Raw genomic sequence first — 72,089 nt, forward strand, 5'->3', positions numbered from 1 at the left:
AAAATGTGAGGGGTGTACTCACTTTTGTGAGATACTGTATATTGCACAGTTACCTGAAAATGCAGCGTAAAACCCAATTCCTCTTCTAAGAAACATTCCTCCCAAACTACCTACAAAACACAATATACCAGATCCCCTCAAAAGAAAGAAAGAAATTGTCTCCTGTATACCAATCTCAATCACGCTTACCTTAAACCAACTGACACCTACATCCCGCCATCTACAGGCAACAAGCAGCCACCTATCTCCTTATAAAGCCCATTTTGGCACCAAAAGAGATGAAATGATTAGCTAAAAGAAGACTTTGGTCTAGGGTGATGTCATAAACCTGTACCATATGCCAAATATCTGCCACAACCAATCGTATTGTTAGCCAACTAAGGTGAAGGATTCCATATAAAAATATTGGCACCTCCTAACTGGTGACCCCATTATGAGGAAAGATCCACAATTAACCTATAAGTAAGCTAGATCGCTTAGGGACTGGCTGGTCAAAAATACATTTCCAATAGGGTTCTTGGATAGAGTAGAACAGAAATGGCATGTATAAATGTGGGTCGTGTGAATATTATGAGTGGATTCTGGAGGGACCACCCTATGTCTTGCCAAACGGATGCACACACACATTGAAGCAATATGTGGACTGCCGGACTCAAGGCGTTATTATATCATGTTCTGTATTTTTGGGGCATTTTATGTCACTGCTGTATACTGCTTTACTTAAACGCCATCGTCCAACATACAGTAATAAATTAAATGTATTGCTGAATTATACAAAAAAATAGTTATTTTCTAAATTGACAACTCTAAATGTGTAAAAAAAAAACTCTTTAAAAATTCAAGAATATTTTAAAAGCAGCCTTCATAAGAGAATCATTCTGTATCAGTTACATATTATTTAAAGTTCACCACCCAATGCAACAGATAATGCAAGTACACATGGATAAAGTTCAGCTATAAATCAATGCTAAATAACCTTACCATTAATGTAACCATTATACTTTATATAAAAGATGTATTCAGCAAAAAGTTGAGCAGCCAACTTTTTATGTAGTAATTATTTGTAAAATTGTATGGTGGCAATTGTTAAAGTGATCGCTGTGTTTTGTTTTGTTTTTCTTAAAAAATTAAAGATGTTATACTTTCCGGCTATGTGCATTGGTTTTTCACAGAGTGGCCCGAATCTCCTCTTCTGGGGTCCCCCACCACCCCCCTCCACTTATCCTCTTTTAGGTGTGCCACCATAAGAATCATGTTCCTATAAGGGGTACACCTGCGGGCTCGCTCCCGAGCTGGGCTCTGTTCGTCTATAGACATACACAGCAAGATTTAGCCCAGCCCGCCACACTCTCCTCAAAGGATTTGATTGACAGCAGCAGGAGCAAAAGGCTCCTGCTGCCGCTGCCTGTGGGTTCAGTAAACCCTGTGCTCGTTGGCATGGGGATATCTGGCTCAGATAAATATTTGGGGGGTGGCGGTTTGAGGGGAGCTGACCATGGAAGGTTTTTTCCCCTCATTCAGATAATGTATACTTGTATACTTAAATATTTATTTTATTTATTACAGTTATTTATATAGTGGCAACAATTCATGCAGTACTTTATATGCTGTACACTCAAGTACTTTACGATCTAAGGTCCCTGTCTTACATGTATACATACACACACTAGGGCCAACTTATCTGCCAGCATGTCTTTGAAATGTCAAAGGAAAACCGAGTACCCAGAGGAAACCCACACAAGCACTAGGAGAAAATACTAATTCCATGCAGAAAGTGACCTGATCTTAGAAAACCTCAGTGCTGCAAGGCAGAAGTGCTAACCACTAAGCCTCTATGTTTTCATAAACCTCCCAAAATAAAGACTATAGATGTGTCAATCACACTGCTTTTGTTTATAATGAACTATGGCATGGCTGTTTTGGGCATCTTAGGAGAATGCTAAATGTTAATGACAAATCTTTTTTCATCACTTGCAAATGTTAGTCCAACAATAAGGCCAAATACAAAACATCTGTAAGGGCTTAGCTGCAATTGAGGTCTGAATCACTTTTGAGCATGAGGTTTAAACCATTGTTGATGATTGCTTCATTTACAATACATTAATTTCAAGTAAGGTAATATCAACAAAGGATTACATCTCTTGCTCAGCACAAAGTAATTAAAATTTGACACATAGTTAAACATGTAGGGAAACAGTAGACCTTTTACCGGTTGCTTATAAATATATATGTTAAATACATACAATCACACTTTATATATGGTGTATATATATATATATATATATATATATATATATATATATATATATATTAAAATCAGCCTAATTAAAATAAAGTGTTAAGCATCAAACCAGTTTAGCGCTTGTGAATAATATACATAGGGGAACATTGATGTGTGTGCTGTTCATTGTGCAGACTCTGTTTTCTGTTTAGCAAAAGTACTGTGCAATGGTTGTGCTATACTTCTACAGTTTTCTTCTCTGTCATGATAAACCAGTTAGAGAGTGAGTGAAATACATAGGCAGGAGCCCACAGTTTAGGTCCCAAGGCTCTTTCCCAGCTATTGCACCTGCAGCTAGGGATGAGCTTCGTGTTCGAGTCGAACGTACGTTCGACTCGAACATTGGCTGTTCGGCCGTTCGGCGAATTCCGAACGCTTGGGCCGTTCGCGTCAAAATTCGAGTGGCGCGCGCGGACCACAATGCACTGCGGTGGCGCAGTGCATTGCTGGCTCATGATTGGCCAAGCATGCACTGTGACCCCGCATGCTTGGCCAATCGTAGCGCCAGCAGCGAGGAGAGCCATGATTGGCCACAGGCATCCTGCCTGTGGCCAATCATAGCTCAGGCTGTGTAGTGCACGCCCCACACTATATAAGGCCGCCTTTGAGGCGGCCTCGTGTAGTGTGTTAGCATCTGAAGCAGTGGGTGTTCTGTGTACCTTCAACACAGTACACATCGTTTTTGGTTGATTTCCTATCTTGCTGCTGTGTAGTGGTTGTTGTCTGTGCCCTGACCGCAGTATACACCACTATATTCACCTCACCTATATAGCTAGTGATCTAGCTTTAACCACTTAACAACTGCCCATTGCCGATTAACGGCTTCAGGGCGGTTGTTTAACTCTGAGAGGCCGTTAATTAACGGCCTCCCAGAATTCTGCTCTCGCGCGCCCCCCCGGGGCGCGCACTCGAGAGCATCCGTGACTGCCGGGTCCACAGGACCCGGCGCATCGCGGATCACGGTAAACGGCCGCTCGTCGCGGCCGTTTACCACGTGATCGCTCCGTCAAATGACGGAGTGATCACTTGTAAACAAACCGGCGTCATGTTATGACGCCGGTTCCTCCCTCCCCTCTCTGTACCGATCGGTACAGCGGAGGGGAAAGAGATCGGTGTCAGCAGCGATGTGGGCTGCATCTGCAGTGCCCACATCGCTGCTCACCGAATTTAACCCCTCAATTCCCTGCCAATACTCTGCAATACCAGTGCATACTCTGCAGTACCCTGCCATTACTCTGCAGTACCCCGCCATTACTCTGCAGTACCCCGCCATTACTCTGCAGTACCCCGCCATTACTCTGCAGTGCAGTACCCTGCCATTACTCTGCAGTACCCTGCCATTACTCTGCAGTACCCCCCATTACTCTGCAGTACCCCCCAATACTCTGCAGTACCCGCCATTACTCTGCAGTACCCCGCCATTACTCTGCACTGCAGTACCCTGCCATTACTCTGCAGTACCCCCCATTACTCTGCAGTACCCTGCCATTACTCTGGAGTACCCCCAATACTCTGCAGTACCCTGCTATTACTCTGTAGTACCCCGCCAATACCCCGCCAGCCATACTCGGAGATACCCAGCCATACTCGGTGATACCCTGAAATACCCAGCCATAGACGCCCCCCACCCCTCACCGCCCTCCGGTGCTTCTACCAACTCGCCAGTACGATCAAAGCCAGAATCTTTTTTTTATTTTTTATTTCAGGCTTCCCAGCCTAGAGGTGAGATGTGGGGTCATATTGACCCCCAGATTTCACTGTAAAGAGGACCTGTCACCCCATATTCCTATTACAAGCGATGTTTACATTCCTTGTAATAGGAATAAAAGTGATCAAAAATATATTTTTGGGGAAAAAAATGTCAAACTAAAATAAATAAAGTAAAATGAACAATAAAAATTTTTTTTTTTTTAAAGCGCCCATGTCCCCATGTGCTCGCATGCAGAAGCGAACGCATGCGTAAGCCCCGCCCACATATGAAAACGGTGTTCAAACCACACATGTGAGGTATCACCGAGAACGTTAGAGCGAGAGCAATAATTCTAGTCCTAGACCTCCTCTGCAACTCAAAACATGTAACCAGTAAAAAAAAATTTAAAGTGTCGCCTATGGGGATTTTTTAAGTAGCGACGTTTGGCGCCATTCCACGGGCGTATGCAATTTTGAAGAGTGACATGTTTGATATCTATTTACTCAGCATAACTTCATCTTTCACTTTATGCAAACATTGGGCTAACTTTACTGTTTTTTTGTTTGTTTTTTAAGCACAAAACTGTTTTTTCCCCCAAAAAAACGCGTTTGAAAAATTGCTGTGCAAATACCGTGTGAGATAAAAATTTGCAACGACCACCATTGTATTCTCCAGGGTCTTTGCTAAAAAAAAATATATATATAATGTTTTGGGGTTCTCTGTAATTTTCTAGCAAATAAATGATGATTTTTACATGTAGGAGAGAAATGTCAGAATTGGCCTGGGTGCTCCAGAACGCCTGATGGCGCTCCCTGCATGTTGGGCCTCTGTATGTGGCCACGCTGTGTAAAAGTCTCACACATGTGGTATCGCCGTACTCGGGAGTAATAGCAGAATGTGTTTTGGGGTGTAATTTGTGGTATGCATATGCTGTGTGTGTGAAATAACCTGATAATATGACAATTTTGTGAAAAAAAAATAAAAAAAAAGGAAATAGGCCGTCAGTACTTCAGGTGTGATCAATTTTCAGATATTGGCACCATAGCTTGTGGACTCTATAACTTTCACAAAGACCAAATAATATCCACCAATTTGTACTTATTTTTACCAAAGATATGTAGTAGTATGAATTTTGGCCAAAATTTATGAAGAAAAAATTACTAATCTGCTAAATTTTATAACAGAAACGAAGAAAAATTCATTTTTTCGCAGAATTTTCGGTCTTTTTTCTTTTATAGCACAAAAAATAAAAAACTGAGAGGTGATTAAATACCACCAAAAGAAAGCTCTATTTGTGTGAAAAAAAGGACAAACATTTCCTATAGGTCCAGTGTTGCATGACTGAGTAATTGTCATTCAAAATGTGAGGGCACCGAAAGCTGAAAATTGGTCTGGTTATTAAGGGTGTTTAAGTGCCCAGTGGTCAAGTGGTTAATAATAGAGCTTGCAGTCAGTAGTGTTAGTGCGTGCTGTCTGCGTGCTCTGTACCCAGTACATACCGCTATAATATAGGGCAGGCCCCTACTTTCAAACATCCAACTTACAAACATCTCCTACTTGCAAACGCAAGGAGACAGCAGCAAGTGAGATGAAAAAAGATGGACGACAAAACAAATTATACAGGGGTGATAACCCTTCCCTATGTTTTCCAAAAAGCTTAAAAATAGTTTTTTTGACTGGAGCTACACTTTAAAAATGTACCGGTTGAAAATGACAAACAGATTCAACTTAACACAACAAACCTACACAGTCCCTGTCTTGTTTGCACCGCCTGTATACTGCTGTTCTGAGTATATAGGGCCTGGCGACCACACGCATTTCCTTTTTTTAATATGGGTACGGGGTTCCCCTTAATATGCGTACAAGACCCAAATAGGCTGGTAATGGGCAGGGAGGGCTACCCATGCCATTTTTCTCAATGATTTTCAACCATATTGCAGGAACCAGTAGTAGGGTGCTACACTAATATTTTCACTGACTTGGAATAAGTATCCTTCTACTAAGGACCAAATGAAATCAGGTCACCTTACCTGCTTACTTGCTGTAGATCAGAGATTCAGAAAGCATTAAAACCAGAAACCAGTGTGGTATACAAGCAGCTAGTACTTTGACAAGGAGGGTCAGCATTGGTAACCTACATATACATTAAGGCTTGGGTCCAAGGATATGTCTTATTGTGAGAATGGAGAACTTGACAGACTATTTCCATGAAACAGGGGATCAGAATAGCACTCTGTGGGGCACTTGGATCCTTTTTGTGTGGCAATTAACCTATAAAAATATTTCCTTTTCCTAAAGTGGAAAACTCTTGAACTCTACATCTCACATGAGAAGATATAGTGGTGTGATAGAGACCTATGATGTTTTTAGAAATTAAAAATTTTTTACACATGGCCTAATTTTGCTACTGGAGTGTTCTTGCCACACCACTCCGACACCTTCTCTATGTCTCCCTCTATAATCACTTTCTCTCTCCACTCTCCTTTCTCTCCTCCTATTCTCTTACTCACTATATTTCCTCCTAGTTTCTCTTTCTTCTTTATCTGTGGTGATATGACCTGTCCATCCAATCTGATATACTATACAGGAAATCCTTGAAGCAAATGATTTCATGGATACCTTATGCCACGTACACACAAGCAGAATGTCCAACAGAAAATGTCAGACGGAAGCTTTTCATTGTATATTCCAATCGTGTGTATGCCTTATCGGACTTTTTAAAAAAAAATTCTGATGGACCTAGAAAGAGAACATGTTCTAAATATTTCTGTTTCTGTGCTGTTCAGACGGGCCAAAAACGACGCATGCTCTGAAGCAAGTACGAGACAGAAGCTATTGGATACTGGCTTTTTAACTTCCTTTTTCTAGTCCCGTCGTATGTGTGGTACGTCACCGCTTTCTTGACGGTTGGACTTTTGTATGATCGTATGTACGCAAGACAGTTTCAGCGGAATTCCGTCTGAACTCCATTGGAAAAACCTTTAGAGTTTATTCCGACGAGAAAACCGGTCGTGTGAACAGGGCATTATATGTTCTGTTACCACTGAAACATTTCTAAAAATGTTAAAAGTATTACCACTATCTTTTCATAGCTATACCATTGCCAGATAAATCATGATCCTACTGGTCATTAGGAGTAAGTATCATAGTCCAATAGTAGACATTTATTAGTTAATGCAGTGTCTTAGCCATTTATTAGTTAATGCAGTGTCTTAACCGTGATATCGTAGTATTGCTATTATTATTGTTTTTATGTCACCATGGTTACCCGTTATGTGAGCCTGTTTAGTATAGTGCATGTGTGTATATAATAACCCCATTCAAAGATGGCCACCAGTGAAGCCTGAGGAAAAAGCATGCATGATCCGAATGCAAAGCACCGCCCACTGACCTGACCCAGAAGTGACGCCACCTATGTGCACCGCTAATCATCGTTCCAGCCATCCCGAAGCACTGTGAACCAACTATGTGGCCGGAGGACGGCCAGATCGCAGGCCAACATCTAAGCCAGTGATGCCAGCATTCACCCGGAAGTCAGAGTGGATGAACTATATTCCATGCCTGAACATACTACTCTTTTGTGAGTGTATTCATATCTATTGTTTACAATTAAAACTGTTTACCTGCTGCACTTAGAGGGCGCTGTTCTTTGTCCTTCTTATATTCCAGTGTTTTTTCCTTTCATAACTTCTGAACTGGCAGCCTCTTGATGACAGCAAAAAAGCTATCCTTACATGGACATAATTTTATGGACTTGTCTTATTGACCCTTTTTAATCCACCCCATGTCCATTTATATGTAACAACACTGTCATATCCAGAGTGCGCAGTATTACACCACAGTCTGGGTGGGGGTCAAAACTGCTAACTTGGCTTTAGACCAACTCTGCTTTAATCCATCTCTGCATGTGGTAGAAACATGATGAGAAGATCTTTCAAATGACATGCTTACGTATTGATACTCTCACCCATCAAAAGTGGCCTTAGACATGAAATGATCATTGCGTAACTTTGTCTTAGACAGCCATTAATCATTTTTTTTTTCATTCAACCAGCGGGTCCACTCAATATGGATGGGGCAATACTTCCTGCTGAACTGCTGTTATCTGACAGTGGGGAGACTTCCCTGCCGTCAAAATAAACTGATCGGCTACAGACAGTGGCTCTAATCACTCAGGAAAAACACACACTGAACCGGGTAAATCTTGATCCACTTTTGGCTGTCTGAAAGAGGTGAAGTAATCATTGCCTGACTTTCTCATCAATGTGAATTGATCATTGCTTGACTTAGACATGAAATAGGGATTGCCTGACATTGTCTTCAATGTCAAATGATCGTTGCTTGACTTTGAGTGCCTACCTTGGCTAGATTGTGTAATCATCATTTAGCAGATGAGCACTAGAATTTTGCACTAGACTCTTCGGTTGACTCATGTTCTATAAATTATTGATTGGTCATTTTACTTTCAGTGTGTAAGAGGGCTTCTGATTGTCCACCTGTTGGCACCAAATTACTCATGCTCCCACCCTGCTCCTTCTAGCCTAGGGCATCAACTCAATGCTATAGCTAAAAGTATCCACCATATTGTGCCCACTCTTTGCCATTGGCCCCCCATGACTGAAATTAATAAGGTGCCTTCTGTAGTATACTAGTCTCTCTTTCTATATCCCATGCCATAGCCCTACCCAGCCAGTTATGCTCCCAGATGTTACTATATTACTCCCCAGGGTCATTAGTACTACCGTAACTCAGAGGGTGCTGATTTTCCCATTAGGCTTTATGCATCCAGCTCATGACTCCCTTCATGTCATTCCAGAGACAGGACTGCTGCAGATGCACCTCTAAATTCTGTATACTTACTTCTCCAAGGATCTCCAGGTTTATTGGCACTCGCGACAGAGAACATGTAGCCTGGCCTAAAAGGCACCTGCTTCACTAGATGAGTTATCCTAGATACTTTCAGTGAAGCACTATTATTTATCCTCTAGATCACAGGTGTCATCCTGGTGGCTTTCGAGCTGTTGCAGAATTACAAGTCCCATTAGGCATTGCAAGGCTGACAGTTAAAAGCATGACTCCCACAGTCGAAAGCACGATTTGACTTGTAGTTCCACAACAGCTGGAGGGCTGCCAGTTTGACACTCCTGCTCTAGATGAATCATTTTAGATACTTTCAAGGGGTCACTATTATTTACCTTCTGCATGAGTCATCTTTAATACTTTTAGTAGCCCACTATTATTTTTCCTCTAGATAAGTTCTCTCATGAGTTCTATTTTCAGCGACCTGCTACTATTTTTCCTCTAGATAAATAAACTTTGGTACCCTCAGTGAATAATTATTATTTTTCCACTAAATGAGTCATCTTAGATACTTTCAGTGGATCACTGTTGTATATCGTCTAGACCAGGGGTCTCCAAACTTTCTAAACAAAGGGCCAGGTTACTGTCCTACAGCCTTTGGGGGGGGGGGGGGGGGGTGGACTGTGGTCATTGGGAGTAGAAATGGTCCTGGCATCAGTGAGAGTAAACAATGCATCTTTGGTGTACATGGAAGGAGTACTGTCCATCATTGGTATCAGTGGATGGGATAGTGCCCCACCTTTGGTGTCAGGGAAAGGAATAGTGGCCATCATTTGTATCAGTGGAAAGAAAAGTGCCCCATCATTGGTGTCAGTGGGAGGAATAGTGACTCATTATTGTTATTAGTGGGAGGAATAGTGCTCGATTATTGGTTATCCGTGCACTGGAACAGTACCCCATTGTTGGTGTCAATGGGAGAAATAGTGCCCCTTTGTTGATGTCAGTAGGAAGAATTATGCCCCATTGTTGGTGTCAGTGGAAGGAATAGTGTCTTGTATTAGTGGGAATAAAAGTGCTCCAAAGGCCAGATAATGGTGAGCAAAGGGCCACAGTTTGGAGGCCACTGCTCTAGAAGTATAATTTTAGATACTTTCAGTGGATCACTATTGTTTATTCTCTAGATGAATCATCTTAGATACTTTCAGTGGATCACTATTATTTATCCTCTAGATGAGTCAGCACTGAAGATGTTAGACTGCGCTTCCCCTGATATCTGCCCCTGGATAAAAATACTGTAGATACTTGGGTAATCTGAGCATGCATACATACAGCCCCTGACAGCCTGTCACTGGTTAAATAAATAATTCTTCAAATACCATCTAATGTTCATGATTCATTTATTATTATTTATTACAGAAGTGATACATAATGTAATAAGGTAAAATGGGTATATACTACGAAAATGATTTATACACTCGACTGTTTACTATTGTCACCAGTTTCCTTTTGTTAGAAAGCTTGTTATCACATGCACTTGATTAAAGGTTCAGAATAGACCAGGTTTTATTTATCTCCACCTGCTGTGCAGCCATGGCTGTGAGCCCAGCATGTTCAACTTTGAACTGATGAAGCTGTTTGTCTGACACATTTCCTTGCATGTGCCTGTCTCTTCATGTGATCCTGGCGTTATATTCGAGACCCCCTTCCTTCCTGTCTCACTTAAGCCCTATGAGGAAATGGGATACCATTCTGAGGGCTCCTATGATTCATCAGGGAAACAGAAGGCTAAGCATGCAATTACATTTATTGTATATTCACCATAGAAACCTTATCAAACACACTAGAAAACTGTTAGTACTCACACAAGTGATGAAAGATGATTTGCTAAGTTAGGAACAAAGGATGATAAAGGGCTGGTGTCGGTATGACAAAAGATACAAGGCCATGGGTAGATCAGCTATAGAATTTCTGTGCCAAATTTTTATTGCACAGGAGAAGATCCAATTAATTATGTTCCAATTATTGACTTTAAAAAAATCTGCAGCTCAGTGGATGAAATCCCTGCGGATTCGATCAGACAGATCTCCAGCAGATGAGATTTTTTTAACTTTTTTTACAGCTTTATACACTTGTACCTGTCAGACAGTGTATGGTTGGCCTAATTCTGGTTCTAAAACCGTTAGGAGTAAATGCGGTATGAATAAAACATCAATTTCTCTATACAGTTTGCTTTTTAGTCTCTCAGTGAAGTGATTCCATTGCTGCCTTCCTTCCTATTTCTAGTCATACATTTTATAGAGATTTTAGATAGCTGCATATGGCCACAGAGGATTCATGTCTGACAGTGTTTTAAAATGGTTTCAAAACTCCTCTCCCCTCCTAAAGCGGAACTCCAGTAAACAGTCAAATACACAAATGCAATAAATATATGGGAGCAGTTTGATCTGGCAATAAATTGGTAAATTGGTATTTCTGTCCATCTAGTCCAGAGACTACTCAGCTCTGACACTTTTTTCAGATAGGAGGCTTGGTTTTTCTGTGCTGCAATTTGTGAAGGATGGCCAAAAACTATTCTTGCACATTTGCACAGCACAAAAGTTACCTCTAATAAAGAGTGCCCTATCTCTGGCTGCTGCTGTGTTTGTTAAAGGGGAAGTACATTTGTTTTTACTTCAAATGGCTGACAGGAAGGGTACTTATGACAGAAGAGACCCTATTGGTCTCTTCTGCCATAAATGTATCATTCTGCCTGTCAGCTGTCATGTTCACTGAGCTGCGCATGCAGTAAAAAGTTGAACATTTTACTGTCATTAAAGACCTTAATCAGATGGCCAGCATATCTCAACCCTATTCCTCTGAGCCTAGGTTATCCTGCACCCACACCTACAGGACAATTCCTCTCCATCTGAAAGGAGCCTAAGGGCCGGTTCACACAGCGAGGCGTGGCGAGGCGTCTCCGACTTGCCTCGCCGCGACCTGCGGGGACCTCAGCGGCGACTTGCAGAGGACTTCTGTATAGAAGTCAATGCAAGTCGCCCCCGAAGTCGCCCCGAAGTAGTACAGGAACCTTTTTTCTGAGTCGGAGCGACTCGAGTCGCTCCTCTCAGAACGGTTCCATTGTACAGAACGGGGGCGACTTGCGGGAGCGAGGCGAGGCGAGCCGTGTCGCCTCGCATCGCCTCGCTGTGTGAACCGGCCCTAAGGCTCATCCACAGAAAAAATAAGCCTGTGGTGCATATGTGAAGACCTGCTGGGTCTTTGCAAAGGCTTTACAACACCAGGCAGGGCTTCACAGTTAAGATCCCTGAAAAGGGGAGGAAGGTGAGTATGCAACCATGAAGGCAGCATTCTAGAGGTGTGTATAGTACCCCTATAGAGGTACTCTTGATGAAAGCAAGAATTGGCCTTGCTGTCAAAAATTTAAATGATATGCCCTGGTCAAACACTGGTGTAAAAATTGGGCTTTGGGGGTTGATGGTGCCTTCACACCGTAACCCTATAGTGGTATTCTTGATAAAAGCAAGAATTGGCCTTGCTGTCAAAAATTTAAATGATATGCACCTGCCAAACAGGTGCAGAAAAATTGGTCCTTGGGTGTTAGTTGTGGCCATAAAACCTATACCAAAAAATTGTATAAAATTAAAATTAGCACCCGCAAAGCTAGGCAGCCTAGACAGTCTTGCACAGATTCCACATCCCAAAAACACTTAATTGGCAACAACGGCATCAGGGACTTGATAGCTGCTGTTAATCCAGGAATGCTTTATTTTGATAAATGTCAGCCAGTCAACGGAGTCTGTTGACAGACGCGCTCTTCTATCTGTCACAAAACCTTCGGCAGCACTGAATGGTTGTTTGGAAATCATGCTGGATGCAGGGCACCCTAGCAGCTCAATTGCATACTGGGCAAGTTCTGGACAGTGGTCTATTCTCATGACCTAGTAACCCACGGGATCGTCAACTGGAAAGCTCTACATGTCTGTTTTCGCCCTTAGATATCCTCCCACCACATGATGCAGATGCTGCCAATGGGATGTGGAAGCTGACAGCCCTGAGCGCTGAGGACTAAAACAATTTTAAAATGCATCACTGAGACGGCCCCCTTCTCCACCGCTCCTCTCTTGACCAACAGAAGCCTCAAAACTAGCCTTTCCATGAGACTGTAGCCTAGCAGAGTCTGGAAAGGCAATACATAAACTCCTATTTATGGTGTCCTCAAGATATTTCATCCTCTGCTCCCTCTATGAGGACAGGATGAGTTCTGAGACTTTTCCCTTGTAACGGTGGTTAAGGAGGGTTGCCAACTAACAGTGATCCTTCTCCTTGAGGCCACAAATTCTTGGGTCCTTCCGCAGGCTTTGAAGAATGAGGGAGTCCATGCACTGCAAGTTTGTGGAGACATGAGAAGCAAAGTCCTCAGGGTCATTGAGGTCTACAGTATCTGGAATTGCCTCCTCCAAGCCACGTACTACTCCCATGGGTTCTGGGGACAAAAAAAATCTCTTAAAGTTTGACGTATGTCTTCCTCTGTTTCAATACCTTCAAAACTGCCAGAATTCTCCTTCTCCTCTTCTTGTTTGTTTTATGGCATCGCACGGATAGTATCTGCATAAAGCAATAAAGCAGGCCTTGAGAAGAAAGGAAGTCCTCTTCTTCCTCCCACTGCTCTGCCACGAGTGCCCTGTCCATAATGCCATGCAGAGTCTGCTCCACCAGGAATACAACAGGGATTGTGTCACTGAGGAGGCTCATCATCCTTGTCACCTCCTCAAATGGTGACAGGACAGTGCATGCATCCTTTATCAGCAGCCATTGGCATGGGGAAAAAAGGCAAGCTGGCCTGAGCCTGTCATAGTGCCATACTGACAAAGGTACTTGTTGAAGACCCCGTGTTGCATGTGCAGCTGCTGCAGCACTCCAAAAGTTGAGTTCCACTTGGTATGCATGTCACATCTAGTGGTTTACGAACAGGCGTAATTTCCACTGAATTTCAGCCAACTGAGCACTGGTGCTTTATAGGACAATTCAGCAGAGGAGGGCATGGAGGAGGGGGAAGAGAAGGGCATTGAGCTGACAAATCTTGCATCATCACCACCAGTTGTATGGAGACGTGGCAGCAAAACAAGCTACAGCACTGAGCCCTGTTCTGTATCCTTCTCAGTTGCAAGTAGAGTTACACAGTGTGCTGTAAAAAATATAAATATAGGGTAAATAGGGTAAATGAAATATAGCGTTCCTGACCATGCTTGCTGGACCACGTGTCAGCAGTAATGTGGACCTTGGGGCTGACTGCCTTGCCCAACGATGCCACAACATTGCCTTCCACATTATGGTACAGAGCTGGAATGGCCTTACGTCCAAAGAAATAGTGATTGAGAACCTGCCATTGTGGTACAGCACATTCTGCTAAATCACAGAAGGGGGCAGAATCCACCAGGCAGAAAGGCAGGAGATGTAAAGGCAGCAGCTTTGACAAGCTTGAATTTAGATGCTGGGCATGTGGGTGGCAATGACTGTTTTTTTTTCTTTTTGCAACAGCTGGGGCAGAGGAATTTGCCTGCTATAGTCTACAGCTGGTGGTGTGCTGCTGGCAGACATGCTGCAAGGACCTGTTACCCCCTTCACTATACTATCATCCCTGTCAGGGTAGGCTGCTGAGAAGTCATGAGATATAGCGGGGGTAGACCAGAAAGGTGAGGAGTGAGGAGGAGCAGAATTGCATCCCTTTTGTGTGGCTTTCAGGTGCTCTTGCCAATGGGCCAAATGGTGGGAGGTTAACCCTTTTATGACATTGTTGCTTGCGAGTTAAAATCCGTATTTTTTGTTAGAAAATTACTTAGAACCCCCAAACATTTTTTATATATATATATATATATATATATATATATATATATATATATTGGTAGAGACCCTATAGAATAAAATGCAGATCGTTGAAATATTTTATGTCACACTGTATTTGCACAGCTGTCTTTCAAATGCAATTTTTTAGGAAAAAATACACTTTCATGAATTAAAAAAAATTAAACAGTAACAAAAGTTAGCCCTATTTTTTTATAACAGGAAAGAGGATGTTACGGAATGGCGACGAACTATGGTACCTAAAAATCTCCATAGGCAGTGATTAAAAAAAATAATGGTTACCAGGTTAAAGTTACAGGTCTAGTGCTAGAATTATTGCTCTCGCTCTGACGATCGCGGCGATACCTCCCATGTATGATTTGAACTCCGTTTACATATGCAAGAGCGACGTACGTGTGCATTTTCTTTGCTGTGCGAGCTTGCGGGGATGGGGACGCTTTAAAAAAAATGTTTTTCTTTTATTCATTTTTATTTTTTTACATTGTCACTTTAAAAAAAAAAGATCACTTTTATTGCTGTCACAAGGAATGTAAACATCCATTGTGACAGTAATAAGTGGTGATAGGTACTCTTTATGGATGGATCGGGGGTCTAAAATACCCCAAATCCCTCCTTTGCATTTCAAAGTATTCAGATCACCAAAAATGGTGATTCTGAATTCTGTCGTTTTTGTTAAAAATGGCATCATTGGCAGCCAAGGAAACCAGAAGTGACGGTGTGACGTCACTTCCATGTTTACAGAAAGTCCCAGTCCTCCTCTAGACAGCGGAAGTATTGGATTGTGTCTTATGTCTCCCGGTGGGACGGGAGGCCTGGGAAGAGTGGCGGGAGGGGGAACCTCCCATCTCACTCCTCCGGGATAACAGCCGAGCGGCTTTTAGCGGCATTAGTTGTTATCCCTGAAGAGCCAACTACCTGATTTAAAAAACAGTACCGGGATGATGCATGCAGCTGCATGCATCATCCCGGTATAACCCCTGAAATCTAAGGCTGAATATGTGCGTACAGTCGAAGGGAAGGAGATAAATGCCTTGTCAAGCATGTTTTACCCAAATGGCTGGTGTTTTTGCCACTCTTGATCTGCTTGAGGCAGAGTTTGCAAATTGTAACAGCACATTGTAACAGCACATGTGCTAAAAAGGCTCTGAGAGCTGAGCTGTGGACAGTAAGTTGGTAGATAACAGCTCCACAATGTGATTGAATAAGGGGGCTGCTCTTTACTCTTCTATGATGGCTGCCTCATTGGGGTTGTGCCTTACCCTCACATTCCTCCTCTGCTCTATCCAGCACCCAAGTTCAGTCAATGACCTCATCATCACCTTTCACTCCCTCCTCATTATCACTGGAGCCAACTTGGCAATAAGCTGTGGCTAGGGGAACATGAATCCCAATTTGTTATTTACCAGTGTTCTCCCCTCACTGTATGTTCATGTTCCTACCTACCTCAACCTCAGAACCAACATCAGAATTAAGGAACAAGTGGCTGACACTGTGTTCAAATAACTTAAATAACTCAGCTGACTCCTTCATGCATGATGATGGGGCTATGGCAGCAATAGCTGTGGACAAGGAGGCAGAATAAAGCACTTTGGTAGCTGTGGAGGACTGCGTACTAGTCTCTATTGGGTGACAGAGGATGAGGATGGTTTAGTAAGCCAGTCCACCACCTCCTCTGCATTCTGTGGCTGGATAACATAGGCAACATCACTAAACAGAGGAAATGGTGTCCCATCCACCTTTGCCTGTGGACACAGACTTTGCTCACCCCCTCACAGTGTCATGAGAACATCTGCCTCCCCTTTGCTGGCCTCCCAGACATGATGGGGGGGTGGCGATTATTACTGAAATGTAATAGAGAAGGGGAAATGTATGCTTGGATGAACTTTAATCAATGAAAAGTGGTGTTTGCTGCACTTTAACTTGTGTACTCACTACACAGACACTGTTCACTTACACACTACAATATACTGCATTAAAACTGCACTGACACACTTCAATATACTGCAGTAAAACTACACTGATGCACATCAATATACTACTGTAAAAATGTACTAAGGCACCTCAATATACTGCCGTAAAAGTGCACTATTGCACTTCAATATACGACTGTGCCCTGATTGAGCAAATCCTTCATTGCTTCAGCCAATCAGTGCTTTCAATGCACTGGTCGAAAGCTTCAACAATTTGGGTGCTCGACGAATGGGCAAACAGCCAATGTTTAGCCCGAATTTATGCTTGGGCCGAACAGTTCGCCCAACACTATTTGGCAATACCTAACCTATATTACAACCATGTAACCATAGGAAGTTCTCAAAAATGTTATTGTATTACATACATTACAAAGTTTAACTTTCAGTACTTTAGTATATCTTTCAGCTATACCTTTTTTTCACTTTTAGGTGCACTATTTAAAAAAAAAATTAACATTCTACATATATGAGATTAGTATTAAAAAACTGCTTGCAATGAAATGTCACTTATGAGTCTTGTAACACAAACTAGTCATTGCACACAATGTTTTTCAGACTATGGCTAAGGCTACGCTGGCGATTTTAATCTTTAGCTACAATTTGCTTTCATTCACCTGAATAGTCTAAGGGCTCGTTTACACCAGATATCGGCAATTGCGTACAAATGTACATGCAAAAAAAAAAGTGTGGCTGCAAGGATGCTGACGGCTTAGCAATCCCGAAAGTAAATACAGCGGGACCAGGATTGGGGGGGGGGGGGGGGGGGGTGACTGGTAGACTGTCCAATGTTAGTTCATTTTTTCTATAAAGGTAAACTAACACTTTAAATAAGCTACAAAGAAGATTTGTCGTTGCTTAATTCTGCTGCTGAAAATGCAAGTAATTAAATCTCAAGGTGTAACAAATGATCGCTAAACAAATGGAACAAACAGTTCCCTTAGGAGCAGGCTACAAAAGTAGCATGCAGCAGTACCTTGTAGCTTCAATCACACATGAATAGAGCATTATGCGATCCTGTGAAATTGAATGCTACTACATGCTACTGATATAGCTTGCTCTATAGGGAACAATTTGCCCCACTTGAATAGGAATAATTTGGAACATTGAGTGATTAAATTGCTTGCAAATTTAGTAGTTGAATTGAGCAACTAAAAACCCTTACAGTATGTGTTGTTGTTATAACTTATTGAGGTGATTGCCCTCAAATAGTTAAATCTCCTACATGTGTCCCTAGGCTATTGCATATTGCTCTATGACTGCAAGCCTACACACAGCTAGCAGGGACAGAAGCCTGTTGGATGCAGTTATTCTAAAACTGGGAGATTCACCCAGCCTGGCTGATAACCAAGAGGGATATCAAGTGGACCTGGAAGTGATTTTCATCACTAATATGCCAAGTGACTGTCCTGTAGATCAGCAATTTTAAATATTGCATTAAGATGGAAAAAAAAATGAGTCAATTTAAATGTACTGAATATAATTTAAGGTACCGTAATTAAAAACGATATATATATCTTAATCTTACATACACTGTAAATTTTGTTTAGTTATACGGTTTTCATTAGCAGCTTAATTATATTATTTCACCGGCACTAAATCAATATGAAAGAAAGCAGGTAATCTTGAACTCGAGAAGTTCATAGGCAATGATAAATAACTTTATTATCTCCTGTGAGAAACAATTAGTTTTATTAGTAAGACATAAAGGATATATGTGAGCATTTGCTAAGCTTATTGAGGTTTTTGCTGTGGCTCATTTCGTTAGTCAGCCACCAGAAACTATTAATTTTGTTTTCTGTGGGGTGATGGGGGCAGCTTGTTGGTAAAGCAATACTGTATATTTTTGCAGCTCTGCTAATTTGATCTATTGCATAGATTTTCTTTCCTGCATAATCCAACAAAGAAAACCACACTGCCACAGGTTGAATCACTGTTGAATGAACCTATCAGAAGAAAGTCCCTATGATTAAATTAAACCCAAAAGCAAACATTTATTATATTGCAGCTTACCATTTTATAGATGTAATGGCTGCATTCATTTTCTTTTTTTGGGATTTCTTTCTTCTATTTTCATCTGGTGATCCAGCTAGTAAATCTGTTGTTTTTCAAAAGCACAAGCTCTTCGGCAGAATCTATCAGTTGTCTCAACCTTTTAACCCTAGAGGAACCACAGAAATAGTTTTCAGGTCTCGAGGAACCCTTACTAAAACCAATTCATTAGGGGTCAATAGAAACAATGGTACTTATACTGGTGGTCCATAAGAAGAATGTTCCCCTTGAAGTGGTACTCAGAATGCCACCCTTAAAGACAGCTAAAATATTTTGTGTTTATCTTTCTTCCTGGCTTTGCTAAGTGATGTTGAACCTTGAACTCTGTAGGCACCATCAAAAAGGTGGTTCATCAGCCACAGCTCAAGGAACCCCTAGATGACTGCTTAGATGAGGAGGTATGGATCGCCTTCCTTTTCTTTTTTTCTTTTTTTTTTTAGTGGACCAGATCGGATTGGAGGTAGGCAGGTGTAAATAGACACAAGTCAGTTTACACCCACTGGTCCATAGTGGTGAATGGAGGGTCTAATCAGGTCCACCTGAAAGACTGACAGACTTGATCAAGCCCTTCGTGTGAAAGGGGTCTTATGCATAGAATGCTATAACGTAAAAAAACCTTTTGACTTGACTTTTTGTCCAGCAAAGTTTTAGGCTGGGTTCATACTGGGGTGCTGCGTTTTGGCTAAAGCACAGGCATATGCACGGTTTACATATATTTGACATGCATTTTTAGCTGCGGTCCTATTGGCTTCTATTAGGTTGCATGTTTCTGAAGTGTTTTCTGAAAGCCACCATAGATGAGGCATGCAGAATTTTTGGTGCGCTTTCAGAAGACTTCAGAGAAAGATATTGTATCTAAAGATGCATGCAAGGTGAGAACCTTGATGAATGTACCATATTCACAAATCATACTCCATTCATTATACTTATAAAAGCTGCAAGAGCTTGTTCATGGCGCTGACAGCATTACTCAGCACAAATCACATTGCTAAATGCATATTGTACTTGCTTGTAGCTTAAACAATGAAATTTGCACTTAAAACTGTAATTTTTAACTTCTGGAAATGTCAGCAAAAACTTGGCTATGCCAGTAAATTTTAGGTGTCGTGTCAGTGAATTTCAATATAGTAGGTTGGCAATACTGGGAGCTGAATGTGGTCAAATTATCAGCTGATGGTAGACCTATGGTATTCTGAAGCATCTTTAATAAAGCAGAAAATATGACTTTCCCCAAACACTAACTGGTGGTGAATCAAATATTGTAATTTAAAACTCATGCACCTGGCCGATTTACCCTTAAGGCTGGGTTCACACTGAAGCAAAGCGGGAACGCCGCAAATCCGTGGCGTTTTCCCGCATCGCATGCCTCCCGCCGGCAGTTCACACTGCCCTATGCGGACTGCTGGGAGTGTCAGTGAAATGTTAATGACACCCCCAGATCAGTTTGCATATCGCAGTGCGATCTGCAAACTCGGACAGGAATCGGATCGCATGGTGTGAACACCCATGCGATCCGATTGTGCTGCGGACCAAAAAAAGGGTCCCGTGCGAGTTTGCGGTGGATGCGATGCGAATTCAGCCATACTATCTGTATGGCTGAACTCGCATCGCACAGAGATCGGATGTGATTTGCACTGCAGTGCGGTGCGAATCACATCCGGTTCTCGCTGCCGCATCGGTGTGAACCCAGCCTCATACTCAAACTCAACCTGTCCAAAACTGAGCTCCTAATATTTCCTCACCCACATGCCTCTTCCCCTATCTTCTCTGTCAAGAGCAATGGCACAACCATCAACCCGCCTCCCCCATGCCAGGGTGCTAGGTGTTATTCTGGATTCTAAACTCTCTGTTCAGCCCCACATCCAATCACTTTCCATAGCTTGCCGCTTCAACCTCCACAACATCCCCAAAATATGCCCCTTCCTAACCAGTGATGCCACAAAGATCCTAATTCCCTCCCTGGTTATCTCTTGCCTCAACTACTGCAACTCGCTCCTCATTGGCTTACCTTGAAATAGGTCATCCCCTATTCAGTCCATCATGAATGCTGTTGACAGACTCATCCACCTTACAAACTACTCAGCGACGCGTCTGCTACCCCTCTCTGCCAAACCCTTCACTGGCTGCCACTCAACCAACTAATTACAATCAAAATACTAACAATAACTTACAAAGCCATCCACAACTTGGCCCTCAGTTACATCACTAGCCTAGTCTCAAAATACCAACTAAATCATTCTCTACATTCCTCCCAAGACCTCCTGCCCTCTAGCGCTCTTGTCACCTCCTCCCATACTCGCCTCCAGGACTTCTTCCGAGTCTCTCCCATCCTTTGGAATTCCCTATACCAATCTGTCTGACTAGCTCAAACTCTATCCACTTTTAGACGATCCCTGAAAACTTTTTTCTTCAGATAATCTTATCCTGCCTCCACGCAAAACCTGTATGTTTATTTTCTCTATCAGCTCATTTCCCACAGCTATTACCTTGTGTATCATTTGACCCTCCCTTTAGATTGTAAGTTCTAACAAGCAGGGCTCTCTGATTCTTTCTGTGTTGAATTGTTTTGTAACTGTATTGTTTCCCTCTTAAATTGTAAAGTACTGTGCAAACTGTTGGCACTATATAAATCCTGTATAATAATAATGTTTAGTGGATGCCAGATTCACTGCTTTTTAAATATGCCTCCTGATGCCACAGATTAAATACAACAGTAATCTCTGCTTATTTCTCCTGTACACTAGGGAAGGCCTTGCGGTTCGGCTGGCGGTCGGTTCGAGGCAAATTTTGCGTGTTCGCGATTCGCCAGATCGGCGGACTATTGCCGCTGTTCACCCAGTGGACATATGTGTTTACAGTGTGAAAGAACTTTGATCCATGATGACACATCCATCATGGGGTACAGGACAGCCAATTGAGACATTTCAGCACATGGACAATTGGACATTCCCCCTACCTTATACATAGACCTGATCTGGCAGCCATTTTACATTCTGTCTTATGTCAGTTTAGGGAGAGGTTGCTGTGTGGAGCAGGGACAGACTGTAGTGACACAAATCGCTAGCTATTAGGTCCACAAAAGTACTTTTAAGGACTGGTATAGGTATAGTACAGTATATAGGGTTCAGTGCACTGCTGTGCTGGTGATTGCAGCTGTCATTTGTCAGTGTAGGGACAGGACGCTGTGTGGAGCAGGGACAGTCAGTTTAATCACTAGCTAGCTATTACTATTAGGTCCACAAAGGTCCTTTTAAGGACTAGTATAGGTGTACAATATATAGGGTGCTGGTGCATTGCTGTGCTGCAGATTATTGCTCGTCTCTGCAGCTGTCTTTTATCAGTGTAGGGACTGAGGGACAGTCTGCAAATCACTAGCTACTAGGTCCACAAAGGTCGGTTTAAGGACTGGTATAGGTGTACAATATATAGGGTGCTGGTGCACTGCTGCTGACTGCTGCCCTATGCTGCAGCAGTCTTTTATCAGTGTGGGGACTGAGGGACAGTCTGCAAATCACTAGCTACTAGGTCCACAAAGGTCCTTTTAAGGACTGGTATAGGTGTACAATATATAGGGTGCTGGTGCACTGCTGCTGACTGCTGCCCTATTCTGCAGCAGTCTTTTATTAGTGTAGGGACTGAGGGACAGTCTGCAAATCACTAGCTACTAGGTCCACAAAGGTCCTTTTAAGGACTGGTATAGGTGTACAATATATAGGGTGCTGGTGCACTGCTGTGCTGCAGATTACTGCTCGTTTCTGCAGCTGTCTTTTATCAGTGTAGGGACTGAGGGACAGTCTGCAAATCACTAGCTACTAGGTCCACAAAGGTCCTTGTAAGGACTGGTATAGGTGTACAATATATAGGGTTGTGGTGCACTGCTGCTGTCTGCTGCCCTATTCTGCAGCAGTCTTTTATCAGTGTAGGGACTGAGGGACAGTCTGCAAATCACTAGCTACTAGGTCCACAAAGGTCCTTTTAAGGACTGGTATAGGTGTACTATTTGGTGTGCATGATATAGGTGTGTAATACACGTATAAAATATTTGCACATATAGAATGAAATCCATTTTTGAAAAATATGGTCCCCAACCAGAAATGTCAACCAGGAAAAAAGAGCAGGGGGACTATTATGGTGCACTTCACAAGGTATAGAAACATTGAGAAAAACAGACATAAACAATATATATCAATTTATTTAGGTATAAAAACATTTGACAAAACAAATAATCAACGGCTGGTATAGGAGGTGACGTATTTAGACTAGTTTCACTTTTCAGCTTCTTCAGGAAATACATACGTCTGGGGATATATATAGCCTGTACCCCCGAGACAGCTCAGGTAACCAAGTATCTCTGGTGATGGAGATTAATTTCACACCTGGTTGTCACCTAAGAAAAGTCTTGAGACAAGTTTATAAACCAGTGTTTTAATATAAACAATCTCATACAGATATCGGCCAGTGTCGGGTTCAATGCCTCTCCCAGTCTCCGGGGGAGGCTCCCCTTGGTTACCTGAGCTGTCTCGGGGGTACAGGCGTTCGGGTAAGACCCTGAAAGTGTCTATTCACATTGTAATTTTGTTCTCTCCCCCATTGTATCCTTTTGATCATATTTTACTCTTATTGCATACCTAACTGTGATCTATATATATCCCCAGACGTATGTATTTCATGAAGAAGCTGAAAAGAGAAACTAGTCGAAATAAGTTACCTCTTATACCAGCCGTTGATTATTTGTATTGTCAAATGTTTTTATACCTAAATAAATTGATATATACTTTTTATGTCTGTTTTTCTCAATGTTTCTATACCTTGTGAAGTGCACTGTAATAGTCCCCCTGCTCTTTTTTCCTGGTTGACATTTCTGGTTGGGGACCAGATTTTTCAAAAATGTATTTCATATTAATTTGGGATGAAGGTGCATGATGTAATGTTTCATTTGTAATTCAAACATATTATGCTGTGAGGCCACCCATAATTTTTTTTGCACATATAGAAAGCATAGTATAGTGCATTTTTACTGTGCAGCATTGTGACTGCTGAGCGGTTCTGCAGCGATACTACAAAGAGTGACAAATGCAATAAAAAAAAAGTATTATAACTGGTGTGATAGACCAGTGGCCCCCAAAAACGACAGATTGAAGCGGGGTGTTATATACCTTCTTCCACATACATACTGCACTGCTCTAGAGACTTTTGTCACAGGGTCATTTAAAAAATGACAGGCAGAGGAAGAGGCAGGCGCTTCCGCAGGGGTGGTAGGGGTAGTGCCGGAGCAACAGGCTTGAGCCAAAGTAGCAAATTGCAGAAGGTGCGAGCGATTACGTCAAAGGACGCACCAGACTTGGTTGAGTGGCTCACTCAGCCTTACTCTTCTGCACCCTCCTCATCCTCTCGATCTGCACCCTCTTCTTCACTCTCTGCTGTGTGCACCCCCAAAGACACTACCACCAACATCACCACCATATACCTTCCACTTGAGTCACAGGAATTATTTTCCGATCCATATCAAGACATTTCTGATGCGCAGCCACTCTTGGCATTGGATCAGGAAGAGGAGGTAGCAACAACCGCCACTCAGCAGTCTGACGGCAGTACCCAGATCAGCCCAAGGGGGAGGTTGGTCCCACTGTTGCTGCCTACTCCGAGATCTCTAATTATAGCAGTGGGGAAGGTGACGTTGATGATGACGTGTCTAGTGATGTCACATGGGTGCCCACAAGAGAGGAAGAGGAGGGGAGTTCAGAGGGAAATATGGACCAGCAGATAGGGAGGAGAAGCAGGAAGAACTTAGATTGCACAGGAGGGACAAAGCAGACTGCTAATGTATCAGGAGCGAGGCATCAACCATGTACGGTCACATCTGGTGCTCCCAGGACGCCAGCATATGGCTCCGTAAGGTGGACTTTTTTTAACGTGTCCGCTGCTGAAAATAGTATTGCCATCTGCAATCTTTGCAGTCAACGCATAAGTCGCGGTAAGCCCAACACTCACCTAGGGACGACCGCCTTAAGAAGGCACATGAGCTGCCATCACCGAGCCCAGTGGGAGCAACGGAACTCACAAAGCCACACTCCAGGCTCTCACCGTCCAGCCTTGTCTTCTACTTCTCCTTTTCCTCTCTCCTCACAACTATCCTCCACTCCACCTTCCATCACGCCATCCTCACGTTTTTGTGGAAAAAGGCAGGCTTCCGTGGGCCAAATGTTTGAGCGTAAAAAAATGATGATGCCGGATAACCCTCTTGCCCAATGGTTGACGGCTGGCTTGTCAGAACTGATAGCCCGCCAACTACTGCCATATAAACTGGTGGACTTGGAGGCCTTTTGAAAATTTGTGGCCATTGGAACACCACAATGGACACAATGGAAGGTCCCAGGAAGGAAGTATTTCTCACAGAAGGGCATCCCAGAGCTATGTTCAACGGCAAGTGAATGTATCTCTGGCACACAGTGTTGGTGCCAAGATACATCTGACCTCAGACACGTGGTCTAGCAAACATGGGCAGGGAAGGTCAAGTATGTAACTCGTGGCACCCATGTAGATTTGGTTTTACCGCTATGGATTGCATGCAGGCCTGGCTCTTCTTCTCCTACTCCATCCTCCTCCCTCGCCTCCTTGGCTGACTCCTCCTTTTCCGCTGCTAGCGTCTCTTCCGCTGCACCGCCCAAACTCCCCAGAACCTATTCGACATGCCAGGTGAGACGTTGCCATGCTGTGCTGCGTCTGTTGTGCCTGGAAGCCAAGAGCCACATTGGCCCTGCACTCCTTTCAGCTTTGCGTTCACAGGCAGATCAGTGGCTAACACCGCTCAATTTGACAGTTGGTAAAGTGGTGTGTGACAACGGTGCCAATCTGCTTTGCGCATTGAAACAGGGCAAAATTATGCACGTGCCATGCATGACACATGTCTTAAACTTGGACGTGCAGCGATTCGTTGTCAAATATCCTGGGGTCCAGGACATCTTGCGGCAGGCAAGGAAAATCTCGGCCCATTTCAGAAGATCTTACACGGCCATGGCTCGCCTTGCTGACATTCAGCAGCGACACAATCTGCCAGTCAGATGTCTTATTTGCGATTGCCCGACGCGATGGAACTCAACCTTCTATATGCTTGATAGGCTGCTCCAGCAGAAACGTGCAGTTAACGTATACCTGTACGAACTCTGCGGCAGAACAGGTTCTGGGAGCTTGTTTTTTTTTTCACTGAGCCAGTGGCTGCTCATGCTCATGCAGACTTCTGCGGCCATTTGATGAGATCACCAAACTGGTCAGTCGCAGCCATGGCACCATCATTGACATGGTACCTTATGCCTTCTTTATGGAGCGCGCATTGCGTCGTGTCATTGATCAAGCCGTGGAGGAGCAGGAGCGGGAAGATGAGGAAGTCGCAATGCTGAATGAATTCCCAGGGGGGCTACACTATCTGAGACAAGTCAATAATGACAACGAGTCAGAGGAGGATGGAGCCGGGGCGGATGAGGAGGAGCAAGACGAGCATGCTTTAAACCTTTCTGGGATCCCTGTTGTTGTGCGTGGATGGGGAGAGGAGAACGAGGAGGATGATATTATCCTGGATGATGAGCAGGAGCCAGGCCACCACACCGCTTCCAGTTTAGTGCAAATGGGGGCCTTCATGCTCCAGTGTTTTAACAGGGACCCCGTATAAAAAGCATAAGGGTCAAGGACCAGTACTGGGTGGCAACATACTTAGACCCCCAGTACAAACACAAAATGGCGTAAATCTTACCACCGTCACAGAGGGCTGTCAGAATGGAGCACTTCCAGGCCTTGCTTTGAGAAATGCTGCATTCTGCTTTTGCGTGAGCTGGCAGAGGAGGAATTCCCACTCCCAGAGAAAGAGTTGCGGGTACCAATCCAACAGTGCCTACAAGAAGAGGGCAGTTTGAAGATGTGTTGGTGACTTCTGATATGAGGTAATTCTTTTAGCTGACCCATCGACAGGTGTCATCTGGATCCAGCATCAGGGAACGCCTAGACCGACAGGTGTCCGACTACATCGGGTTAGCGGCCGATGTGGACGCTCTGAGGAGTGATGAACCCCTGGACTACTGGGTGGGCAGGCTTGACTTCTGGCCAGAGCTTGCTCAATTTGCAATGGAACTGTTGGCTTGCCCCTCGTCCAGTGTCCTGTCCGAAAGGACGTTCAGCGCAGCAGAGGGGATCGTGACCGACAAGCGTACTCGCCTAGCTCACGACAGTGTTGACTACCTCACATTTATAAAAATTAATGAGGCACGGATCTCGGAGGAATTCAACACATGTGACCAGTAGACCATGTATATCTCTATAAACGATTTATTTAATCGAGCACACAGGCCTTTTTTCTACATTTGGCTCACTTCCTTGCACAAAAAAGCACACCGTACTATATGCCCATACCCTCCTGTTTGAAGAGGTTGAGCGGTGTCATATTTTTAGGGCCCAGCAGTGAGTTGTTGGTATCAGTGCTGCTGTCAGTGCTCTCTATCACTGTGCTGGTGTCAGTGCTCTCTATCTCGGTGCTGGTGTCAGTGCTCTCTATCTCGGTGCTGGTGTCAGTGCTCTTTATCACAGTGCTGGTGCCATTGCTCTCTGTCTCGGTGCTGGTGTCAGTGCTCTCTATCATGGAGCTGGTGTCAGTGCTCTCTATCTCGGTGCTGGTGTCAGTGCTCTCTATCACGGTGCTGGTGTCAGTGCACTCTATCACATTGCTGGTGTCAGTGCTCTATATCACGGTGCTGGTGTCAGTGCTCTCTTTCTATCTCGGTGCTGGTGTCAGTGCTCTCTCTCTATCTCGGTGCTGGTGCTGGTGTCAGTGCTCTCTATCTCAGTGCTGGTGTCAGTGCTCTCTATCACGGTGCTGGTGTCAGTGCTCTCTATCAAGGTGCTGGTGTCAGTGCTCTCTATCACGGTGCTGGTGATCATCTCCTGCACGCTCTTCATAGCCTACCCAGACCTTTCCTCTCCTCCATTGCCTTCATGCACTCCTGAGTCCTGAATTGTCAAAATTTCACAGATAAAAAAAGAATGCTTGTCGATCCCAGATTCACTTCATACTTTTGTTATGTCAGTGGGGCCATGTGGTGGGAGTATGTGTGCACAGCTAGTAAGTATTTTGTGGCTGAAAATATGACCTGTAGGTTTTTAAAGTTCGCCTGCCATTGAAATCAATGGGCCCGCCGTGAACTTTGCGGTTCGCAAACTTTTGGCCGCATTCGTGGTTCGCGTTCGCGAAACGTCCCGTCGGAAGTTCGTCCATCTCTACTGTACACACATAGCAGAAGTAACCAATTTTTTGGGAAAACACAGGAACAACATACCTGAAGGTCTTCTTGGTAATTCTAATTATAATAAGGTCAACGATGACTGTGGAACACCAGCCAGCATGATATGTTTTCTGTTGTATTTAAATCTCAGCGCAGACCAGAAAGGGAGGGGAGTGGAAAAGTATATTAACCACTTGCCGCCCGCCCTATAGGCAATTGACGGCTGCAAAGTGGTTGCATAATCCTGACCGGACGTCATATGACGTGATCAGGATTATGAGCCGCTGCGCGCCCCCGGGGGCGCGCATCGCGGCGATCGTTGTTGCGGAGTGTCAGTCTGACACCCGGCAACTATGATCTCGGTAAAGAGTCTCCGACAGAGACTCTTTACCACGTGATCAGCCATGTCCAATCACGGCTGATCACAGTGTAAATGGGAAGAGCCGGTGATCGGCTTTCCCTCACTCGCGTCTGTCAGACGCGAGTAGAGGAGAGCCGATCGGCTGCTCCTCTGACAGGGGGGGTCTGTGCTGATCGATTATCAGCACAGCCCCCCCGAGGATGCCCACACTGGACCACCAGGGACGCCACCAGACCACCAGGGAAAAGGTAATCCTCCCTAGACCACCAGGGATGCCAGTCAGCACAATGGGTGCCAATCAGTGCCCATAATGGATGCCAATCAGTGCCCACAATGGGCATCACTGATTGGCATGCATTATTGTTTGGCACTGATTGGCATCCATTACTATAGTATAACACCAATGCCGCCTATGAGTGCCCACCTGTACCGCCTATGAGTGCCCACCTGTGCCGCCTATCAGTGCCCACCTGTGCCGCCTATCAGTGCCCACCTGTGCTGCCTATCCATGCCCACCCATGCCCATCTGTGCTGCCTATCCATGCCCATCTGTGCCGCCTATCCATGCCCATCTGTGCCGCCCATCTGTGCCGCCAATCCGTGCCAGCTATCAGTGCCAATTTGTGCCGCCTATCAGTGTCCGTCCGTTTTGCCCATCCGTGTCGCCCATCCGTGCCGCCCATCCGTGCCGCCTATCAGTGCCACATATCAGTGCCACTTCATTGGTGCCCATCAGTGCCGCCTTATCAGTGCCCATCAGTGTAGCCCCATCAGTGCCCATCAGTGAAGGAGAAAACGTACTTATTTACAAAGTTTTGAAACAAACAAAAAAAAACATTTTTTTTTTCAAAATTTTCGGTATTTTTTTATTTGTAGCGCAAAAAATAAAAACCGTAGAGGTGATCAAATACCACCAAAAGAAAGCTCTATTTGTGGGAAAAAAATGATAAAAATTTCATTTGGGTACAGTGTAGCATGACCGCGCAATTGTCATTCAAAGTGCGACAGCGCTGAAAGCTCAAAATTGGTCTGGGCAGGAAGGTGTTTAAGTGCCCTGTATTGAAGTGGTTAATTCTATGAGCATTGCCATAATTATTGTGCTTCATTCTTATCTGCTTATAATTTATTTCTTGTTCTTTTACACTGGTGAAGGGCAGTGCAGTACAATTGGACTTTGTAGCAGCTGTTCAAGCTGAAGATTCAGGAGAACATGCAGAATATACAAGAACTAACTTACCCCCTGGCACAAAGCCTTTTGCTTGTAACAGCAGAAGATATATGTCATCACCCCCTGGCTTATGATGTCTCATCCAAATATACAACAGTATCAGGTGCTACACAGTAAATATTTGTTGCTGTTTTAGATGCAATGTCTATATTGTTTTGCAATTTTTGTTATATTTTGCATTCGTCTTGGGGTAAAGCATCAGGGCCAGATTAAGAACTTCGTGGGCCTGGTGCTGAAGATTTTTGTGGGGCCTTTTATAAACAATAAATAAATAAAAATGCAAACTATTTTTGTTATAACAAATTAAATTAGAGAGAGAGAGGGAGAAAGGGGATGAAAGAGGTGTGAGGGGTGAGGGAGGGAGGATGAGAGAGAAAGGGGGGGATGGGAGAGAGAGGATGCATATGAGCATGTGTGGGAATGACATCAAAGCAGCCTGGCCAAGGCAAGTGTCCGAAGGCACAGAACCCAGAAGGAAGACCGGATGAAGATGGAAGTGCTCGGGCTCCGCCAGATTGATCACAGCACAGCACTGGAGGGCTCAGTCTGACAGGTAAGTGTACCCTAATGTGCTAATATGCTGGGCATAATTGTACATTATGGCATAACCTACCCCAGGACCTCTAAAAAGTAGTAATGTTAGAAAAGTTTACTACCGCTTTAATATCACAGGCGCCTGTCATGGGGCCCCCCTACCTGTGGCCCTTGGGCAGTGCCTAAGTACATAGTTGTCAACATTTCAAAAATATTTTCAGGGACGCTTTTTTTACAAGTGCTATATATGGAGTAGCTGACATCCCCTATGTTCCTCTATACATCACAATAGTAATTACAAAATTAAATAAGTACTAATAATGGGGCAGAACAAATATGAGGACTGTGAGATTTCCTTTAGTTGAACTAACAAAAGTGTGCCCATTCTAGAGCTGGTAACATTGAGGATATTCAGTATAATTTTAAATAACAGTTTTTGTGGGTAAGAGGCATAGGGGAGGAGTATGAATGGTATAAAAGTGGGAAGTATGTGCAGGTGAGGGAGAGGAATGTGGAGGGTCTAACAGTGGGCACTATGTACATGAGAGGAGTGCAGAGGGTATGGCAGAAGGCACTATGTACAGGAGAGGAGTGTGTAGGGTATGACAGTGGGCAGTATGCACAGCAGAGGAGTGTAGAGGGTATGACATTGGGCACTATGTAGAAGAGAAGAGTGTGGAGGGTATGACAGTGAGCAATATCTACAGGAGTGTGGAGGGTATGACAGTGGGCCCTATATACAGGAGAGAAGTGTGGAGAGTAGGACAGTAAGCAGTAATTACAGGAGAGGAGTGTGGAGAGAGGGTATGACGGTGGGCACTATGTATAGGAGAGGCGTATGGAGGGTATGACAGTGAGTAGTATGTACAGGAGAGGAGTGTGGAGGGTATGACAGTGGGCACTATGTATAGGAGAGAAGTGTTGGAGGTATGACAGTGGGCACTATGTATAGGAGAGTAGTGTGGAGGATATGACAGCGGGCATTATGTATAGGAGAGAAGTGTGGAGGATATGACAGTGGGCACTATGTATAGGAGAGAATTGTGGAGAGTATGACAGTGGGCACTATGTATAGGAGAGGAGGATGAAGTAATCTGGGAATGAAAAATGGAAAGGTTTGTGGAAGGATGTTTAGGGACTGCGTAGTGGTTAAGCTGGCCATACATGGATTGAAATTACACCAATTAAGCAGAGACCAGCCATAGTTGATCTATGTATGGGCTAGCTGGTTTTACACAAGTCAACCTATTAACCGACTTGAGTACAACCAGCCTGTCAAGTTTTCCCCAAAACAATCAGTGCTGCCAGCTATAGTTAGCAACACTAATCATTGTATTCACTGGCAGAACACAATAACACTGCGGGAGTGATTGCCCCATTCACAGGTCAGCAGGTAAGAGGGTGTGTGGGGACAGACTGGGGAGAGATACTAGTCAGTCCCTGGGTAGGCACTGGTTAGTATCAGAGCCAGATACACACAGATTACATACGCCACCATCGTTACTGTGAGAGCAAGAATTCTAGCACTAGACCTCCTCTGTAACTCTAAACATGTAACCTGTAAAAAAATGTAAAGCATCGCTTAGTACACAACAAAAAATCGTGCTAACTTTAGCGTTTTTTTTAATGAATGAAACGTTTGAAAAATTGCTGCGCAAATATCGTGTAACATTGCAAAGACCACCATTTTATTCCATAGGGTGTCTGCTAAAACAATATATAATGCTTGAGGGTTCTGAGTAATTTTGTAGCATAAAAAAAATGATGATTTTTACATGTAGGAGAGAAGTCTCAGAATGGGCCTGGGTGGCAAGGGGTTAATCATCATAAGTAATATAAAAATAATTATTATAAGCTATGTGAGTTCATCCTCTGAGTCTGCTGCAGAGTGTTCCAGCTTGTATTTATACTGACCGCTCTGTATGTAGCTTATGACAGTCTGCGCAAGGAGCCCCGTATCCATAGATGATAGCAGCCCCATATTTTAACCAGTGCTGGAGTGGGTCTTTAGCTACCTACTCCCCAAATGTGGGGTCTCTGTGACTGATCGCCAAGCTACAATCCTCGTACAACTCTATCTTTAAAAAAAAAAAAAAAAAAATTTGATTTTTTTTTTTTTTTTTTTTGGGCAAATGGGCCTATCTTGAGAAAGGGGCCTGGAGCTGCAGCTCCAATAGCCCCTATGTTAATCCGGCCCTGTAAAGCATTATTTTCTACCAGCTCAAAATAGGGCCAATGTGTCTATAAACAAATGCTGGACAGTTGTTATATAAGGCTTGTAAATTAATAATAAATGGTTAAAAAAGAGTGAAGTGCACACAGAATCTGGTGCAGCTGTGCATAGTAACCAATCAGCTTCTAAGTTCAGCTTGTACAATTAAGCTTTGCCAAAAAGGCCGGGCCGACAAACGCTCAGACATTGGGAGCTCATGTCGCAGGACGTGTGCAAATCAATGGTTCCCTATCAGAGCCCTCTTAACTGGTTACGACACAAATTGGTCCGACTTTGAAAAAGGTTCCGCACTAATTTGGTCTGACTTTGATCCTGCTTCAGCCCATTCAATATCACTGAGGTCGGATCAAAATCAGATCGTCATCTTAACTGATCCGACTTTGGCATGCGACTTGTGCTCTGAGGCCCTTCGGTCTGGTATGGATTTTAAGGGGAACTCCCATGCCAAAAAAACAGCCCCCACCCCAAAGCACCTTGTCTCCATGTTGATGGGGACAAGGGCCTCTTCCCGACAAACCTGGCCGGTAGTTGTCTGGGTCTGCGAGTGGGGGGCTTATTGGAATATTGAAGCCCCCTTTAACAAGCAGGCTCCCAGATCCCGGCCCCCCCCACCCTATGTGAAAGAGTATGGGGTACATACCCATTCATCAAAAAAAAAGTGTTAAAAATAAAAACAGTACACAGGTTTTTGACAAAGTAATTTATTAAATCAGCTCTGGTGTCTCTTCCTATTTCTTCTCCTATCTCCGGCTCTTCTCCCTCTGCCGGTTGTTCTTCTTCCCTCTCCGGTTCTTCCAGTCTCTGCACTGTCTTCTCCCTTTTTTGCTGATTCTCGTCTCTCCACTGATGTCTTCTGCCTCTGCCGGGTCTCCTCACTTAGTGGCTACAACTGATGCACACATAATCTGATACAGCTGTGCATAGTAACCAGTCAGCTTCTAGGTTTAGGCTCACAGAATGTCTTCTCCCTCTGTTCTTCTTCCGATCTTCTTGTGACATGGGGACAAGGTGCTTTGGGGTGGGGGACACAGGGCCCCCCTGCCCCAAAGCACCCACACCCCCCATGCTGATGGCTTGTGGCCTGGTTCAGGGGGGCACTCACTCTTCCCCACCCCCTTTTCTGACCTGCCATGCTACATGCTCAGATAAGGGTCTGGTATGGATTTTGGGGGGGACCCCACACTTTTTTTTGGCGTGGGGGTTCCCCTTAAAATCCCTACCAGACTGAGAGGCCTGGTATGGTCTTAGAGGAGGAACCCCATGCTGTTTTTATTTAATTTGGTGTGGAGTTTTCCCTATAGATCCATACGAGACACAAAGTGCCTGGTATTGTCAGGATCAAAGTCGGATCCCCATTCATTGAAGTTGGATGTCGGACTTCAAGCCACAGGGAAAAGTCGGAACCACAGTCATATGACTGTCGTGTTGTACCAGTGTGAGCCTAAACCTAGAAGCTGACTGGTTACTATGCACAGCTGTATCAGATTACGTGTGCCAGTACGTGTGTCAGTTGTAGCCACTAAGCCCCCAAAATAATGTTTATAAATAGAACTGATATCTCATCATTGTCTGTTTCACCATTTTTGATGTTTACCATGCTTAACCTTGTCAAACTTTTGTAAGCGTGAAAAAAAATGCATTAACATTAAAAGGTAAAATAGAGTGATGGAAGCAAAATTCTAAAAATATTTCCTATGTTTATAGATATCTCAAGGCCAAACTCCAGCCTTACCTTCAGTCTTGCACAAATTAACATTTTCCCTTCCTGTACTGAAATAGCTTTGGCTGGTTTCACTGCACACTCTCAGCTTTTTCAATTGTTTATTAGATGATGCAGCAAGTCAGATAGAACCCTCCGCAGTTGCTCACTGGAGGACATTGTACATCATCTAGGCCTTTTCTCCCTAGTCTTACTGTTCCTGGCCCACCCCTTTTAGTCATGGAGGCAGTAGCGAGACAGATTGGTACAGCACAAGGATATGGAACTGCTTCTAATGCAATCCATAAAATGGGTATACTGCCTGAGCCCAGTCCCTGCCCCCTTGCCTTGGCTGCCCATCATTGACATGGAGTGTCCACTGCACATACATGGCCAGTTGCTTTTTTCTTTAGCTAGAATGTAGTTGTGCATGCACAGTGTGTTTTTAATGTGATCTGTGGGCAGATGGGGTGGAGCCTGGGTTTGTTGGAGAAGAGTGTGATAGCCATTGCTGTAAGAGTAGAAATTAATCTGTAGCCCGCTGGTTGCTAGCGACTGATTTGAAGCATGTGCCCAAGATGTTTCTCCATCTCCTGCACACCCCTTGTCCTTGCATGGAGACTCAGCATCACATACGGGAGTTACCTAAGGCAGTCTGTATGCAAATGAAGCCTGCCTAGGGATGCTTTCTCCTCCAGACTGACATCCTCCCACAGAGGCATGCTAATATTTGCACAAATCCTTCCAAGAGCCATCCCACTGCTTACACAGAGCTGAAGACTCCTGAGAGGTGGACTGAGTCAGGGTGCTGTGGTGTTTTCAGGATGTCCAGCACCCTGCCAGACTCTCCCACCAGTCATGATCTGCCTGCTTTGCATTGTGAAGCACACAGTTGTGATGTGACTGGGACTAAAATAGGACCAGTTAGAAAAACAGAAAGGTTTTATTAAAACATTTAATGAGCATGTTATTGAGGAACCAGGAAAGGCAAGATATAAGCAGATTAAATATCAGGTGGATTGCACATCATAATATATTCTGCATTATGAATAGGGATGAGCCAAACACCCCCCAGTTCAGTTTACAGCAGAACGTGTGAACTGACAAAAAGTTTGTGCAAACAAGCCAACACCATTAAAGTCTATGGAACCCGAACGTGAAAAATCGAAAGTGCTAATTTTAAAGGCTAATATGCAAGTAAGATCTTGTACAAACGGTCAGAGATTCCGACAACCAAATCCGTCGGATTTTGTCCATCGGATTTTGTCCGACGGATCTTGTCCGAAACTGTTGCATACACACGGTCGGACAAAGTTGTCGGAAAATCCGATCTTTCAGAACGTGATAATGTATAGTGATGGACGAACTTCCGACGGGACGTTTCGCGAAAGCGAAATGCGAACGGACCCAAACGTTCGCGAAACCGAACGTTCGCCGCGGGCCCCATTGACTTCAATGGGAGGCGAACTTTGCAAACCTTCATGTCGAATTTGCGGCCACGTGGTAATTATTAGGGGGTAAAACGTAGTCCCACCATCTGGACAATGACATAATACATGTATGAGGTGAATTTGGGATCGATAACTACAAGCATTTTTATTTTATTTGGGAAATTGTTCTAACAATTCAGGACTATGGAGCTAATGAAGGCAATGGAGGAGAGGGAAGGTCAGGGACCAGGGTAGGCAAAGAAGAGGGTGCAGGAGATGATCACCAGCAGCGTGACATACCGGAATGACACATGCACCGTGATAGAGGCATCTGACAGCAGCACCGTAATACAGAGCACTGACAGCAGCACCGTGACATACAGCGCTGACAGCAGCACCGTGACATACAGCGCTGACAGCAGCACCGTGACATACAGCGCTGACAGCAGCACCGTGACATACAGCGCTGACAGCAGCACCGTGACATACAGCGCTGACAGCAGCACCGTGACATACAGCGCTGACAGCAGCACCGTGACATACAGCACTGACAGCAGCACCGTAAGCAGCCCCAGGAGGAAGTCAGCACAGCACAGGGATGGTGTGATCCCCTCATAATAAGAACCCCCAGGAGGAAGTCAGCACAGCACAGGGATAGTGTGATCCCTTCATAATAAGAACCCCCAGGAGGAAGTCAGCACAGCACAGGGATATCATAAGCAGCCCCAGTAGAAATATGACACCGCTCAACCTCTTCAAAGAGGAGGGTAGGGGCATATAGTACGGTGTGCTTTTTTGGGTCAAGGAAGTGAGCAGACTGTACGTCAGTCCCTATACCGCTGAAGGACTGCTGCAGTATAGGGCAGCGGTCAGCAGTGGTGCACGTCAACCCTATCTATTGTGGACCGATAGCGGTCCTTACAGAACAGCAGACTGTACCGCACTCAAGCCTATGTACCGTAGCACCCTATACCAAGTTACCAGTCCTTATAAGAACTTTTGTGGACCAAGCAGGTTGTGTATTAGTGTTTAGCAGACTGTACGTCAGTCCCTATACCGCTGAAGGACTGCTGCAGTATAGGGCAGCGGTCAGCAGTGGTGCACGTCAACCCTATCTATTGTGGACCGATAGCGGTCCTTACAGAACAGCAGACTGTACCGCACTCAAGCCTATGTACCGTAGCACCCTATACCAAGTTACCAGTCCTTATAAGAACTTTTGTGGACCAAGCAGGTTGTGTATTAGTGTTTAGCAGACTGTACGTCAGTCCCTATACCGCTGAAGGACTGCTGCAGTATAGGGCAGCGGTCAGCAGTGGTGCACGTCAACCCTATCTATTGTGGACCGATAGCGGTCCTTACAGAACAGCAGACTGTACCGCACTCAAGCCTATGTACCGTAGCACCCTATACCAAGTTACCAGTCCTTATAAGAACTTTTGTGGACCAAGCAGGTTGTGTATTAGTGTTTAGCAGACTGTACGTCAGTCCCTATACCGCTGAAGGACTGCTGCAGTATAGGGCAGCGGTCAGCAGTGGTGCACGTCAACCCTATCTATTGTGGACCGATAGCGGTCCTTACAGAACAGCAGACTGTACCGCACTCAAGCCTATGTACCGTAGCACCCTATACCAAGTTACCAGTCCTTATAAGAACTTTTGTGGAACAAGCAGGTTGTGTGTTAGTGATTAGCAGACTGTACGTCAGTCCCTATACCGCTGAAGGACTGCTGCAGTATAGGGCAGCGGTCAGCAGTGGTGCACGTCAACCCTATCTATTGTGGACCGATAGCGGTCCTTACAGAACAGCAGACTGTACCGCACTCAAGCCTATGTACCGTAGCACCCTATACCAAGTTACCAGTCCTTATAAGAACTTTTGTGGAACAAGTGAGTTGTGAATGTTTAGCAGACTGCAGCAGAAGGGCAGCAGTCAAGTATAATATCCTTTCTATATTTGGAAGAAAGAATATTATACATGTACAAGCCTATTACTGTACCACTGATACCAGTCCTGAAAAGAACCTTTGTGGAACTAATAATAACAGCAAGTCTTTAAAATTACCCTCACTGCCTGACAACACTGCTTCCTTCCTGTCCCTATACAAATTGGCAAAAAAAGAGAACGATTAGTGGTTACTGGAACAGCTCTTTTGTGGACCTTGATAGTAACAGCTAATGATGATGATGATGATGATGATGATGAAAGACTAATCTGGCTGTCCCTGTAGCATACACCGTCCTTTCCCTTTCTCTAAACTAACAAAAGACACTCAGGCTGCTGCAAGAATCAGCAGCACAGCAAACCTATCAACACCTAACACCTATACCAGTCCTGAAAAGAACTTTTGTGTACCAAATAGCTAGTGGTTTATCTCTCCCTACTCCACACAGGAACCTGTCCCTATCGTAACAGAAGAAAGAATGTAAAATGGCCACCGGATCGGGTGTATTTATAGGTTAGGGGGAATGTCCAAGTGTCCATGTGCTGTCATGTCTCAATTGGCTGTCCTGTATCACATGATAAACGTGTCACCAAAGGTTAAAGTTCTTGTATACATTAAACACGTAAGTCCGCCGCGGCGAACGACGGAAAAAGGCGTTCGAACGTGCGGACCGCGAATGTCGGAAATTCGCCGCGAAACGACCGCCGGGCGAAACGTTCGTCCATCACTAATAATGTAATTTCGTTACGATGGGACTACGTTCAGGCTAGTAGCCAATAGCTTTGATGTAGGAATTTGATCTGAGCATGCGTGGCACTTTGTCCGATCGGAATTCTCTACACATGATCGGAGTATGTCCAATCGGAGCAGTTTGTCGGAAAATATTTCCAGCAGGTTGGAAAATTTGGTCCAACGGATATTCCGACGGAAACAGTCCGATGCATACCACACACAGTCGGAATATCCGACAAACCGCTCCGATCGGACACATTCCGACGGAATCTCCGACCGTGTGCACAAGGGCTTAGCCTTTCGCTCAAATTCAAACTGATGTTCGACCCAAACATAAAGCTCATCCCTAATTATGAATAATCTATGCTTTGCAGACCTTGAATCACAGCTGTAAAATGAGTCTGTTTATTTTATATTATTTCTATTTAATGTACCTTTGCTTTTACCTGAAACTTTGAAATACAACAAGGAACACAAAAAAAACAAAACACAAAAGATTTAAATAAACATTTTTGCCCACTGCGCACTCTTGTTTCTGTAAACAGAGGCTTTATTTATTTGTTTTATTTATGTATTACATTAGTTTAGTTTATTTTTAGTAAAACGCAGAACATGCAATGTGGTACATTTTTTATAAGTGTCCTCAGTGAGCCTCAGTTATAATATAGCTGACAACATAAACGTTTGTGAAGGAAAAATAGTTATGTTAAAGCCGACCTTTATCCAAAAGTGGAAGTTCTCCTCTTCCTCCTCCTCTCAACCTCCTCTACCATATATGGAATCTTTTTTTGGAAGAAGCGGGTACCTAGTTTTGGCAGGTACCCTCCCCTGACTTCCGCACGGATCACCTAGGCAATCTGAGCAGAAGTTTGACCCCCCTGGCCTCCACCCACAACCTTCTGGGACACATCATGAGTCACAGGAGGCTGTGGGACTATTCACAGAGTCCAGTGTATCTCATGCATGTGCAGTGGGAAGCTGGCTGTGAAGCCATATGGAGTCACAGCTGGATTGCCACAGTTAACATGCCAGCACAGAGGACTCAAAGACTGGCGAAGAACGAGCCTGGGTGAGGACAACTCTGGATCCCTGGACAGGTGAGTGTCTGCTTATTACAAGTCAGCAGCCACGGTTTTTGTAGCTGTTTGATTTTTTTTTTTTAACCTTGCTGAAGTTCCTCATTAAGATTATTCTGTTCAATTTTTTTTATGTAGTTGGGGATATTCATAGGTAGAATCTGATTTGTACAAGATTAACGCCTACCATTAGCATTCCCGTAGCAATTCAATAGATGCCTTTACACATTCCCCATGATATATGATATGACATCTTGCAGTGTTAGAAAAATGTTCCATGTCACCACACTGTCTCCCACCAACCCTTCAAATAGTCATAGTCAAGTTCTGAAAGTAAGAACCACAAACAGCAGACTTTCATGCTACTTTGTCTGCAGTCAAGAAGTTCTTCTTGTTAATAGATTAGGATGAATAACTTTCTCTTTCAGGTTGCCTTCTTGTCACCTTCATGATTAATAAACTGGTCTTTCCCACAGCATCAAATATCTGATAATAAGATAACAGCAGAAGCACTGAGTTGTCATTTACAGACACTCCTCACTTAACAACCTACCTGTTTAATGACCGTCCAGACATAAGCCTGGTATACACTACCTGTGGGGTTACATGAAAAAAAACTGGCAGCTCCGGTCGGGAGCCACTGTACTAACCATGCAAGGTTAGTTCAGTGATCTCCCCTGCTGAGCTATTCTGACAGGGGGGCGGCCCTCCTGCCAGTTGTGAGTTGGTTGGCTTCTGGTTTTCCAGCATGAACATTGAACAGACGTTTGGCCGGCTTCTGTCAGACAGATTGACATACACACGGGCAGAATGTCGGCCAGAATTTTTTATAAAGGCAAATGTCTCCAGACATTTTGCCTGTATGTACGGGGCTTTATGACTATCTCACCGACCACTTGATATTGTATGCTCTACGAGAACTTTGGTTGTGAAAACAGCAGTACACTACTGTATGAAAGTTTATAAATATATAAAATATGGTTCTAAATGGTGCAAAGGTGACATTAAAATGATATCTAAAGATTGTTGAAACAAGCCCTCTACAAGTTCAGTATGCTTGAAATGTTGGCAAGGGGCTGCTCCTCACTTAGTGACCAATTCTTAATGAACTTAATGACATGATTATAGGAATGGAACTTTGTTGTTAAGTGAGGAGTGTCTGTGTTATAATCCTACTCAATCCACCCTCAAAACTTTCTAGAGATGCCTTTAAACTTGTCATCACTATAACCAACACAGCCTTCAAACAGGTTATCACTATCATAATCAGCACCACCACAATGGACAGCAGTTATATTTTAATATTACATAAACTAACAGTGTAAAGGTGCAAATTATATAATATTTGGTGACTTCAAGCAATGTGCACTGTAACCTGGCAAATCTAAGGAATATTATTCCCAAAAATAAGATAATGCAGAGGTTACTTTTTAATTATCTGCTTTTGTATTTTCATGACACACCCAAGGAGGACGAACGGGTTGTCTCCCTGATTTGTGTTTGTCCTCTCATTCAACACGCCTGGCAGTAAAACTACAAAAAAAAGAAATGTAGACTAAAAAATTCCTGATTGTGGATGCATCAGTGATGAAAGGGTAAGACAAAAACAAGCGCTGTAAAACTATGTTTCTGTGCTAGTACATTGTTTACATGCATATATAGTTGTTCATCTGAAACCACAAAGAATGGCTCACTCCAACATGACCACGAAAAAATAAAGAGAATTCAAATATTCACTGATAATGTTCAAATTTGATGGCTGCAGCTGTGGTCTAGTGTTTTATTCCTAATGAAATATAAATAAAGCATATATTGGTGCTTTGCTGAGTGTGAAAGCTGTAGATAAACTAAATTCATACAACGGTCTGTATCTGTCACTAAATTATTGGAATTACAGGTATGTGTTAACTAACAGGAGGGGAAAGTCAGATACTCAAGCACAGTGTGAAAGTATTTTTTCCACTGTTCTATATATGTTTATGCATGGGTATGCATAGATTACCCTGCTTACGTTAGTGTTAAATCCTTGAGAAAGGACACCACTATACCTAAAGCTGTTGTGCAACATAAGAACAAAGCATAAATATAAATATACCATATATTTGTTAAGTGCTTGCAAGCACTAACAACTTTTTGGCTGCTTAAATTAGACATTGAACCTAAAAGCATACCCAAATCCACAACTCCGCTCAAGACTCGCACATCCTGTACATGGACAATTTGGGTGCCGTCCACTGTAGTCCATCTCCACTCCCCATCAGAAATAATAATAATATTATTATTATTATTATTATTATTATTATTATTATTATTATTATTATTATTATTATTATTATTATTATTATTATTATGGCACAGTGGTGTAGTGGTTAGCACTTTCACCTAGCAGCAATAGGGTCACTGGTTCAAATCCCAACCATGACACCATCTGCCTGGAGTTTGCATGTTCTCCCTGTGCCTGCGTGGGTTTCCTCCCACACTCCAAAGACATGCTGGTAGGTTAATTAGACCTTGTCTAAAAAAAATTGGCCTTAATATGTGTGTATGTGTATGTCAATGTTGTATGTGTTTGCAAGCATGGCAGGACCTTATGGGGTAAAGGACCACACAAAGCCACAGATGGACTCTGGTGGCAAGAAAGCGCCCTGAGGCATTTCAGTTCGCATAGGTAGCGGAATACAAGTCACTCATTCATTCATTATACAGGATTTATATAAGAGGAAAAAATGTTTTAGATGCACGTCACCCTTTCCACCTGGGAATCAACCTTACCTGATGCATTTCACCACTCCTGGCTTGCACGCAAGGATAGGGAAAGTTGTTGTTAACTAATAAATACGGGAAGATGAGCTAAGAGTGGAGTGTGGCTGATACATTTTTTCCTTGTATTTCTAATGAAAACAAAAACACTCAGAGACCAACTTTTGTCATTGCAAGTGTAAGGTTGAAATATATACAGTACGTCTTTTATAAGTATTGACGTAATTGCCGGCCCACTGATGAATTCACGTGCTTCACCTTGCACATGCATTGTATAACACTAAATCATCTGTTAAGAAATTATGTCCTCCTTGCCTAAAATCTCTGGGGATCTCAAAATGGGGGGATTTTTATTTTATCAGGCAAGAGTAATTATGGATGACACGTGCACAAGATGGAGCACGTGACATCATGCACCTCATATGCACTGTCCTACATTACAGTTACCTGTTGAATAAAAGATCTGGAGAAGTCTTGCTGCAGTTGAGAAACAAGACCTCCCTGAAAGCCATTGGTGATATAGCCTTTTCAGGGTGCATCTACGCATCCCTGGCTACATCATTGCTAGGTGAAAAAGAAAAGATCAATTTAAAATCAAACATTCAATTTTACATAGGGCTTTAAGATTATTTGGGATCGGCACACAGAACTGAAAGTTCCTGCACCCGAAACTCATAAATGTCTTTATGGACCTTGCTTTGTGCACTGGTCCAAATCATTTGGTGGAGGAGGGATTATTGTGTGGGGTTGTTTTTCCGGAGTTGGGCTTGGCTCCTTAGTTCCAGTAAAGGGAACTCTTAAGGCATAAGGCATACCAAGACATTTTGGACAATTTCATGCTCCCAACTTTGTGGGAACAGTTTGCACAAAGCAAGGTCCATAGAGACATGAATGGGCGAGTTTGGGGTGGAGGAGAATTTGACTGGCCTGAACAGAGTCCTGATCTGCTAGAACACCTTTGGGATGAATGTGAGCGGAGACTGCGAGCCAGGCCTTCTCATCCAATAGTGTCTGACCTCACAAATGCGCTTTTGGAAGAATGGTCAAACATTTCCATAGACACACTCCTAAACCTTATGGACAGCCTTCCTAGAAGAGTTGAAGCTGTTATAGCTGCAAAGGGTGGGCCAACTCAATATTGAACCCTACGGACTAAGACTCGGATGCCATTAAAGTTCATGTGGGTGTAAAGGCAGGCATCCCAATACTTTTGGTAATATAGTGTACATGCACTGCATTATATATGACTGGTTCCTAGTTCTGGCCTTCCCTTCTTATTTTTACTGGACAGACTTGATTTACTAAAGATGTAAAAAGGAGAGAAAGTGCACACTTTCTCTCCTTTTTACATCGTTTCTTCTAAAAAAGCTATGCTTCTCCTCACAAGATTGCTGCTGCCGATGGTGCATTCTCATTTAAACATTATCCTACTTTACTTTGGACTTTTAGTTTATTTATCCTTGTTTTTATTGTCCAAAGAGACTCTACAGTGATTGGTCCCTCTCGCCATCTTACCCCATATGTGTTTTTTTTTCTTGATTTACTAAAGAGAAAGCTGAATGTGAAGAAACTTCACTTTGCAAAGAATAACCAATCACATGCAAAGGAAGTAAAAAAAACGAATTTTTGCTTGCGCATGATTGAATGGTGGAAGTCAGCAGAGCTTCTTCCAATTCACTAAGCTCTGGGAAAAATTCCCTTGCAATGTGAACAGTTTACAGTATTTGCCTTTAGTAAGTCTATTTTACGTACATGCAGGGCCGGTGCTACCACTAGGCAAACTAGGCAGCCGCCTAGGGTGCACTGCTGCCTAGGGTGCCCAGCCACTGGTGTTCCTACTCCTACTCTCTTCTCTCTGCAGCAAGCTAATAAGTCTCAGCATCAGCAGGCAGCCACTCCATTCACACATAGTGTCAGAGGCGTAGAGCTGGGGGAGGACTGTGTCTGCTTCCTAACTCCCGAATGAATAGAAGCAAGCAAACATTCATTGATGGGCACTGGCAGGCTGCATTGATGGGCTGCGTTTGATGGGTGCTTCATTAAAAAGATGGGGTATATGTGGGCAGGGCAAAGGGGGTGGGGTCAGGAGTGAAGCCAAGGGAGGGCGGCCAAATAATTTTCCGCCTAGGGTGTCAAAAATCCTTGCACCAGCCCTGCGTACATGCACATGTTAACTCCACTTTAAAGGTAAACCTGGGACAAATATGAGAAGGATATTCCATATAAGAAATAAAATCTACAAACCAGGGTTACGTTAGTGAAAACTGCATGTCAGAATAGTCATTTACTCCAGCAATAAAGGCAACTTAACTAACATGCAAATTTTGACTTTTCCATCTAAAAACTGAACTTTGCCTTCTTCCTTATTTTTCCAGTGAGGGTTCATTCAGAATAGAAGCAGTGGCGGCTGGTGCTCAAATTTCCTGGGGGGGGGGGGCAGCCCATGCCCCCCTCCCAGCCAGCCATCCATCCATCCATCCATCCGACCACCACCAAACCCCCCTCCCACCCCATCCCATATCGCTCACTCGATTGCCACTACCACCCCATTGAGCGCCGCTTCTCTCACTCGCCCATCACCTGCCAGCCCGCACATATCTTCATCCCTCCGTCTCTCTCCCTGAGTCCCAGCGGCCTCCTCTCGGCCAATCAGGAGTCCTAGAATCCGACCAATAGGGTCCTGGCCAGGAAGGAAAACAGGAAGACATTAGCGAATATTAATTTTCTAATGTCACACAAGTGAGTCGGCTTAGGCTGCAATGCTCTGCACCCCGTGCCCACCTTTTTTTGAGGCTCTAGTCACATGCTTCCAAAAAGAACAAACCCCATTGAAATCCATGCCTCTGGTGCTCCACATGTGGATTAGGGGGCCTAAAGCATGTATGGGTGGGGGAGGGGGCGGCGCCAGTGTACCTTGCATTAATGGCTCCCACTGAATAAAAGAGCATACAAGTCAGTATAAGCAAACTAAAGGTTATTAGGAAATGAGAATACAAGGATGTTCTTTTCTTGCACAGCTGAAAATTTCTGTATATCCATATTAGATACATTTTCCTGATCTGGGTCAAATCCTGGTTCAATTAAGCATACGTCCACTGATCCGCTGTCGGGTAAGTTAACACAGACAGCTCTTAATTTGGACACTCTGATAAGTAAGATATCTGGACCAGAAATAGAAAACAATGAATTTTGAAACAGTTGTAGCTCTAGTTAGGCATAGGATTTGGGGACAAGAAATGTAATTAAAACATTTTATTATTCATGCTATTATTTGCATTTTATCCTAAATATCAGACATAGCAAAAACTAATTTCCTGTAACAGAATTGATGAAAAATTGTACACTCAGCAAGAAGTGCTTGCTATACTGCTATACTTTTCTCAGCCATTTAATTGATGTAGACAGTAATTGGGCAGTAAAGTTGTGAGTACATTAATATAAAAGAACAGAAGAGCACAGAGCTAGCTGTTGCTTAACTTGTTTATTTTGTTACTTTATCCCCAGCTTTTACCACCAGGTGCTGGAACATAGTCCACATGTTCATAATCTAAAGATTATAGCCTTGCCAATGCATTTTATACAAAACAGAAACTGCAGAGCTTTATTTGGCATTGGTAACTATTATTCAAAAGTCAAATAAGGCAGTAGTAACAATACGTCTATTTGTCATAGATTGAAGTTGGAAATTTTCTCAAACTACATCAACAATTCAACTTTCTATGGCTTATTTTAATATGTCTTATTTTGTTTTATTTTTCTGTTGTTCATTTTGTCTTATTTTTTCCCATAGTGGTTTAATAAAAAAGAATAGGCATCCTATTTGTACATGACTAGATCATAAAATTCCATGATGGTAAAGGGTTTTCCACCTCACCCTTTGTTTAGGAGGTGCAGACAACTGAAACCCTGTGCACTGATTTTGTGCATACTGTAGCAGACATGAGTGAGAGTTGTAAAACTTTGGTCAGATTTAATTTGCTGTATGTGAGATCTAGGTAGAACCTGCACAAGAAACAAGGGGAATGGGGGCCTTTGGGTAAGGAAGATATAAAAATCTCACAAAAGCTCCACATTTTCTTTACTCAAGTGAAACAAAAATTCTATTGACTCTGACACTATCACTTCCCATTCTTCTGAGTCACTGTCACCAGGACAGAAAGTGTGAAGAAATTGTGGTGATACAGACAGCAATAAAAATATGAGAAAGGTTTGAACTCTTCCCTACTCTATCCAAAGACAATCGCGGAGACAAAGGGAATAGAGTTTTTAGGAGGAGGGGGTGTTCAACTGTATCAAAGGCAACAGAGGGGTCCACGAGTAAAAGTACAGAATAGCAACCATTGGTTTTAGCTGTTAGTAAGTGGCTTGCTGGTTTTAGGAGAGCAGTTTCTGTGGAGTGTATCCCAACTGAAAGGGATCAAAAAGGTTATTCTCAATTAGGTGGCAGCCCAGGCAGTTGTAGGCTAGGCCTTCCAGGAGTATGGAGGTAAAGGGGAGCAAGGAGATAAGTCTTAGGTTGTTAAAATTGTTGGAATCCAACATGGGGGTGACCAGAGCAAGTTTTAGAGAATTGGGAAAGATGCCAGTAGAGATGGAGAGATTGAAGATATGAGTTATAGAGTGTAGGATAGAGCAAGAGAGTGACCATCCTATTTACGAGGGAACAGTGTCTAGGGGGCAGGTGGTTAGGTGGGCATTAGAAAAAAAAGTTTAGTGACCTAATCTTAGCATGGTTAAACAAGAGAAATATTGAGTGTGCAGTTGGAAACAAATGTAAGGTCTATTTCACAGCACCTTCAGTTTCACCTTCAACTCTACCTCTTCCTTGTTTTGTTGGGGTACACCAATGTTCTTGCCTTTGGACCTCTCTTATTCTTGAACTACACCTCCTCCTTAGGTCAGCTGATAGCTTTAATTGCCTTCCAATACCTATGCTGACGGCACCCACATCTATATTTCTTCCATTCAGTTCACCACATCAGTCTCCTCACACATCACTGATTTACTAACAGACATATTAATATGGATGTCATACCACTTCCTCAAACTCAATATATCTGAAACTGAGCTCATAATATTTCCTTCCTCCACATGCCTCTTCCCTTGATTTCTCTGACAAGATTGATGACACAACTATTAGTCCTTCCCCTCATGCTATATTACAGGGAAACCCTGGACTCTGAATTTCCCTTGTGGTCCCACATCTAAGCACTGTGCAAATCATGCCACCTCAACCTCTGAAACATCTCCAAAATATGCCCCTTTTTAACCATTGACACCACAAAGATTCAAATTCACTCCCTGGTTATCTTTTGCCTTGACTACTGCAACTCCCACCTCATTGGATTACCTTTACATAGGCTGTGCCCTTTTCAGTCCATCATGAATGCTGCTGTCAGATTCATTCACCTTACCAAGGGCTCAGTGTCTAGTACTCTTCTCTACCAATCCCTCTATTAGATTCCACTCACTCAACAAAAAAAAATTCTAAATAAAAACCATAATTTGCAAAGCTATCCACAACTGCCCCCAGCTATATCACTAACCTAAAAATACCTACCAAACTGCTTTCTTAAGTCCTCACAAGACCTCCTGCTCTCTAGCTCCCTTGCTTGGTCACCTCCTTCCATGCTCACCTCCAGGACTTCTCGAAAGCCTCTCCCATCCTCTGGATCTCCTTACCCCAATCTATCCAAATATCTCCCACTTATCCACCTTTAGGTGATCCTTGAAAAAAACATCTATTTAGAGAAGCCTAGCCTGCTTTTAACTAATACAATGTCTGTTTACTTTCTCCATCAGCTCATCCCCCACAGTTAATACCTTTTTTATCACTTGACTCTTCCTCTCAGCTTGTAAGTTCGAACAAGCAGGGCCCTCTGATTCCTCCTGTACTGAATTGTATTGTAAAGCACTGCACAAACAGTTGACGCTATATAAATCCTGCATACTACGAATAATATTACTAATAAGGAAAAAAGGTTTAGAGTGATCTGGGATTTAAACTGTCCCTGACAATATAGTTACTTTTAGTCTAGAGGTCACCAGTAACAAAAAGCTTTATTTTTTGTGGCCCTTGTATTGAAAAGCTGACACATTGCTGCTCCCCAGCTGCTGTGTCAGATGACTCATATACCTGCTCCATTAAAACCATTTTTTTTAAATACCAGTTTGGTCCAGTGCTACTCTGATCTACCTCTTCTGCAGGAGACGGACGGGAATGCGGGGATCTAATCCCCCGTTTGGGAGACGGATGGTAATGCGGTGATCCCCCCATGGAAGACAGGTGAGAATACAGAGGCGATCAGAGACATCCTTACCTTAGGAAGGAGGCAGATCAGGCAGCCATGGATCTGAGCTGTAGCTCCTCACTCTGGGGCCATTGCTTCTCCTTCAGGCCGGACCCGAGCCTCAGACTCTAATCATGCGCTTCAAAAAAAAAAAAAACTGTTAAAATCCATGTGTTCGGCGCCCCACATGGAGATTAGGGAGATGGGCGCCCCCCTATGGACAGGCCACCACTGCTCCTTAGTATCTCATGTGTTGTATACTGTATGTAAGCTATTTAGGATGCCTGAATTTACTGTATTCTTTGCTATAAGATATGTGCTCACTGTGCTGTACTCCCTTGTATTTTATAATATATATATATATATATATATATATATATATATATATATATATATATATATATATATATATATATATATATATATATATATATATATATATAACCTGGTGTAACCTGCCATCTCTGAATATTTGTTGCATGTGTGTAACCCCATATTTGAGCCATATTGCCATATTGCAGTATATATATATATATATATATATATTATTATTATTATTCAGGATTTATATAGCTCCAACAATTTATGCAGCGCTTTACAATATAAAAGGAGACAATACAGTTACAATACAATAAAATTTAAGAGGGCCTTGCTCAGAAAAGCTTACAATCTAAATCTAATATATATATATATATATATATATATATATATATATATATATATATATTTATTTATTATTATTATTATTATTATTATTTTTTCCACTATGCTGTCATTCGTGCTGCCAGGTTAACTAGATGAGTCATTTACCTCTTGTAAATTTATTGGGAATACAGTCATTGTACCAGTGAATCTTTTCAAAATATTTTGAAAAATGCACTTTGGAAAAACCTGTGCACGTTGTTGCAACTTGCTTGCCTTGCACAACCATCCTACTTTTTCCTGCAAGCAGTATACCGCAATTAACAAATTAATATGAGCTGGCACATTGGCATATTTTGTACTAAAAAAACAAAAAAAAGTTCATGATTTTAAAACATGCCGTTGCTTGCAGACATTGATTACTACAGTGTCAAATTACCTAATCAAAATAACATAATGCTATTATTTGTATTTGAGCAATAACTGAATGAAAATTGTTCTTTTAACAGCACTCCTTTCATTTCTCAGAAGTGAGTAATATGGGACTGGCTTGGTCTTGCCTACCTGTGAGTCATTGAGGAGATTTGCCTTCACTATCTGTTTTGTGTGATACCTGTCAAATAGCAAAATATCTATCTGTCAAACAGGGAAACCTCTCCCAGGAAAACAGGAGCACAATCAACATTCAAAACTCACCAGAGGTTCTAACCATTCCTCCCTTCATCCTATCCAAAACATAGAAATACAGCAAAAACTGGAGATGGGCTTTAAATAAAAACGTAACTACAATATAATCTACTAATGAAGGCAAAACCACCATCTGCGTGTTAATTGGTATTCTGTATACAATCTGTACATATCCCCGCAGCTGGTGGTATAATGCCATTATAAGTGACAGATGTCCCCCCAAAGGCGAATTAGAATGGCCACTACCATAATGAAATGAGAATAATTTTACTAGTGAGAATTATAACAAGTGTGTAATGTTTTGTTATTCCAACTTCATTTCCTGATTTTTTTTTTTCTGCTCTACAATATATTGTATGTATTTTTTAAAAGTATCCGTGTATGATTATGTGTTTATTTTACAGAATCGCTTTGACTGTTCCAGCTTAGTAGCAACATTAAAATAAATGTTGCTCAATTATAAGATGTTACTGTTTTTCTCTGTTGCAGGCAGTAAGCAATGCATAGAAGCTTCACTTGTTTGCAGACCATAAAAATTATTTCTTTAGTCATCTGTTTGTCTACTCACACTTTCAGCATGACTTGGTTTTATTTTCAGTCTTTCTTATTTAACCACTTCAACTCCAGAAGGTTTACCCCCTTTCTGCGTTACTTTATTTTTATCTCAAGAAAAAAAAACTGTTATAATAAAAAAAGCAGACAATGTATTCACTGTACGTTTTATATATATACATGAACTTCGTCATCTCCTCCCATATCCGCCAACAGGACTTCTCCCGAGCCTCGTCCATCCTCTGGAACTCACTACCCCAATCTGTCAGACTGTCTCCAAATTTATCCACTTTTAGACGATCCCTGAAAACTTTCCTCTTCAGAGAAGCCTATCCTGCCTCCATCTAACAACTTCACTATTGTCTCCATTAGCTCATTCCCCACAGCTATTACCCTTTTGTATAACTTGACCCTCCCTCCTAAATTGTAAGTTCTAATGAGCAGGGCCCTCTGATTCCCCTTGTCTTGAATTCTATTGTATTGTAATGTCTACCCCAATGTTGTAAAGCGCTGCGTAAACTGTCGGCGCTATATAAATCCTGTATAATAATAATAATAATAATAACTTAGTGAACAACCGTGCACACATCACCCTCAGGGAACTCAAATTCTACATTAAGTATCAAAGCCTAAATCAACAAATAAACAATGAAATCCAGTGTATAAAACCCACTCAACGGATTACCATACCATTCTTACCATAGGCGTTCCATGATTAGATCTACCAGAGCTAAGCCAGGAACGTCCAGCCATGGTGCCCAATTTTTTTCAAATTTTCTACCACTGCCCCTGTGTTGGCAGATACATTTTTCCAACCTAATAGTGTCTCCCGTCTAACTCAGCCACTCCTGTGGGGGTGTCTGTCAATTTCAAATGCCTCAAGATTCATTTTCTGGCCTGAAAAAGAGCTCTAGCTATAGCTAGTCTGGGGGCCTCTTCCACAGGAACTTCATCTATAATTCCCAACAGGCAGATTTTAGGGTCTTCCTTAAGCTGGATCTGGAAAAACTCGGTTGATAATCCCTAACACCTCCTTCCAATAGACGTGTAATTTTGGGCACCTTCATAAGAGTTGGATCAGATCTCCATGGTCCCTCATGCAATGAGTGAGATGGGGGAAATTAGATGGGGGAAATTTGAATTCTAGCTGTATTGAAGGGGTGTAACCTGCCATTTCTGAATATTTGTGTGTGTAACCCCCGAATTCGAGACATATTGCAGTTTTTCTATGACCCTAGCTATGTGCTGTAGTTGAGAGGCTTGATAGTATAGCCATGAGTTTGGAGGTGCCATCCCACTTGCTTAATTCGCTGTAGTTGTTCCAGTCTTACTCTGGCATTTGTGTTGTGCAAAATGAGTGACCTGAAAATGGAATTAATGATACAAAACTGCTTCAGTGGAACAACCATCAATGAATTGTGGAGCACATATAGAATCTGTGGCATTAGGATAATTTTGATCAAGTTGATTCTACCCATCGGAGAAAGTTTCAATCTGGACCATACCAGCAAAAGATATAGCGTCTACAATCTATGGGATATTTTTATGGAATTTTTATTGATTTTATTTTTACTAGTATTGGCGGCGATAAGCGACTTATAGTAGGTATGCGACATTGAGGCCGATAAATCAGACACTAAATTACACTTTTGACACTTTTTTGGGGACCAGTGATACTAATACAGTGATCAGTGCTAAATAATATGCACTGTAACTGTACTAATGACACTGGTAGGGAAGGGGTTAACAACAGGGGCCATCAAAGGGTTAGTTGTGTCCCTAAGGGGTGCTTTCTAACTGTGGGGGGTGCTTGTACTGTAAGAAGACAGAGATCCGTATTACTGTTCAGCAGAAACACAAGATCTCTGTTTTCTCCTGTCACAGAATGGCAATCTGTCTTTTTTACATAGGCAGACCTGCCTGCCTCGGGAATGATTGGTGGGTCCTGGCGGACATTGGGCTTACTAGACCCCCTGATTGGCTCCCACGTGCTACACCAGGCTCGTGAATTTGCACTAAAGGGCCACCCTGCTGCAGTATATGTACGTGGCGCGGTCCTTAAGTGGTTAAAGCTGAACTCCAGGCAAATATAAAAACACCAATTAATACTAATATACTGTATATAATGAAATTATTAAATTAATTTTCATATGCAAGTAATGAAAGTTCCTGATAGCTGAATTTAACTTGGTATAAACCTCTTCTAAACCCCTGTGAATTAGCATGCATAAAGGTATGGAGGGGGCAGCTTAAGACACCAAATCTCCCTTCATGTTGTCAGTACTGCCTGTCTGCTGGCCATCTCTTTCCACAACTTCCTGGGCTCCCTGCATGCTTTGCACCTTCCTCTCTGCTGTTTACTTTGAAATTCTGAGGACTACATATCCCATGGTACCTTGCTGCCTGCAAGCAGTGATTCCTGTACTGACCCCACCTCCTGAAACTCCTCCTCTCAGCTCCTCTGTAGTTCAGAGGGCAGACTCTGTGAAATGTGTGACAAAGCAGTGCCTACTCACCGGGCATAGTGAATATGTGTCACATAAGTAAATATGTGAGGACCCTCACAAATTAGGTTTACAAACTTTAAAGCAGAGTTCCACCCAAAAATGCAACTTCTGCTTTAAGGGAAGGTGACCCCCTGACATGCCACATTTGGCATGTCTCTTTTGGGGGGGGGGGAGCGGAATCCCTCTTTTTAGAGGGTTCCAGCTCCAACTTCCTCCTGGGACACTGTGGCGCTGGAAGTAAGTTCACCTCTCCCCCCTCCCTCTCTGCAATCATCTGGGACACGTCACAGGTCCCAGATGATTGCCCGGTCAGTCACATTGCATGCCCGCCTGTGAAACCACAGCCAGGAGCCCACATTGACAATGCTGGCACCGCAGAGAAGAGGGGGTGATGAACGGGGCTTCATTCCTCTGCATCGCTGGACCCTGGGACAGGTAAGTATCCAATTATTAAAAGTCAGAAGCTGCAGTATTTGTAGGTGCTGACTTTAAAAAAAACTTTTTTAGTCGGAACTCTGCTTTAAGATTGTTCAGGCTATTAGGAATAGGCTACACATAATTGAAATACAATGTATAATATGGAAATGAATGTGTGAGTTTACATCTGGACCATAGATGCGCTTTAAGTACTTGCTGACAAGCCGTCACAGTTGTACTGTGGCAGGATGGCACGGCTGCACGAATCCCCGTCATTGTACGTCGGCCACTTTAAGAAGCGATAGGGGGTGCGCACGGCATCGGAGCCGATGTGCATGGCCGTGATGAACGGGGATCTGTCAATATAAACAGACAGATCCCTGTTCTGTCAAGGGAGTAGAGAAATATCTGCTGTTCCTAGTGATCAGGAACAGCGATCTCTCTCCTCCTCTAGTTAGTACACTCCCCCTTCAGTTAGAAACACCTTCCTAGGGAACACCTAATACCTTGATTGCCCCCTAGTGTTAACCCCTTCCCTGCCAGTGACATTTATACAATAATCAGTGGCTATTTTTAACTGGTCCCAAAAAAGTGTAAAAAGTGTCCGATCTGTCCGCTGCAATGTCGCAGTACTGCTACAAATTTCAGATCACGACCATTATCAGTAAAAAATGTATATATAATAAAAATGGCATAAATCTAGTAGATGGTATAACTTTTGCGCAAACCAATCAATATACACTTATTGGATTTTTTTTTTACAAAAAGTATGTAGAAGAATACATATTGGCCTAAATCTAGTAGATGCTATAACTTTTGCGCAAACCAATCAATATACACTTATTGGAATTTTTTTTAAGCAAAAGTATGTAGAAGAATACATATTGGCCTAAACTGATGAAAAATTTTGTTTTTGTTTTTTTAATTTTTGAGATATTTATTGTAGCAGAAAGTAAAAAATATTGTTTTTTTTTTATTTCGTTTTTTTTTTGTTTATAGCGCAAAAAATAAAACTGCAGAGGTGATCTAATACCACCAAAAGAAAGCTCTATTTGTGGGAAAAAAGGACATACATTTTGTATGTGTACAACATCGCACGCCCACGCAATTGGCAGTTAAATCGACACAGTGCCTTAATGGTCTGGTCATTAAGGGAGCAAATTCTTTCTGGTCCTTAAGTGGTTAAACACACACATCGACCTCTCTTCCTGTGGAAGCTAAAAAAAAAAATCTTTTTTCAGAATGCAGCCTAGAATATTAGAAAGCAAGGCACCCTGCCAAGAATACTATGCATAGATTATGTCTTCATTTTGTATGTGGAATCAAAGAATATGGCAAGACTGACCAGGCAGTGGAATTCCACTATCCATTATTCATGAATCATATCAATCTAGTTTTATCTGTTATTTTTTTCTCTTCTAAAATTCTAAAGACTTTGATGCGGGGAACAGAATGTTCCTACTTTGTGTTTTTCCATTTTGTATCCATTGCATTGGTGCAAAAATAGAGTATATGTGAAAAATGGAGTGGAAATGTACAACCCTCTCTGTTAGCCATGGACACATTACCCAAAGTGCACTTGATATTGCTGCCCTATTTACCATTGATAAATCTCATACAAAGACTATGACACTATGCTATGACTCTAAACAAGAAAGTGCAAAGGAATTACCTATGCCTAAGCAAATATTTCTTTGGGAACTCAATGTACTCACTTTCGCTGAATCATTGATGCAGTTGGCCTGCATTGCCAAAACAGAGCAATCGAGTTCGTATATTTGCTAACAAAGTTTTCCATCTACTTGCCTAAGCAAAATAATAATTATGCCAATAACCTGTTACTATTCCGTTCTGTAGGATTACATTGGAATAATGACACAGCTGGAATCTGTGTATGTCTGGATATCGTCTTCAAAAGTAGCAAGAAGCATTCATCTTTATAAACGCGAATAGCAGCCCTTTAATGGATGCTGCTTAATGTTGTATAATCAAAGAGGGATAAACAGACTAGAGCTTGAAGCAGTTTAACGTGATATTAAACCCCAAAGCAACAATGTAATATTGCAGTTTAGCAATCTTTAGGCAACATTCACACCTGGGCATTTTGAATCGTGGGTAGGTTTCAAAACGCTCCGCTAAAATGACAAATCGCACAATGCAAACTTCATATGCCATTCATTTTAATGCCACCTAAAATTGCAGTACGGTTTTGCCTCGACTATTGCACAATAAATCAGGCTGCAAATGTGGCAAACCACATTGCGCAAAGTTTGTCGCCTGAAAAAAGCTCCTGCTCTTTTTTTGGGCAACAAGCTTCACGCAATGCGGTTTGCCGCAATTGCAGCTCCATTTATCATGCAACAATCGTGGCAGAACTGCACTGAAATTTTAGATGGCATTAAAATGTACGGCATCTGAAATTTATGTTATGTGATTTGTCATTTTAGGAGAGCGGATTAAAAACACACGGGTGTGAATGCAGCCTTACATGTGGTGGCTGCATTAGATTTCTTTTTTTGTCTTTTTTCCCATTGTTTTCATCTGGTGATCTGGCCAGTAACACACTTCCTGTCATAGGGTATCTGCACTCTGGATGGGGGAGCAAATAGGGTTGCCACCTTGTTCCCTTAAAACCAAACACATATTAATTACACTGTGGCTGATTAATGTGGTAATTATACTCACTTTGTGCCTCATCTTCATTAAATTAGCCTCAGAACCTGTGTAATTCATATGAGTTCAGTTTTAAAGGCATGAAGTGGTGACCCTAGGAGCAACTGAGGCACCTTTGGACAGCAGAATTGACAATCTGAGGACAGGATAGTGTTAAATGCAGTAGCATATTTAGATGGACTTGATTAATAAATTAAAACTGGACTCCACTTAACTGTTTTTAAACATTTACAGCAACTTTTTTCCCCCCATTAAAGTGAATCTAAAAGCTGAATACTTAAAGGGGTTGTTAAACCCTGGTGTTTTTTCATCTTAATGCATCCTATGCATTAAGCATAGGATGCATTAAGGTGAGCCCCATAATTCCCTCGGCGGACACACTCTGTCCCTCTCTGCCCGGGGTCCTGGCTCTTGATTGGATAGATTGATAGCAGTGTAGCCATTGGCTCCCGCTGCTGTCAATCAAATCCGATGATGTGGGTGCTGGGGGCCAAGTCCAGCATTCGTGTCTATGGATGCAAGTGCTGGACTCGATAGCGTCCAAGGTAACCCCCCCTGGGAGAGTGTTTCTCTGATGCCTGGAAGAGACGCAAGAGCCGCCGAGGGACCCCAGAAGAGGATGATCGGCGCCACTCTATGCAAAACAAGCTGCACAGTGGAGGTAAGTATGATATGTTTGTTATTTTAAGCAAATAAAACAGGAACATTTACAATCACTTTAATTTAGTTCCAACGGTTCAACGCCCACAAGGTCCCTTGCCAGTATCTTTTTCCCCTGATTCTTTCGGGTGCCGATCTTTGGCCATTTTTATTGGCTGCAATGGAATGAAGTCACTCCCTTGTAGGGTTGCCACTTTTTCTTCAAGTCAAACCCGAACACTTTAGCGGCGCACAGCAAATTTTTTTATACTATAAACTATACCTATATTGTGCTATTAAGTAACATTAATAATCATATGAAGTTAATAACAAGAGTTCCCCCTTTACATCAGAGTCCACAGAGTTCCCCTTTACATCTGAACTCGCAGAGTTCTCTTTCACTGTAAGGGGAGACTCTGCAGACTCAGATGTAAGGGAGAACTTTGCGAACTCTGACATAAGGGATGTTCTGGGAACCCTGATTTAAGGGGTACAGAGAGGACTATGATGTAAGGGGGAACACTGTGGCCTCTGGTGCAAAGGGGAACTCTGTTGTAAGGGGTGCTCTGAGAATCCTGATTCACCTTAGTGTACTCACTCAGGGGCAAGAGAGAGAAGGGGGGGGGACTTCAGTCACAGACAGGGATGGATGGTGAGCTCACTCACCCCTTGGCAGTCAGCACCTCTCATTCAGATGTATCTGAGGCTGCTGGACTTCAAATTTCCAGCCCCAACTTTCCTTTTCTGAGGCACAGCGCCAGGGATTGGAGTGTGAGCAGACACAGAGGGGTAGGGGTGGAGGGAAGAGGTGCAGATCGAGCCCTCTCTCCTCTCCCGTCTGTGTGTTTGAGGGGTGGGGGGGAGGATTGTTAGTGTTGGCTTTGGGCAGTGTGAAAGAGAGTGTAACAGACACTCTCAGCTAAACAACTGCAGCCAGCAACCCTGCTGGGAAGCCATAGCCCAGTCTAAATAATGTGTCCGGGTTTCAGGCAGCCTAAAACCCGGACACATGATTCCAAACCCGAACTGTCCGGGTGAATCCTGGACAGGTGGCAACCCTACTCCCTTGCATGAGCAGTGTGCTGAAATGCAAACTGAACTGAGCATGTGCAGCTCAGTGTATCTTCCACAGATGATTATGAATATTCAGGTAAGTGTACTTTGCTGCAGAAGAGACACAGCATTTCTTGTTTGCAATAAAAAGCCTGCCTTTTGGCAATTTGTTTTATTTTTTACATTTAGTTCCGCTTTAAGGGTTTTACATGAATGAAAAAAAAGCTGAGCATTGTAAGCACTCACGTCAGTCCTAAACGGTTTGTCTCAACTCTCTAACTGACACTTTCTCTGGACAGCTTGATTTGTTTAAAAAAGTTGAAAATTAACAGACTTACTGGCAGGATCACCAGCTGAAAATAAAAAAAGTCCCCCATCCAAAAAGGAAAACTCATTTGGCCACCACATCTATAATTTGGTAAGCTGTAATTTAATACATTTTTGTTTTATGGTTTAATACCACTTCAGCCTGAGCTCATTTGGCTGGGCTTCTCCTATGGGTCACATGAGTGCAATTCATTTTGCACTCCTGTGACGTGTTTTGAGCCGTCTAAAGTCCGCTCTCTGGCGATGTCATTGGAATCAGTCCAGGCATAGCGTCATCATGACAGAAAAAAGTCTGAATCCGCCAGGTGCCTGGACTGTCTATTGAATTTTGACATCTAGCACCTGTGGCTGTGAGAACTACTGAGTAGTGTCTGCATCTGATTGGATGCAGGCAGTGTTCTGTTGAGAATTTTCTTCCTACGACAAAAGTCAACTGAAAAAATTACTATTTGTCAGGCAAACTGACAAATATAGTGGCAAACTTCTTTCAAAAAGGGCAGACTTGATGAAGTGAACACACGTGAGGGCCAACCATTTCGCCTGACATTCTTTGAACCATTAAAATGAGAGAGAATGAAGAGTCTAATGCCGTGTACACACGACTGGACTTTCTGGCAGACTAGGTCCGACGGTCTCCCTGACGGACTTTCGGTGGACTTTCGGCGGACTTTTGGCGGACTTTCCGAACAAACGGACTTGGCCACACACACAAGCACACCAAAGTCCGACAGATTTGACTGTGATGACGTACAACCGGACTAGAATAAGGAAGTTCATAGCCAGTAGCCAATAACTGCCCTAGAGTCGGTTTTCGTCTGTCGGACTAGCATACAGACGAACAGATTTTTTGACCGGACTTGAGTCCATCGAAAAGATTTGAAACATTTTCTAAATGTAAAGTCCGTCTGATTTTTCGACAGCAAAGGTCCGATGAAGCCCGCACATGATCGAACTGTCCGATGGGTTTGTTCCGTCGGACATTTGCTTGATGAAACTGTTTATCTTCAGGGCACTCATTAGCATCCCCTTTAACTAACACCCGTCCACTGACTCTACTAGCTGAAGGGATGGCCCTCACATGACAGGTCCCATGACACAAATCTGCACTCACTATAGATGAAACTGATCCTTCCTGCTGTGTCTCCCTTCCAATCAGCTCTGCAAGACATCTGGGTTGCAGCTATTCTCAATTTCCCTAAGGTTAGCAACCTAAGGCCACATGGCAGCTTCTACAGAGGAGAGGCTGCCGTCCCCTCCCTCCGGACCCTGCTCTCCAGCTAAAGACCCTGAGCACATGTGCCCTTGGTATATATACAGTCACCCAGAATGCACTGAGGCACTATCCTTGGCCAATCTCCAGGGCTGTAACAGGGCTGTGCTCGCATTTGTCTGGTCTCCTCCCACTTTCCACTGTCTCCCATATTGGATCATAGTGAAACATTCAGACAACATGAGCAGCACCTGAATACCATTAACAGACCCTACCACTGGATCAGCCTTCCTGGTAAGCAGAAAGACTCAAAACCTATACTCTCTTCTAGCACCTACCTAGGAGGGCAGTAGGAGTATACTTCCTGAACCATAAACTATGTAACGTGCACTCTCTCTACTTTCTGTATCACCAGTCACATTGAAAATTCCATGGCAGGTTTGAATCTGATGCCTGCAATGCCAATAACCTATCAGTCATGGTTTTGCCTAGCCAGGTGGTAGTCTCTGGGGTTGATTTACAAAGGGTCAATTCACACCACATGCAGTGCAATGTTTTTTTTTCCCTACATCAAAAACACATGGAAAATAGGTTATATGCGTTCCAATGGCATAGTTCACACCAGTGCAGTGCATTCCAGTGTGTTTCGGTTCCAGAAAAAAAGTACACCATGCTACGTTTTTCTTGCACAGGAATGTACTGAAACGTGATAAAAAGCATTAAAATACACCAAAAACGCACCAGTCCCCAGTAAAGCAAAAAATTTTAAATTAAAATAAAAAAGGAAGGGGGGAAAAAAAGCATCTGGAATGCATCCAGAAACACAACAAATACACACCAGAATGCATTAAAAACATTAAAACAGATCTGGAGGACATACCAGAGAATCTGTCACCCTACTAGATACTATGCCAACGTCTGGTTGTAGTCAACCTTTTGTTGCTAAAATGTGACCAGAACCTTTTGTGTGATGTCACAGGCTGTTGCAAACTCAGACCCCTGTCTGTGTGTGCCAGGACCCCATGTGCAACCCTTGAATAGCTTGGGACCAGGCTTATTGCAAATAATAAGTATTGCTAAAAGTACGATATGATAAACATAACATGGCAGAACGTCCTTTTCCTATCTAATGCTAATATTGGCTGCCCCAGTGTAACTGTACATGTAAAATTCTTGTGGGTGAAGTCCATAGTTGGCATGTCTTGATGGAAGAGGCTAAAGCTTGGGCTAATTACGAAAACCGGCGCTCTATAGAATAACTGCAAGTCTCAGCACAGTCCCAATCTCTTGTCGCTGACCCATCCCGACTGGACCTTTGAGATCAAAACATCTGCCTTTTATATATCACAGGACAGAAGACTGGACCCAAAAAGCCTGCAAAATTTTAGCAGTAGAATATAATTCTAACCCTTCTTCTCCCCAACCTGGGCAGCCACGCTAATCTAACTAGCATTAATGCCGTAGGCAACCTGTCTAAATGCTGATGCTATTTTCTTGCTGTCCCCTCTGGCTTTTCCTGCATTGTAGGCTCTCATCCTATGCCACACTACAGTGACTACAGTATGCATAATTATGTGAATTTATTATGCAGTCATCGTTTAAAATGCATTCTTTGAAACAAGCCATTTACAATCTCCATTATAAAGAGATTAATATTTGCATTAATCCCACACCTGTCAGCAAGTTTCTTTGGAAAATATTAGTAATCATTTGTTATAAACTTTTTATTTTGTTCTAAATGAAAAAGTTTGTCTTGGTATTTATTAGGAATAGCTTATGTTTTTAATTAAAATATTACATTTTTATAAAGGCCGATAAGGTGATATTTAAATTTATTGGCATCATGATAGCATCAAGATACATATCACATGATCCCTGAACAGTCTAGGAGCTTGACCTGAGTAAACACTTTTAGGGTAACATTTAAATAAAGCTATTTATATTCAGTGGCCATGTAAAAGGGATATTGGCGAGCCTGTTCAGGTTATGTCTGGTTTAGACTAGTCTGTTAATGACAGAACACTGAAGATAATAAGCAATCTGTATCCGGATTGGATGCTTTTCTGAGAGCATCCGTACATGTGTAACTAGGGGAACTTGCTAAAGTTGGCTCATAATCAGAGTTTGATAGCCAGTGCAAGCTCAGCTTTGGTGCATATGTGCTCAGCTAAGTATCCAAAACAGCTTAGAGAAATATCTATCAAATTCTTATGTGTACTCTATAATAAAAAGCCTGGATATTGTTTCTGCAGGCAAGAGTGTTAATTTACACTATATGACATTAAAGTGGATTGCATGATTCCAAATTACGCAGAAATATATGTTAAAGCTGAACTGTAGACATCAACATATGCCATGTAGCGCTGATGGACTTTTGCTTTTCTGAATGTTGAATCTCTGTGTCTGTTCTGTGGCTTAGACTGAATTCAATTACTCTTTCTTCAATGACAGGGGTTTCTTTCTCCCAAGCAGTTAACCCCTTCAGGCACAGATCACCTATATTCTTAAATCCAGGGTAGTCCGAGACCTGCAACCTAAACACCAGGCTCTCCTTTCCATATAGGTTACATAAAGTCACATAATCTTTCTGGGTCTAGCTAGTCACCTAAAGAAGGGGCTCAATTATTCTGGAGGAACCAGTGCCTGTGAAAATCATTACCCTCACCATTGCCCCTTTGGGAATGCAGAGTAACAATCAGCCTAGCAGAGCCAGAATAACCTTCACCACTACAGAACCCAAAAATAATGTCGGCCCATTCATTCATTAGGACAATTGCCCAATTGCCAGGGTTCTCAGGGTTCATCAAGCTTTCTGAACAAAGGGCCAGTTTACTGTCCCTCAGGCTTTAAGCCCTTGTACACACGGTCGGACATTCCGACAACCAAATCCGTCGGATTTTGTCTGACGGATTTTGTCCGAAACTGTTGCATACACACAGTCAGACAAAGTTGTCAGAAAATCCGATCATACTTAACGTGATGACATTATTTCGTTAGGACGGGACTATGTTCAGGCTAGTAGCCAATAGCTTTCGTCTAGGCATGCGTGGCACTTTGTCCGATCGGAATTCTCTACACATGATCAGACAAAGTCTGATCGGATCATGTTGTCGGAAAATTGTATAGCCAAGCTGGAAAACTTGGTCCGTCGGATACTCTGACGGAAACCGCCCGATGGAGCCCACACACTGTCAGATTATCCGACAACATGGTCCGATCGGACATTGTCCATCGGAATGTCCGACCGTGTGTACAAGGGCTAAGAGGGTCAGACTGTGGTCAGTGAGGGTAGAAAATGCCAGAGCACCAGTGGAAATAGATAATGTCTCAGGGTTTGATGGTCAGTGGGAATAATTTTTGTGGTCAGAAGGACAAGGAATTGTACCCAATTGTTATTAGTGGGAGATATTATGTGCCATTGTTGGTGTCAGTGAAAAAAATACTGTCCCATTGTTAGTGTCAGTGAACGAATAGTGTCTCATCATTGGTGTCAGTGGAAGAAAAAATTCCCATTGTTGGTGTCAGTGGGAGGAATAGTGTATTGTTGCTGGTTTCAATGAGCGGTATAGTGCCTCATATCAGTAGGAGGAATAGTTGCTCAGATCAATGGATCTGAGAAACAGTGGAACAGTGTCCCACGGGCTAGATAAAGTCAAGCAAAGGGCTGTATCTGGCACAAGGGCAGCAATTCGGAGACCAGTGCATTAGACAGGTTTATGACTTCTTCTTAGGAAGATAAAATCTTTAACTATAAAAACAAAGTTACAAGTATGGCAAAGGATGTTTATTCTTTACAGCCATGCACTTTGTATCTTGTCAAAGTAAAGCAGCTCCAAATGTAGAGACCCAATGTGCACACGGTTCAAGTAGATAATTACTGTGCCCCTTCCCCAATGAGAGGGCTTATGCTATCCCTTTATTTCAGCTCTACCAGAAGCAGTACCAACACTCCCTTGAAGGGAAGCACACAGACCCATACCATTTGTACTCACATATGGGCCCAATATGTATATGCAGTGGAGTTCCTCCTCAACTGCTCTCCTGCACCAAACAACAAACCAATTGACTCTATCCACCTTAAATGCCAAATCAGCAAATAAACAATGAGGAGTGTCGGGGAACATTGCCCAGCAACTATCTGTCTACTTAAGAAGATCTCCCCTCAATTCTAGTTCTGGGGCTAACTATTCATTTCTAGACTAATAGGGGGAGGCAGTCTTGCTACTGGGGACTCCCATAACAATAAGTGAAGTCTAAGCCCTTGTACACATGGTCGGAGAATCCGTCGGAATGTGTCCTATCGGACCGTGTCGTCGGATAATCCGACTGTGTGTGGTATGCATCGGACTGATTCCGTCGGAATATCCGTCGGACCCAATTTTCCAACATGTTGGAAATACTTCCCGACCAACTGGGCCGGTCAGACATACTCCGATCATGTGTAGAGAATTTTGATCAGATCAAGTGCCACGCATGCTCAGATCAAATTCCTACATCAAAGCTATTGGCTACTAGCCTGAATGTAATCCCATCGTAACGAAAATACGTCATCACTTTCTGAAAGATCGGATTTTTCGCCAACTTTGTCCGACCGTGTGTATGCAACAGTTTCGGACAAGATCCGACGGACAAAATCCGACGGGCAAAATCCAACGGATTTGGTTGTGGAAATCTCCGACCGTGTGTACAGGGGCTAAGGCCCCTGTCATACTGATTCGTTTTTTTTGTGTTTTTACTCTGCAAGAAAAATTCCCTTTAAATCCCATGGGACTTTTCACACCACTGCACCGTGAGTGCGGTGCATTTTAAAAAGTCCTGCATCTTTGTGCGGTGTTAAGAACCGCACCAAAAACGCAGCTTCCCACTGAAGTGAATAGAAATGTTGGTAAAGTCGTGGTAAAATCGGGGTAAAAACACACTATGATTTGCATTTTTGAGTCACGTGCATATTTCACGGCTCTAGGCAACCTAAAAATGCACCAGAAACGCCCAGGAAATGCATATGAAACACAGGAACACCATGGTAAAACACATATAGCTGCAGAGCAGTGTGAAAGGGCCCCAACCCTTCCCTACTTTATTCAAAACTTAAAAGTTTTGTTTCTAGATACACTTTTTATATTTGCCTTGTGGTCAATACTTTGAGTCTAGTGTCAATACTCTTATGCCCTGTACACGCGGTCGGAAATTCAGACGGAAAAGGTCCGATCGGATTATATTGTCGAAAAATCCGATCGTGTGTGGGCTCTATCTGACTTTTTCCGTCTGTATTTCTGACCTCAAATTTTCCAACAACAAAATCCGATCAGACTTTTTCCAATCGTTTGTAGAGAATTCCGATCAGACAAAGTGCCACGCATGCTCAGATCAAATTACGAGACCAAAGCTATTGGCTACTAGCTGCAACATAGTCCCGTCGCAACCAACGAACGTCATCATGTTCCGAACGATCGGATTTTCCGACAACTTTGTCCGACCATATGTATGCAACACCAGTTTCGGACAAAATCTTTTTTGTTGATTTTGTTGTCGGAATGTCCGACCGCGTGTACGGGGGCTTAGTCATGACCAGAAACAGAAAATCGGTCAGAGTAAATCACATAACCTAAAAGACACCCATTTAAAAACCCTTTTTTATACGGAGAGGTTAGATACCATTATTTTATATGGCGAGGTTAGATACCATTATTCAAAACTTTGGGCCCACCAAACATATAGACCAGGGATATGCAATTAGCGGAACCTCCAGCTGTTGCAGAACTACAGGTTCCATGAGGCATAGCAAGACTCTGACAGCCACAAGCATGACACCCAGAGGCAGAGGCATGATGGGACTTGTAGTTTTGCAACAGCTGGAGGTCCGCTAATTGCATATCCCTGGTATAGACAGTTGTATAGGAAGGATGGCCTGCCAATTATCTTAAGACATAATCAGAATATTGTGAAAATTGGGCAGTAATGTTTTCTTTGTGGTGTCCTATCCCTGGATTATGAACGTAGTTGTATATGATATGATTTTAATTGTATCAAATATATGTTTTTGGCTTGTTATTGGGTCCGTTATGGATTAAAAAAAAAAAAATTTGCAAATAAAATATAGTACATATAGGAAATTTCCTGGCCCCATGGTGTCCCTTAAAAATCCGATGTAGAGCAACAAAAATGTTCCTCTATTTCGGATTGGCCAGAGTAAAGTGAACAATTTTTATCATATATAACTTGCTATGGGGGCACCTAAGTGGAGCCACAGCTCCTGTGTCCATTCAGATACGGAGCCCCGAACTGACCCTGCCCTGAGTGGCTAGCTGACTTTGACTGACAGCAGCGGTAGCCAATGCTGTGTCTCAGCCAATCAGGAGGGAGAATCTCGGGGGGCTGAGACACTTATGGACATCGCTGGACAGAGAGGGACCTCAGGTAAGTGTGTGTGTGTGTGGGGGGGACACCTGCATACAGAAGGCTTTTTATCTTAATGTGTAGAATGCATTAAGATAAAAAAACCTTCTGCCTATACAACCACTTTAAGTGACTCAATTTTCCAAGTATCACAAACTGCATGATGATTAGCTGTACACACAAAGGAGGTCTAATAATCAATTTCCATACGCAAGCTCTATCTATGCAGGGTTACTGGTTCACTTAGCTTGGTATTTTGAGAATAATAACATCCAGACTAATCTTACATACATAATGAACTGAATTATACAGTCAGCATTGTGAATACACACAGATCATTTACACAGGTGTGTTTAGAATAGACAGCAAATACTGAACGAACATAAGGTATTTCAGAACCAAGGTACATATACCTGGAACAGTTTGTACCTAAAAGAGCATACAACCACTCATTACACAATTATCAGCACTGTAATGATATAGAGCATCATTAATATTTTATAGCTGTGCAGTGATTAATTCAAGAGAACCTAAAAATAAAGTGTACCTAAAACCATTTTTTTTTATTTTGGATTGAGTAGGGAAGGGTTAGAACCTCATGTCATGTCATGTTTTAGTGCTGTATGTTGCTGTATGCTGAGAAGATTCACCCCCACTATCTGGCCTTGTGACCTTTGTCATTGGGACCGAACATAAGGGAAAATCCCAAATTTGAGATGTCCTTGGAACAGAATGGAAATCTTTCAGTGGAGGCATTTCCCACCTTTGGAGAGATTTTTATCTCACATCCTGTTGTGACATTTCAGCACATGGACATACCCCCTACCATTTAAATAGACTTGATCTGGCAGCCATTTTATAGTCTTTGGTCAGTGTAGGGAAAGGATGCTGTGTGGAGCAGGTACAGTCAGTCTAATCACTAGCTATTACTATTAGGTCCACAAAGGTCCTTTTAAGGACTGGTATAGGTGTACAGTATATAGGGCTGTAATATACTTATAATATACTTTCTTTCAAATATAGAAAGCATATTATAGTGCACTGCATGCAGTGCTGCTGACCGATTCTGTAGCTGTCGTTTCTCAGTGTAGGGAGGCACAGTTTGGTGTTTGGAGCAGGGACAGTCTGCAATTCACTGGCTACTAGCTAGCTACTATTAGGTCCACAAAGGTCCTTTTAAGGACTGGTATAGGTGTACTATTTGGTGTGCAGTATATAGGGGTGTAATACACGTATAAAATACTTTCAAATATAGAAAGCCTAGTATAGTGCATTTCCACTGTGCAGCATTGTGACTGCTGAGTGGTTCTGCAGCGATACTACAAAGAGTGACAAACGCAATTAGAAAAAAGTATTATAACTGGTGTGATAGGCCAGTGGCCCCCCAAAATGACAGATTGAAGCGGGGTGTTATATACCTTCTTCCACATACATACTGCACTTCTCTAGAGACTTTTGTCACAGGGTCATTTAAAAAAATGACAGGCAGAAGAAGAGGCAGGCCCTTCCACAGGGGTGGTAGGGGTAGGGCAGGAGCAACAGGCTTGAGCCAAAGTGGCAAATTGCAGAAGGTGCTTTCGATTACGTCAAAGGACGCACCAGATTTGGTTTAGTGGCTCATTCAGCCTTACTCTTCTGCACCCATCTCATCATCTCGATCTATACCCTCTTCACTCTCTGCTGTGTGCACCCCCAAAGACACTACCACCAACACCACCACCACCATATACCCTCCACTTGAGTCACAGAAATAATTTTCCGATCCATCACAAGAAATTGCCGATGCGTAGCCATTCTTGGCATTGGATCAGGAAGAGGAGGTAGCAACAACCGCCACTCAGTAGTCTGACGACAGTTCCCAGATCAGCCCAAGGAGGTTGGTCCCCGGAGTTGCTGCCTACTCCGAGATCTCTAATTATAGCGGTGGGGAACGTGGCGTTGATGATGACATGTCTAGTGATGTCACGTGGGTGCCCACAAGAGAGGAAGGGGAGGGGAGTTCAGAGGGAGATATGGACCAGCAGATAGGGAGGAGAAGCAGGCGGAACTTAGATTGCACAGGAGGGACAAACCAGACTGCGAGGCATCAACCATGTACGGTCACATCTGGCGCTCCCAGGGTGCCGGCAAATGGCTCCGCAGTGTGGGCTTTTTTTAACGTGTCCGCTGCTGACAATAGTGTTGCCATCTGCAGCCTTTGCATCAACGCATAAGTCGCGGTAAGCCCAACACTCACCTAGGGACGACCGCCTTAAGAAGGCACATGAGCTGCCATCACCGAGCCCAGTGGGAGCAACGGAACCCACAAAGCCACACTCCAGGCTCTCACCGTCCATCCTCTTATACTTCTCCTCTCTCCTCACAATTGTCCTCCACTCCACCTTCCATCATGCCGTCCTCATGTTTTTCTGGAAAAAGGCATGCTTCCGTGGGCCAAATGTTCGAACGTAAAAAAATGATGACGCCGGATAACCCTCTTGCCCAAAGGTTGACCGCTGGCTTGTCAGAACTGTTAGCCCGCCAACTACTGCCATATAAACTGGTGGACTCAGAAGCCTTCCGAAAATTTGTGGCCATTGGAACACCACAATGGAAGATCCCAGGAAGGAAGTGTTTGTCACAGAACGGCATCCCAGAGCTATATGGCCATGTTCAGCGGCAAGTGAATGTATCTCTGGCACACAGTGTCGGTGCCAAGATAAATCTGACCACAGACACATGGTCTAGCAAACACGGGCAGGGAAGGTATATAACTTTTACTGCCCACTGGGTGAACCTTCTGAAGGCCGTCAAGCATGTAACCCGTGGAACCCCGTGTAGATTTGGTTATACCGCCACGGATTGCATGCAGGCCTGGCTCTTCTTCTCCTCCTCCTACTCCATCCTTCCTCTCCTCCTTTTCCGCTGCAAGCGTCTCTTCTGCTGCGCCGCCCAAGATCCCCAGAATCTATTCGACATGCCAGTTGAGACGTTGCCATGCTGTGCTGCGTCTGTTGTGCCTGGAATCCAAGAGCCACACTGGCCCTGCACTCCTTTCAGCTTTGCGTTCACAGGCAGATCAGTGGCTAACACCGCTCAATTTGACAGTTGGTAAAGTGGTGTGTGACAACGGTGCCAATCTGCTTAGCGCATTGAAACAGGGCAAAATCACGCACGTGCCATGCATGGCACATGTCTTAAACTTGGTCGTGCAGCAATTCGTTGTCAAATACCTTGGGGTCCAGGACATCTTGTGGCAGGCAAGGAAAATCTCGACCCATTTCAGAAGATCTTACACGGCCATGGCTCGCCTTGCTGACACTCAGCAGCGACACAATCTGCCGATCAGACGTCTTATTTGCGATTGCCCGACGCAATGGAACTCAACCTTCTATATGCTCGATAGGCTGCTCCAGCAGAAACGTGCAGTTAATGACTACCTGTACGAACTCTGTGGCAGAACAGGTTCTGGGGAGCTGTTCAGTGGCTGCACATACGCGATGCATGCAGACTTGAGATCACCAAACTGGTCAGCCGCAGCCATGGCGCCATCAGTCACATCGTACCTTATGCCTTCTTTATGGAGCGTGCATTGCGTCGTGTCATTGATCAAGCCATGGAGGAGCAGGAAGATGAGGAAGTCGCAATGCTGGATGAATTCCCAGGGGGGGGCTACTCTATCGGAGACAAGTCAACAACAGGAGTCTGAAGAGGACTCATAGGGCGGATGAGGAGGGCAAGAAGAGCATGCTTTAAACCTTTCTGGGATCCCTGTTGTTGTCCGTGGATGGGGAGAGGAGAACGAGGAGGACAACATTATCCTGGATGATGAGCTTCCAGTTTAGTGCAAATGGGGGCCTTCATGCTCCAGTGTTTTAACAGGGACCCCCGTATAAAAAGCATAAAGGTCAAGGACCAGTACTGGGTGGCAACGTACTTAGACCCCCGGTACAAACACAAAATGGCAGAAATTTTACCACCATCACAGAGGCCTGTCAGAATGGAGAACTTACAGGCCTTGCTTCGAGAAATGCTGCATTCTGCTTTTGCGTGCGCTGACATAATTCCCACTCCCAGAGGAAGAGTTGCGGATACCAATCCAACAGCGCCTGCAAGAAGAGGGCGGTTTGAAGATGTGTTGGTCACTTCTGATATGAGATCATTCTTTCAGCCAACCCATCGACAGGTATCATCCGGATCCAGCATCAGGGAATGTCTAGACCGACAGGTGTCCGACTACATCAGGTTAACGGCCGATGTGGACGCTCTGAGAAGTGATGAACCCCTAGACTACTGGGTGGGCAGGCTTCAACTCTGGCCAGAGCTTGCCCAATTTGCAATGGAACTGTTGGCTTGCCCCTCGTCCAGTGTCCTGTCCGAAAGGACGTTCAGCACAGCAGGGGGGATCGTGACCGATAAGCGTACTCGCCTAGCTCACGACAGTGTTGACTACCTCACATTTATAAAAATGAATGAGGCATGGATCTCAGAGGAATTCAACACATGTGAACAGTAGATCATGTATATGCATAACTCTATAAACGATTTATATAATCTAGCACACAGACCTTTTTTCTACCTTTGGCTCACTTGTACAAAAAAAGCACACCGTACTATATGCCCGTACCCTCCTGTTTGAAGAGGTTGAGCGGTGTCATATTTTTGGGTCCCGCAGTGGGTTGCTGGTGTCAGTTCTGGTGTCAGTGCTCTCTATCATGGTGCTGATTTCAGTGCTCTCTATCATGGTGCTGGTGTCAGTGCTCTCTATCACGGTGCTGGTGTCAGTGCTCTATATCACGGTGCTGGTGTCAGTGCTCTCTATCTCGGTGCTGGTGTCAGTGCTTTCTATCACGGTGCTGGTGTCAGTGCTCTCTATCACAGTGCTGGTGTCAGTGCTCTCTATCATGGTGCTGGTGTCAGTGCTCTCTATCACGGTGCTGGTGTCAGTTCTTTCTATCATGGTGCTGATGTCAGTGCTCTCTATCTCGGTGCTGGTGTCAGTACTCTCTATCTCAGTGCTGGTGTCAGTGCTCAGTCTCTATCGCGGTGCTGGTGTCAGTGTTCTATCTCAGTGCTGGTGTCAGACAGTGAGGGAGATAGCAGTGGAGAAGCCAATCAGCAGGCAGTACCAGCACCATGGCTGAGGGTCAGCACTGGACTGGCACCTCCGGACCACCGCAGTGGAGTCCTGCATAGGTGGAGGTAAGGGCCGGGCAGAGGGAGGGGTCAGGGTCTCAAGCACAGGTTGGCACACTGGGACACTGGCACAGGACTGCGCTGCCCTGACTGTGGCACTGGTAATCTCCTGCACCCCCTTCATAGCCTGGCCTGACCTTGCCTCTCTTCCATGGCCTTCATGCGCTCCTGAATTGACAAAATTTCACAGATAAAAAAAGAATGCTTGTCGTTGTCGATCCCAGATTCACTTAATACTTCTGGTATGTCAGTGTCCATGTTGTGGGACTATGTGTGCACAGCTAGTGAGTACTTTGTGGCTAAAAAAATATGACCTGGAGGTTTTTAAGGTTCGCCTGCCATTAAAGTGAATGGGATCTGTCGCGAAGCGCAAGGTTCGCGAACATTTGGGCACGTTCACGGATCGCATTCCCAAAACGTCCCATCAAAAGTTTGTCCATCACTACTGTATATATACAAAACAGTTTTGTACTGATTGAGCTAGTAAAAAGCAATGATTGAAGCCTTAGTTCGATTTTACTGGTGGTCCAAAATGCAGAAAACATATGTATGATCCAAATATCCATAAATAAATAATATAAATAAACGGTTTTAAATTGTCATACAAATATATATTTGAAATCAAATCTTTATTATTTCTTGGCAATAACATGGTGTGGGCAGATTTCTGTCAGTCACAGACGTGTCATGCCCCTCCAGCCTGTGACTTAGAATCAGAGGTAGGTGAAGCCTCCATCAATCTACATGTAATATCCAATCCTTATTGTGTTTAGCTGGTTGGTGGACATGGAGGAGGAAGGAGGGAGTGGGCTGTCATTTAGCACTGTGTATATACCCACAATATGTGTCTCTATAGTCACATTTGCTGCTCAGATGTGATAGGGAAGAAATGCTGAGCATAGAAACTCACTGAAAGCTGAGCATGTAGATAGCTGCCACCACTGCTTTGCAAAATCCCTAGCTGCATTGTGGGCTTGGACTGAAGGGGGAGACAGGGAACAGCAGGATCAACCAGGTTTTTTTCAGAATACAGAAAATTAATCCCATAGTGACTGAGTGAATATGAACAGCATGTAATACAGCATTTGTTGATAGTTTTTTATGATGTGGGTTTAGTGATATTTTAAGTGAAATCAACAAGGACTAACCTTGGTGCTGTGCTGCATACTGAACATTCATGGGGTATTATCAGGGAGGCCAGAGCAGAGAAAAAGGCCTGTCTGTGGGCCTGCATTCAAGGTGCCATTTTCAAACATAGAGCTTCTGGCCAGTACAGTCAACCCAGCAGTGACTGAGTTAAAATTACTGGTATGAATTAAAGGATTATAGAAATTTGATTGGGGCAGTGGTGGCTGGTGGTCAAAATTTTCATCAATTGCAGCCTCACTGTGCCGTCAAACGCAGCCACCGTGCCCATCAATTACCGCCACTATTCCATCAAACGTAGCCCCTGTGCCCATCAATTGCAGCCACTGTGCCATCAAACGTAGCCACTGTGCCCATCAATTGCCACCACTGTGCGCATCAATTGCCGCCACTGTGCCCATCAAACTGAGCCACTGTGCCATATCAAATGCTTCCACTGTGCCCCATCAAATGCTCCC

This window comes from Lithobates pipiens, unplaced genomic scaffold, assembly GCF_037356315.1.
Source record: "Lithobates pipiens isolate NorthernLeopardFrog02 unplaced genomic scaffold, aLitPip1_a1.2 Scaffold_18, whole genome shotgun sequence".
Lineage (NCBI taxonomy): Eukaryota > Metazoa > Chordata > Amphibia > Anura > Ranidae > Lithobates > Lithobates pipiens.